Source organism: Podarcis pityusensis (genome assembly GCF_964106645.2).
Source record: "Podarcis pityusensis genome assembly, chromosome: 14".
Classification (NCBI taxonomy): Eukaryota; Metazoa; Chordata; class Lepidosauria; order Squamata; family Lacertidae; genus Podarcis; species Podarcis pityusensis.
This window is the reverse complement of record NC_138039.1, coordinates 7821075-7893163: the sequence shown is the minus strand read 5'-3', so window position 1 is coordinate 7893163 and position 72089 is coordinate 7821075.

Here is a 72089-nt window from a genome sequence, read left to right as displayed (position 1 = left end):
AGGAACGAGCAAAGGGAAGCACCCAGGAGAGAGATGCAGAGGGTTTTTGTTTTGCTTTGCTTTTATCTCAAAGGTCTTAGCTGAGCAATACGACACATTTTTATAGCAGGAAATGAAAGGTGGTTTGTTTTGCTTCTATAATCCTCTCTATTAAATAAAAGAGCACCGCCTTTCGAAAAGCACACTTAGAGTGAAGCATATCCATTGGAAAGTGTCTTTGCTCAGTGATATAGGGTGGTGTTTGCTGATATGCATGTCTTATTTACAGTTTTCCGCAGGCTAAATCGTGGTTTTAAAATAAGTGGGAATAACCAGCCATGCATTTCTTGGTGGGTTGGGGGGGTGGAGCTTGTTGATTTGGGATGGATCCAGGGCCCATTAGATTGCGCAACACACCCATTGTGTTCTCTCAGCTCTGAACTAGTGCCATGGCAACATTTTCTACCGTCTGGGGTTTTTTTAAAAACCATTCTAATATTAATAAGAAAATTAATTGCATCCAAAAACTACCAGAGTGGAAAGAAAATGTTGGTGGAATTTTCATGGGAAGAGTGCAGGGCTTTTATTTCACTTAGTTTTCTTGTGAGGTGGCTGATGAGTGTTTGTGAGGGTCTTTTCTTTCATCCTACAAATAGTCTCTCCGGTGGTCTTCATTCTGCTGTCTCCCCAGATGTCCCCACTTCCTGGCAACACCTGAGATGTCCTCAGTTGGTCCTTTATGAGGTGAGGCAACCAGAACTGCACCCTATACTCCAAATGCAGTCGCACCATAGATTTGTATAACAGCATTATTTCCTGTAAGTTTGGGAAACCAGGAGGGCTGACTGCTTGCCATGTGCCTGACAGCTGTTCGTTGTTATTTTGTTTTTAATTGAAGTCTGCTTACTTTTCAATTAATCATTGCAGGTTTTTTTTTTTTTTTTTTAAATATTTCCTTTAAGAGGAAGGACTTCCCTTAAAAACAAAATCAGTGGGTGCATCAATCACAAGGGCTTGGCAGCCAGCCTCCCCAGCTTCCCACACTTCCAGTTAAAACCGAAGATAAGACATCATGATGTATTTCCTCCCGTGGGGCTCTTGCAGATCACAAAGTGTGGGCAGCTGGGGAGGCTGCATAATGCTGGAAAGAGGTTTAACAGAAAGAAAAGCACCCAGCCCCCTGTGGTGCTGTGCAATGATAAGGTAAGGTCAAAATCTCAGCTCCACCAATATGCTTAAGAAATTTATAAGGTGCTCTGAATATGGGGCACCTTACCCAGAGGAAGATATCAGAAAAGATGGGAAGTCTCTGGTGCAGAAGGACATTTAGAACATTTGCCTCTGTTATGGAAATAACGGCGGGGGGGGGGGCACATCTTTAAAGTTGTTACAATGTTACAAATATTATGCCTGAATGTATCCTTTCGACTTGACAGCTCAGGGAAGATACCTAGCTTTATAAATTCATAGGCAATCCATACTTAGGGGCTCTTGTGTTCCCCATAAGGGAATAAGGGCAGATTTTTGTTTATTACATGGGGTATCCTAGAGCCCGTATAGAGTCCTTAAGTAGGTTCCCTATCCATAGGAGAAAATAACAGAGGCCAACCAGAGAATATTGAGAAGCAAAGAGGCTAGTAAGCCTGATCTTTGTTAACTGTTGCAGCAGGGTCCTCACTCACCACATGTAGGAGGGAGGAGAGAACCCAGAACAATGGTGTGCAAGCCCTTCTATAGACTTTTGAAACTGCCCACCCTGTAGCTCAAGACCACCCCCAAAAACATCATACATACATCACAGAAGGAGGCGGTCTACAGCAGAAATCCTGTTTGCCAGGACAGCCGATAATGGTCACTGATTGCTTTACCTGGGCAGCCCGGTCATTCTTTTGTGATGGTAAATACTTTTAGTTCCTGAATCCAGGTCACAGGCTCACCCTGTTCATACACAAATATGCCCTTAAGACCGGATTTGTAAGCAAAAAGACAAAGGAAAGGCTTTCCCCATTTCCTCCCCCCTTGCAGAGAAATATATTGAGGTCAATTTGGGAGAGTCAAAACGGCTCCAGGATTGCTCTCCTGTACCATTTCAGACATGTGGTTTATATACTTATGTATGTGTTTGCCTTGCATATTTATGAACGTTTATTTTATATTTGGGACCTTAGAATTCTTATAACATAGGTCTGTGAAATGTACTCGGAGTTGAGAGTGGATTTCATGCTCTTTATTCAGCTCATAGTGGTGAGGAGGAATGGAAGTTCCCCCACAATATCTGCTTTATATACATTATTTACACATTGGGCTGCACGTGATTGGCTAATTCTGGGATTCTCCTGTAGGCCAATCAGGTTGTGGATTCACTTCTACCTGGAGCTGGATTGGGTGGCTCCTGCGGACCAATCAGACTGCTGCATTATGAATCCTATTGCTCTAAGACCAATCAGACTGCTGCATTTTGGATCCTATTCAACTCAGTACATAACAGTCTGCTTGGTTTATTTTGCATTTTCTAAGCTGCTGAGCCTGTGCTGGAGAGCACTATACATTGTATGGCTATTTTGGTTGTATTTTTGATGCTTATGTTCTGTTTTTGAAAAGTTCTTCCAGCAAAACTTTGAGTAATATTTTTAAGGGCCTGGACAATGATTTCTTCCAGAATGAGTCAGTTCTTACACTTCCAGTCGCTTCGAACTACGCAATATTAACATCTCCAGTGAAGCCTTGTCCTAAAAGCGCCACTGGGAAGAGGACTAACATGCCCTTTGCCTGATTTCCTGTTAAGGAGACAGCAGTTGATGTGCATAGGGACAGAAGAGGATCAGTGTAGGGTACACTGGGGGCTAGAGGGCATGTCCCCAAGGACCAACATAGGCCCCAGGACATTTTGCTCCCTTCCCCATAATATGCAACCTCCAAGCAACCAGGTCATAGCCCAGCAGTCGACGGGACTCATCCATCTGTATTTGTTTTATGCAAAGCAAAACCCTCCGTTTCATTTCTTCCGCTGTCAGTCTGAGCAGCCAGAGTTGATGGCTGAGAGGAGAGCCCTTTGCTTAAGAAAGCGGCTGCCGAATACATTACCATTTAAATATTGCACAGGAGAACTGCCGAACACACATTACATGCCCAATAAAAGATGAAATTCCCCCGGCTGTGTTTGACTTCCCCGAATTGCTTATTTACTTATTTCTGGGTGCAGAATTCGCAAGCGCGCCTACCCTCTCATCGCCCTGAAGAATAATTCTCTGCATGTATTAAATTGATCAGGAGTCACCAGGGCAGGATCCAGATAGAGCCCACCTCCCGAAAGCACATATCCCTGGTTTGCCATCCTGCATGTAGTCTGAACTGCCCTGCCCACTTTTGTCTCATCCTGCAACCAAAAGCAGGATTATATTTTCTCCTTTCCAGGTGTATGTGTGCGTGCACACCTTCGGCAAATCATATGTTGTTTTTGTGCCAATTCATCACAGTTAGGTTTTTGATTGACTGATTTGTTGCATTTATCGCCTAGCTTTTTCTACAGCAACCAGTATTCAGAAACATGGCTGCTTCCAAAGTGTGGGTATTGTTTCAGAGCATAGGGGGGAATGCAGAAGAGAACAGAATGGAAGGGGAGGTGGCCCTGGCAGGTCTTATGAATGCTGAAGGAACTTCATGCTTGCTGACCTTTAATGCCCTAAACAGCCTAGGCCCAGTATGCCAGAATACGACAGCCAGACTGGTGACTGGGAGTGGCTGCCAAGACCATATTACACCGCTCCTTAAAGACCTACATTGGCTCCCAGTACGTATCCGAGCACAATTCGAAATGTTGATGCCGACCTTTAAATCCCTAAATGGCCTCAGCCCACTATACCTGAAGGAGCGTCTCCACTCTCATCATTCAGCCCAGACACTGAGGTCCAGCTCTGAGGGCCTTCTGGTGGTTCCTTCACTGTGAGAAGTGAGGTTACAGGGAACCAGGAAGAGGGCCTTCTCGGTGGTGGCACCCGCCCTGTGGAACGCCCTCCCAGCAGATGTCAAGGAAATAAACAACTATCTGACTTTTAGAAGACATCTGAAGGCAGCCCTGTTTAGGGCAGTTTTCAATGTTTGATATTTTATTCTGTTTTTAATCTGTTGGGAGCCGCCCAGAGTGGGAAACCCAGCCGGATGGATGGGGTATATATAACAAAAGTGTTGTTGTTGTTGTTGTTGTTGTTGTTGTTGTTGTTGTTGTTATTCCACCATCTCCCTTTTCCATGGTTTGCTTGAACCACAGTGAAGGATTGTGAGAGGGCCGCCTCTCTCCATATGAACCTGGACCCTGAGATCATCTTCAGAGGCCCTTCATCGTGTGCTTCCTCCACAAGAGGTCCAGAGGGTGGCAACATGAGATTGGGCCTTTTCTGCAGTGGCTCCCCATTGTGGAATACTCTCCTCAGGGAGATTCTGCTGGCACCTTCATTATACACCTTTAGGCACCAGGCAAAAATGTTCCTCATTAACCAGGCCTTTAGCTGAAAGTTATCCAATACCTTTTCCATATGTGTTGGGGATGGTGGGTTCTTGGGATGGTTTTTAATTTTATTTTGATTATGTATTTTGTGTTTTTATTGTGTTTATATCTTGTGAACCCCGCTGAGACCTGTGTGTATAGGGCGGGATACAAATTTAATTGATGAGGATGATGGTGTTGATAATAATAGCACCTGTGTTAGCACTAAACAGGGTTCTCTCTAACCAGAGGTGTTCTCATAACCAGAACCTGAAACCAAGGAATGGAACTCATCCTTCTTGTTGGTGGCTCCTTGCAACCTAAAAAGAGGTATTAAAGGTAAAGGGACCCCTGACCGTTAGGTCCAGTTGCAGACGACTCTGGGGTTGTGGCGCTCATCTTGCTTTACTAGCCAAGGGAGCCAGTGTACAGCTTCCGGGTCATGACTAAGCTGCTTCTGGCAAACCAGAGCAGCACACAGAAACGCCGTTTACCTTCCTGCCGGAGCGGTACCTGTTGATCTACTTGCACTTTGACGTGCTTTCGAACTGCTAGGTTGGCAGGAGCAGGGACCGAGCAATGGTATTACACATGAAGAAAGTGTGTGCTTTTCTCGTCCCTCCAGATGGAATTCCTAGGTCTTATCAAAGCAGGCCCTGTTAAAAGCTTTTTTTTTACACCAGAAGTTGTATGCAAAGAAAGCAGCATGTGGCTTGGACATCTCATAATGACATTTCAAATCTTGACTTGATGTAGGGACTCTGTGCATCTCATGGGTCAAATGAAAAGACACTGAAGGATAGCTCAGTCAGCAGAGCACAAAACTCTTAATCTCAGGGTTGTGGGTTTGAGTCCCGCATTGAACAAAAGATTCCTGCATTGCAGATGGTTGGAGGAGACGATCATTGTGGTCCCTTTTAACTCTACGATTCTCTGATTCTAACCCCACCCTGTTAAACCAAATTGCAGAAGTTGGAACTAAGGTGCTTTCTGACTCAACCATCTTTGATTCTATGATTCTACAGGCACAGGAATAGGATGGGTTCTGGAAGCACACATCTCTGGTGTCAAAGGTCAGGATAAAAGGTGCATCTTCAGCATCCATCGAAAACTGTCTAGTGAAGAAGCCAGGTGCACCACTGTGGGGACAGAATGCCCCAGCTAAGGGGCTGCCACAGAGAAGGCCCTGCTCAAGTCCAACAACCCCTCCTGAACTTCAGAGGGTGGTGGAACTACCAAGAGGGCCCCTTCTGCTGATCTTAGCAGGGTCTAGCAGGGAGAAGTTCAGCAAGTATCTAACCGTGATATCTAACATTCCACTAAAAATCCAGACAAGATACTAATGGGTAAAACAACTGATGAAACAATCAGCCAACTTGAGACATCTAAGAAAGAACTAGGAGAGAGAGAGAGAGAGAGAGAGAGAGAGAGAGAGAGAGAGAGGGCTGTAGCTCAGTGGTCAAGCAACTGCTTTGCAGGCAGTCCCAGGTGTGATCCCCCAGCATCTCCAGGTAGACTTGGAGAAAAGACTCCAGTCCAAAACCCTAGAGAACTCTGCCAATCAATGTAGACAATGTTGAACTAGCTGGACCACAGTCCGGCTCTACAGACAGCATCCCATGTTTCTATGGTCAGGGGATTCCAGAGGGTCTACGGTACTGTGGTCTGATAGAGCCCATTAGCAATGAATACCAGAGAACCAGTGTGGTGTAGTGGTTAAGAGTGGTGGACTCGTAATCTGGTGAACCGGGTTCGCTTCCCCGCTCCTCCACATGCAGCTGCTGGGCGACTTTGGGCTAGTCACACTTCGTATCACTCGTATCACTCCTTAGGGTAGTGATAAAGCGCAATATCAAATCCAATACCAAATGCATTGAATCAGCCCTGGATCTGACCCAACAATCCAGTTTGGATATTCTCTTTCTCTCTCTCTCTCTCTCTCTCTCTCTCTCTCTCTCTCTCTCTCTCCTGCCTTCTGCCCACTGGAACAGCCTGGCAAAGTTTCCCTAAAGAGAGGAGAGAAAGGCTGAATGAGACAGGGATGAAAATCCCCAATGAATCATCAACGTTTTGTCTGTGTGCCGCAAATATCCCATGTTTTCTCTTGGTAGTTCTTTCTGGGTAATGAGTACATATTTAGAAGCGAGAATGAGTGGTGAGGTCAATAGAGCCCCAGAGGACATCACAATAGGCTATTTTGTTTTCTCATTGCAAGATCCATCCCACACTCACCTATGTTCCAGAAAATAAGGTGTCAAATACGGGAAGGGATGCGGCTGAGTAGCACCTGCTCAGCATGCAGAAGGTCCCTGGTTCGATCCCTGGCACATCCAGGTAGTGCTGAGAATTACGCTCTGCCTAAAAACCTGGAGAGCTGCTGCCAGTCGGTGTGGGCACTATTGAGCTAAATAGACCAATAGTCTGGCTCAAGTGTCAAGCAGCTTCCTATATATATTTCAAGAAAGACAGTGGCTCAGTGTTAGAGCACCCAGTTTACACACAGATTCAATCCCTGGCATCCCCAGCTACATCTGGGAACGACTCTTATTTGAAACCCTGGAAAGATACTGCCAGTCACACAATACCTTCCCTAACCTGGTGCCTTCTATATATTGTTGGGTTCCTATTCTCATCCGTCCCAACCAGCGTGACAAATGCTTGGGTTGGGTGGGTGGATCAAGATGTCTGTAGAGCCCCAGGTTGGGGATCACTTAACTTGACGGACCAACGGTCTGTACTGGGACAAAGTAGCATCCTTTTATTTTATTTATTTATTCATTCATTCATTCATTCATTCACACACACCCTACCCATAATGTATTTTTAATCTTTTGTTGGAAGCCGCCCAGAGTGCCTGGGGAAACCCAGCCAGGTGGGCGGGGTATAAATATTATTATTATTATTATTATTATTATTATTATTATTATTAATTTTATTATTATTATTATCTGGCTGGATTTCCCCAGCTACTCTGGGCGGCTCCCAACAGAATATTAAAAACACAATCAAACATCAAAAACTTCCCTAAATACATACAGTCGTACCTTGGTTCTCAAACGCCTTGTGGCTCGAACATTTTGGCTCCCGAACTCTGCAAACCCAGAAGTAAGTTTTTCCAGTTTGCAGACCTTTTTTGGAAGCTGAATGTCTGACGCAGCTTATGCAGCAGCTTCCTATTGAGTGCAGGAAGTTCCTGCAGCCAACCGGAAGCCGTGCCTTGGTTTTCAAACATTTTCGGAAGTTGAACGGACTTCCAGAACGGATTCCTTACAAGAATCTTCACTCTTCCTGTGGTTTCCAGCAACTGGTATTCAATACCAGTACTTTTCCATGTATAAGACTAGGGTTTTTTCTTTAAAAATTATGCTAAAAAGTGGGGGTCGTCTTATACATGGATAGTGCATAGGGTGGATGTTTGATTGGTTGCTGCTGTGGCTGTCAGCAGCTATTCAGCATGTTATTGGTTCCTTTGTCAATGGCTGGTGTTGGTTGGCTGACGCTGCGGCAATTTGGTGGGTGATTGGCGGATTTTGCTATGCATGCAGGTGAGTGTTTTTTTCGGCATTCCCCCCTAAAACAACTTTGAACAACTCTGGACAATCCTCCACAAAAGAAGCTCAACAACTCTGTGCCATCTCCCCTCATTTTATTAAATTTGAGTCCCCCAAAATAGGGGGCATCTTATACATGGAAAAATACAATATTACTGCTTCCAACCGTGGAGGCAATGCTCAGCACCCTTAACAAACTACAGTTCCCAGAATTCTTTGGAGGACGGCTTAAAGTAGTATAATATTGCTTTAAATTTTTAGTGCTGATAGGGCCTTAGTGTGAATTTCTCCCAATATACGTACATGTTTTTGTATGCAATTTTGCCCAACACATCAGTTCTCCATAATTTCTCTATGTTCTTCGCACTAAAAAATGCATTTGTATGCATACAGTGGTACCTCGGGTTACATACGCTTCAGGTTACATACGCTTCAGGTTACAGACTCTGTTAACCCAGAAATATTGCTTCAGGTTAAGAACTTTGCTTCAGGATGAGAACAGAAATTGTGCTCCGGCGGCACGGCAGCAGCAGGAGGCCCCATTAGCTAAAGTGGTGCTTCAGATTAAGAACAGTTTCAGGTTAAGAACGGACCTCCGGAACGAATTAAGTGCTTAACCCGAGGTACCACTGTATTTGACCCCAGGATTTATGTACGTGTTACTTGACTGGAGAACCACACAGCAAAATTGGGTAAAGTGCAAATCCAAAGGATGGCTGTGTTTCAGCTTGCTTAATTTGGAATCTGCAGATTAGATAAGTTTGCCATTAAATACTAACTGAACTGAATTTCTCCCCTATAGCTAGGTGTGAAGTGGGTGGGTCTGGCCTGAAGGGAAAGGTCTTGCTTTAAATTAGGATCCTTGCTTGGCCTAATAGGCCCCAGTGGGTCAGAGGTTCCCCATGCCTGTTTTAGGGGGAAATGGGCACAACTTAAATGCAAATGCTTTGTGCATTATTTTTTTATTATTATTCACAAAAATAATGGGGTGGATCAGACTCATGATGGAGTGAATGCAAAACTGACATGGAAGGGAAATGGGCCGATATGCCTGCTCCCAATTTTACAATTCTAGGAAGCCATGTAAGACTAACAGCTCCGAACATCAGCTGAATTTCGCATTAAGTCACTTATCTGGAACATTATCCCCGCCATTCTTCATTTGGGGAGAGTCATCAGCTATAAAGGAAACCCTTAATCAAGAGGTCTATATAAACACGGAGGACCCAGTGAACGCCTTTCTCTGTACATTACAGAGCTATTTATCTTCCAAAGTTACCAAGTTGCATAGCAACCATTGTGTTAAAGGGTTGCCAACTCGGAGCACCCCGTTCTTTAACAAAAAGGTTTCTTGTGTGTTTATTTGACAACCCCAGGCTCCGACGGGGTAGGTTTCTCACCGGTACAGGGGAACTGACATTTATAATGACTCTGAAAACAATTTAATTTCAGTCTCCATAAAACAAAATGAGACGCCGTGTTTAAACAGTGGTTTTTCCTCTTCTTTAATAGATCTATCTGAAACTGTCAGCAGGGTGGACAGGATTCATTTTTCCTACTTTATATGTCTGCTTTAAATGCTGTAGTGGAATGTCTGGGAGAAACATAACCATATATGGCAAGCAGGGCGATTCAGGTTGACCAGCTGTCGAGTGTCTATAAAGCACATTATGGTGGTCTTATAATTTTAGGAGAGTGTAGGGATTAAAGTTTAGGATAATTTCAAATTAGGTGCCACAAGTTTGATCACGAAGCTCCTGCGAAACTTCCTTACCGCTTTACCCGGTCCATCAAGCTTTGCGATCATCCACTGGTCTTAACGGTGCAATCCAAACAAAGGAGTTATGGTTTAGCAGGAGCTTTCATAGATCCAGTGCTATTTTTCTAGGGGGAAAGGGGGTACCAGAACTCACCATGAATGCCTGACTTGTTCTCTTATAATGGCAATGGCATCCACCTGAGAAGTGCCAGAACTGAGTTCTGGCAAGTTCTGGCTGGAAAAAAAGCCCTGCATAAACCATAGACTTTTATTTGAAAGATACATGCAGACAGCTCCATGCTAACAAAAGAGGCACTTCATGTTAGGATCCCCTAGACACGAGTAGGACCCTGGAAGAGACACATGCCCGACTGGCCGATCGTTCGGGAGCTTCAAAAGCTTTCTTCAGCCCGAACATCACAGTGACTGATGCCAAGAAACATCAGCACACTTACGGATCCGCAGAGTATTTCGCACTTGCATAACAGACCTCAAAAACTCAGCATTTTGGCTAATCTACTTTATTTACATATAAACACACACACAGCACTGCAACATGGCTCCCCCTCTCTCTAGCATCAGACAGCAAAGAGAAAGGACAAAGGAAAATAGTCCCACTTCACGGAACACAGTAACACAAACATCCTATCTCCGTCACATCCCACTCTGCGGAGTGAAAACATACACTTTCATATGATAGACAACAATCCCATGACTGCAGACACGGAGCAGGAATCTTAACACTTCATACATTCCTAAGTAGCACAGATAGAGGTGATAGTGACCTGTCAGCATGGATGCACTTCAGCTGTAAGCCAGTGGTTCCCAATTACCATATTTTCCGTGTATAATATGAGGTTATTTTATTTTTTAAAAAATGCTAAAAATTGGGGGTCGTCTTATACACGGGTAGTGGAGAGATTGGACAGGCTGCTGCGAGCAGAAGATTGTCAGTGGTGTTTTTGTGGTTGATTGGTGGGTGCAGCAAGGTCCGCTGGCTATTGGCTGTTGTGGCAATTGGGCGGGCGACTGGTGCTTGCTTTTGGTGGTCCTGCAGACAATTGGTGGCTTTGTCGATTGTATGTGTCAGTCCTCTGGATCAGTGATTTTCGTCCATCTCTCCCCACAAAAAAGCTCAACAACTCTGGGCAATCTCTCCCCCCCCCCCCCATTTTCTCAATTTGGAGTGCCAAATTCTCACCAGCTCAATTTTCAGCTTCTAGGTAGCCACTGCAGGAAGCTCTGCTATCACCAGGGGCTTTCACAATCAAAGATCCTATTATTCCTGGGAGCCAGAGAAGTTGGTGTCCGTCCATTCCCCTGCCTTAGCATTTCATTCCACATGAGCTGGATGGCCACCTACTTATTTATAGCTGTTAATGGAATGAACATTTAATTGATATTCATTGTGGGAGCTCTGCTTCTCTAAATTTCCACTGTGAGATACACGCTGCAACTTTTGCTGTCTGCATGTTAATGGAGGAAGCAAGAGGCAACAGGACACAGCCACAAAACTCCCAGCGGCATGCCATTCTGTTTTGATGGTGCTCCTTTTCGCTGGACTCGCCAGGGTATTGACGGTGCTCTTCAAGAACAGTCCTGAATCCATCTAGCTGATGGCTAACCATGAGTGTTGTTGCACTCTTGTCCTGCTTTTCTCACAGGCACAGCCACTGGGCCATGACAGTGGGTGTTAGAGTTGTTCCAAATGAAATCCCTAATCTGGCCCTTGTGAAGAATCGCAATGAATTGCTCTCATTAACGGGGCTTCAAAGCTTTACTGGAAACAGTCTTACAATGGTTACAAATAAATGTTACAAGATACAAATTAACACATTGCTCTTAAACAAGTAAGCAATGCAGCACAGTCTTCCTTTTGGTCCTTAAAACAGTCCAAAAACTTTCCCTTCTCTCTGATCCCCCAGAGAGATCCTATGCAATCATCTTGCCGGTTCATCATTGCTGAGCTGAATTTCTACTGCTGCTGGCTCCAAAGAGGCGCTGGGTTCTCAGATTTCACCTTCAGGTGAGAGATATCTGTTCAGATTTCTGGGAATCAGTCATCAATCAACCTGAGCACCCTTTCCTTTTCTGCATTTAGCTAGAGACCAACCCCTCGTGCCCAATGCAAACATCTCTTTGCAAAATCTTATCAAACACAATGCATACAAGCGCAGCATTTTATGCATAATAAACTCCTATCTTTTACAGTGGGTCCATCTTCTTATCCAGCCATCTAACTGCCACAGAAGCCAAGCAGATGTTTCTGGGAAGCCTGAAGAGGAACCAGTGGTCTGACTTGATATAATGCAGCTTTTCATCTGCTTATGTTCCACCAAAAAAGCAGGACTAGTCCATGATAAATTTTAATTTGGCTATTGTTTTTATTTTATTCTTTAAAAGAAAACTAAACCACTGATCACACTGGCTCTTTTCTCTCTTAAAACTCTTCCAGAGATAACCCAGGAAACATCTCCCCCCCCCCCGCAAAGAAAGAAAGAAAAACCAGTCACAGAAAACTGTGTAAATTGGTGACTTAACGTGTTGCACCTAATTAATATTCTGTCTAAAGATTGCCAGAGAAGGCTGTGTGCGCATTGCTTAATTAAAAAGAGATTAATTTATCAACACAGGTATAGTTTAATTAGATATTGCTCCATATGTCTCCAACTGCCATCTCCTCTTGGCAAAGGAACCAGATTATCTGTGTGTTCCCTCTATAGATTTTGACACTTTGGAATCTTTGGCTCCAAAGAACAACTTGTGAAACTCTCACAGGACTTTTCACTGCTTTCCTTGAAACTGTGCAGCTGTCCCACTCCCTTTATTGCTGCTCTATCACAAATTGCCTTGGAAATGCTGTGGTTTTGCTGTACTGGAAGGGTGGGAACCTCTGGTCCGTGGACCAATCTTGGCCGACCGGAGGAGCAAGATTGGTCCATGAGACCATTTTCAGCTAAAAGGGGATGGTAGGGGCTGCCTTGAAGTGCTTCTCAAAAGCACTATTTAAAGCAGTGCTCCTTCATTTAAAAAGGGAGATGATCCTGTGGATAGCTTTGGAAGACGATAATCAGGCATCCGCACTACATGACCAATCCAACGAAGTTGATGTTGAAGAATCATTGCTTTGACACTGGTGATCTTTGCTTCTTCCAGTACACTAGCATTAGTTCACCTGTCTTCCCAGGTCATGCAGAGTGGTAGTCGTGAGGAGGTTTCTGAAGCTCACAGAGCACAAGATTCCCATGCCAAAAGTCTAGTGTTCGATTCCTGAATTGCAGGTGTCAGCTTCTCACTAAAGCACCTTCAAGCTGTGGATTGACTCAGTTCTCCCTGGCTGACCATTGGATCTTCCAGGACAGGAAGTGGGCATGAAAGGGCTTCCTGTTTCAGCAGAGTCTGGCTCCATCAGTATGACCTTCCTGAGCCCTGGTATCTACCCAGTATCCTTGGTTACTCTTGTCCCAACTGTGGAAATGTTCAGGGAGGCAGGAGAGGATATATTGTTTATTAATATCCTTCCTAACTTGTGATAGCAAGTTCTATAACTTAGCAGAGTTTTACATTCCCCTTTTAAACGCAGTGGGTAGCTGGTTGCAAGCTTGTTTAAGCTTCTCAATATAGATTCCTGGTAAGATCTCTTATTTCCCTCTTAAAAGAATAAACATGCCACAATCTTACTTAACATATATGAAAGTAGTTTACTCACATCATCAGTTCACAGTTGGATCCCTGAAGGCAAACTTAGTTACAGATATATACATGTGAATCTATCCCATATGGAGATAGTCCCTTTGTACCCTGCAAAAGGAAGTATGTCCCAGCCCAGGAGGTAACAGAAAGTTTTCGACTGGCCGGTCCAAACATCCTCTTGCATGTCCACTCTAGGAAAACAAGGAATGTTGTACTTGACTGCTACTTATGTATCACATCCCACACCAACTCCTTGATCCTGCCTCTGGGTTTACCACTCTTCGATCCTGACATGTTTTTCAACCCTGTCTGCTAGCTTGTTCTACAGTATCTTATTCCTGGATCTCCTCACACTGCTCTCACAGTCCAGCCCCAACATGGCCAGATCATCTGCCTGCCTTGCTTCATCTCCCCCAGACATTTCGAGCTCATCCCTTTCTTGCAACCCTAGCTGGCATGCCCAACAGTCAGAGATGATGAGAGTTGCAGCCCAACAACATGTCTGGAGGGATGATCATAGGGTCTCCCCCCTTGTCCTATGGAATGATGACCTCTGCAAACACATTCTCCTGGCACCTATTTTGATTTCTTTTAGACACCTGGTGAAAACTGTTTTGTACAAAAGCCTCCAGCACATTTCAATTATTTATGGTGGTTCCTTTATCTGTTTAGTGCTGTTGTTTTGAATTTCCATCCATAATGTGTATCTGCTTTGAGGGTTTTTAAAAAATATATCTTACATTGGTTTTTACATGTCTCCAAGTTACCTGGAATTTTGATGGGGAAATTGGATGAAGAAATTGGATGAAGAACAGATCCCCACCTGAATGAGTAAATTTGAAGGACTTCCCTGCAGTGGAAACACAGGAATTGGGCTTCATATAAGTAAAGATCATTGCTACAACTAGTTCCATATTGTCCACTCCTGCCTTTCCACACAAGTGTTTAGGGATGGACACAGTACCTTTTGTGTGTGGTGATACTGGAGTACTGCCCCTCTTTTATTTGCTGCCCATTGTCGCCATTTTGTGCTGGCAGCCACAGGCCCTTTATCAAGACATGAGTATCAGCTCCTCTCACACACAAGCACAGGGTGGATAAATCTATCAGTTAATGCTTTTTCTCAGTATCTCATTTTTCCAGTTTTAAATTTTGTTCACCTCATTCCTGGATAAGTTTGTGATTTATTTATTGCTTTTAAAAAAAAAAGTACCCACAAAAAATTATTGGTGCTTTAGTTTGCATTTTTTCTAATACAGTGGTACTTTGGGTTACAGACACTTCAGGTTAGAGATGCTTCATGTTATAGACTCTGCCAACCCAGAAATAGTACCTCGGGTTAAGAATGTTGCTTCAGGATGAGAACAGAAATTGCACAATGGCGGTGCAGCGGGAGGCCTCATTAGTTAAAGTGGTACCTCAGGTTAAGAACAGTTTCTGGAACAAATTAAGTTCTTAACCCAATGTACCACTGTATACATATTTTCAGACGCAATTCTGCCTGAAAAATAATGCATTTGTGTGTGTTATTTCCAACAATACATGCATTTTGATGCAAACTTTCTAAATGTGCTGACTGCAGCTGAATTCTAGATCCAAATCAAATTAGGCTGGGATTTGGCTGGAGCAGGTTAAGGCAGCCTCAGATCATTTTGGATCCACCCCAACTTGTAAGGATGGGGCAAAAACTCCCATCAACCCTATCCTAATGACCAGGACAAAGGAAACTGGGGGGCACCAGGTCCAAAACATCTGGGGGGCACCAGGTTGGGGAAGGCTGAGATAACAGATTCTGCATACTTGAGATGCTCGTTTGTTCCTGGCATCTTGAGTGGGCTCATTTGTTTATTTCACAGCCTCTGAAGTTGAGACACACATTTTTAAGTCTTTGTACTGAATGTTCTTGCTTCTCATTTTCTGCTGGTGAACCTTACGCAATACAGAGCAAGACGAAGTTCGCCAACAAACATACCGAAGATACATTTGCAAATAAACTTTTTTTTGCATGTAAAAAATATCTATCTGATTGGAGCAGTGTTGACACCAGCAGGTTCAAATCCTGCAACTGAGTTGTGAGGAGGATGAAAACTTCTCATATTTCCCAGCTGGTGCTTCCTAATTTATGTTTGCCACTATGCGCAGGAAAGCACTGGAGGAAGGGAGCTGGAGAAGAAAAATGGTGAGGAGGGAGAAAAGTGTAGGGTACAAGCAGTGCAATCTCCCATGACATTTCTGCAGAGAAGCTGGTAAAATGTGGTCTGGCCAAGGTAACTGTTAGGTGGAGTTGTAGCTGGTTGACCAACCAAGAGTGTTCATGAATGGTTCCTCATCTTGGAAAAAAGGCACAAGTAGGGTGCCCCAGGGTTCTGTCCTGGGCCTGTAGTCAGTGCCGGATTTACGTATAAGCTAAAGAAACTAGAGCTTAGGGCCCCACTCTCTTGGAGACCCCAAAAAAAATTAAAGGAAAAAAACGTACGGGATGTACATTTCCAAAATATAAGATAAAAAACAAATAAAATAAAACCTACATACAACAGCAGTGTTTTGTGTTGTATATGCGCCTATGGTGTAAGTACAGTGGTACCTCAGTTATGAATTTAATTGGTTCTGGAGGTCCATTCTTAACCCGAAACCATTCTTAACCTGAGGCACGCTTAACCCTAATGGAGGCCTCCTGCTGCCGCCACGACACCGGCGCGTGATTTCCGTTCTCATCCTGGGGCAAAGTTCGCAACCCGGAGCAACTACTTCTGGGTTAGTGGAGTTTGTAACCCGAAGCGTTTGTAACCCAAGCTACCACTGTAATGGTACTGCTAGCCTGCTCCCAAAAATATCACTGGTTTGCTCATTTCTATATATAGGGTGCCTACATTCTGCATGGACTGGTTGCATGGCAACATGTGCAAATGGCTTTAGAATGATACCTATTAGGTCCATCAATTACCACATAGCATATATTCAACACAAAAACCAATGGCAATTTGTTGTTGACAAAGGACAGCTGGACATACAAAGGGCCCCATTACCTTCAGTGGCTTAGGGCCTCATCAAACCTCAATCCGGCCCTGCCCGTAGTTGTTCAACTATGTAGTTGTCTTTATAAACAACTTGGATGAGGGAACTGAGAGGATGCTGAACAAACCTGCAGATGACACCAAACTGGAAGGGGTAGGTAAGGCATGTTGGAAAACTGGGCCAAAACTAACAAAATGAATTTCAATAGGGACAAAATCAAGGTTCTACACTTAGGCAGGAAGATCCAGCTGCATCAATAGAAGACAGAGGATACTTGGCTTGCCAACAGTGCATGTGAAGAGGGTCTAGGGTTCTTAGTAGAGCACAAGCTTAACATGAATCAGCAATGTAATGCAGCAGCAAAAAAAGGGTTAAAACTCTTCTAGGCTGCATTAACAGACGTCTAGTGTCCCGATCAAGGGAAATAATAGTCCTGCTCTATTCTGCCTTGGTCAGACCACACCTGGAGCGTCCAGATCTGGGCACCACAGTTTAAGAAGCATATTGGCAAGCTGGAACGTGTGCTGAGAAGGGCGACTAAGATTATAAAGGGTCCGGAAACCAAGCCTTTTGAGGAACACTTGAGGAAGTTAGGAACGTTTAGCCTGGAGAAGAGGAGATATGATACCCATCTTCAGATATCTCAAGGGCTGTCACATGGAAGAGGGAAGAAGCTTGTTTTCTCCTGCTCTGGAGGGTTCTTCTTCTTCTTTGGCGATCACTCGTAGCTGAGTAAGATTGTCTTCCATAAACACGGTTTTAACAATGAGTCCATAAGTGACTCTGGAGGCCAATTCTGGATCCACACATCCTTCCATAGTGGGGACATTGGTTTCCGGGCGGGAGCTGATTACGGTGTGGATTTGCCAAGCGTGCCTTCCTCCTAGCACATTTCTCCCATGCGTCCTGAGTTCGAGCATCTTCAAAGCCCATGATACCTTTGGTAAAGGCTGTTCTCCAACTGGAGTGCTCGCAGGCCAGTGTTTCCTAGTTGTCAGTGTTTATTCTACATTTTTTTAGATTTGCGTTGAGACAGTCTTTAAACCTCTTTTGCTGACTACCAGCATTATGCTTTCCATTTTTAAGTTCGGAATAGAGTAGTTGCTTTGGAAGACGATCGTCAGGCATCCGCACAACATGACCAGTCCAACGAAGTTGATGTTGAAGAATCATTGCTTCGACACTGGTGATCTTTGCTTCTTCCAGTACACTGGTATTAGCTCGCCTGTCTTCCCAAGTGACGGTAGGCTGCAAACCAATGGATTAAAGGAACAAGAAAGGAGATTCCATATAAACATCAGGAAGAACTTTATGATGGCGAGAGCTATTTAACAGTGGAACACTCGCTTGGAAGGTGCTGGACTTTCCTTCCATGGAGGTTTTTTAATCAGAGTTTGAATGGTCATCTTTCATAGATGCTTTAGTTGAGATTCCTGCATTGCAGGGGGTTGGACTAGATGACCCTCCAGGTCCCTTCCAGCTCTACAATTCTATGGTATTTTAAATTATTGTCTGCAGCGGCTAGTGTTGGGCTAGGGCAGGCTTCCTCAACCTCGGCCCTCCAGATGTTTTTGACTTACAACTCCCGCGATCCCTAGCTAGCAGGACCAGTGGTCAGGGATGATGGAAATTGTAGTCTCAAAACATCTGGAGGGCAGAGCTTGAGGAAGCCTGGGCTAGGATCTCCCTAACCTACCTAATTTGCAGTTCTGAAACTGACACATGGACCGAGATGTACCCTTCTCAAAATTTTGTGGTGCATTTCTCCAATCAAAACAGTATGCAAAAAAAAATCTGTTTGGGAGAAGTCTGCAACTATTAGTGAAAACAACATTTAAAATGCAGTATATTCAGGAGAAGTGCTGGCAAAGATATGTATACAAGAGACAACTGTCGTGAAATTTCACTAGGACTTAAAAAAAAAAAAATGCCAACTGGGTTGGTTGGTTGGTTAATTTATTTTTCATTACTATCCTAGTTTAAGCTGGGGTGTTTTTTTAAATGAAACCAGTTCCTCCTTGTGCCATTAGGTGCTGCTATGCGATATGTCAAGGCAGCATCTGCAAGGAGCTGCAGCGCTGATACCACAAACAGAAGGTCAGAAAGGAGAGAAAACGAGAGGGGGAGAGAGAGAGAGAGAGAGAGAGAGAGAGAGAGAGAGAGAGAATATATTTTAGGTCAATCTGCTACCATACCATTATCTCCTCATGTCATGATCAATCTCCAGTGCACCCTTTTTTAAAAAAAAAAAAAAAGATACATGAGCTCCAATTATCTGGCACCAGTTACTTTTGAGTCCTACCTGGTCTACACCTTGACAGCACTTTGGAGTTTCGCCCTCGGAAAGCTGCAGAGGAAACGGAAAGGTTGCCATGGGCAACACCCTTCTCCAATGACGGAAGACTAATTGAGACCCTCTGACAAAGGAGCTGGGATTTCCTATCCATCGGCAAAGGGCGAGGTGTGCACAGAAGTGTTCCCACGCTGTCAGTTCAGTGCTATAAGCACAAAAAACCCCTTCCCAAAGGAGCTACCAGGTTTCTATAGGTTTCCCCCATGCGTACCACCCACACAGAGAGTGCCTCCAGGCAGAAAAGCATTCGTGAATGTAACGCAGGAAGCTGTCTCATACTGAGTTAGAATCAGGCCATGTGGTCCATCTAGCTCATAGCTGTCTACACTGAGTAGAAGTGGCTTCACAAATGAGTCTTTCCCCACCCTAGGTCAAAATGCCAGGGACCAAACCTTGTGCAAAACAGATGTTTTACCACTGAGCTACAGCCATTCTATTAAGACATATAGACATAGAATCATAGAATCATAGAACTGTAGAGTTGGAAGGGACCCCCAGGGTCATCTAGTCCAACCCCCTGCAATGCACGAATCTCAATTAAAGCATCCATGATAGATGGCCATCCAACCTCTGATGAAAAACCTTCAAGGAAGGAGAGTCCACAATCTCCGGAGGGAGACTATTTCGCTACCCAAACCCTCTAAGTTCTTCCTGATGTTCAGCCAGTATCTTCTTTCTTGAACTTGAAGTCATTGGTTCAAGTCCTATCCTCCAGAGCAGGAGAAAACAAGCTTGTTCTGTCAGGAGTCCAGGTTCCCAGCTTGATAACACAGTAAGGGTAGGTAATTAAAAAGGAGGATTTATTGCAAAAACAAACAGATAGCTCCGGGCACTTCTAACAAAGCCTCCATCACCATTACTCAAGATGACCCTTCTGAAGACTCCTTGCAGCGTTGACAGAAGATATTGAACTTACGACCCTTACGTCTCTTGTTTTGCTTCCCATCTTGCAGCCCTCCCATTCACCAACTCTTTGGACTTAGTGGATCAGCTCCAACCTCTTCCTGTTCTGAGAGGCTGTCTCTGAGTCTATTCGCCCCCATTTGTGCTTCCTGCGAGCTTTGGCTGTGTTCTAGCCTGCTCTCAGCTGCTGCCTTATCAGTCTGCCTGTCAAGGTTAGGAAGAGCCGAAGTCTGCAGCTGCCGCCTCTCCCCTGCCTGACTAACATCTAAATCTCTCTGTTCCTGGCTGCTTTCTGCTGTTGACTGCAAACCTTTGCTGGGAGCTGGCTCATTCCTGACATGTTCCTTTTTCCATATGACAACCCTTGAGATATTTGGCTATCATACCTCCTCTCAGTCTCCTCTTTTCCAGGCTGAACATACCCAGCTCCTTCAACCGTTCCTCATCCGGCTTGGTTTCCAGACCCTTGATCATCTTGCTCACTCTCCTCTGCATACATTCCAGCTTGTCAACATCCTAAGATCTTTGGGTAACCTAGCTCACAGTTTTCTGCACTGACCAGCAGTGGCTCTCAAGGGTTGCTAGCCCTACCTGGAAATGAATTGGACCTAGAGATTGAGCCTGGGACATTCCACGTGAAAAGCAGGTGCTCTACCCACTCCCCATTTAAGTGGGTCCTTCCCCATTTAATTTGTTCCCAAATGGATTCTGTATCTATATACCTACCTAACTATTCTGCTGAACACTTTTAGGAGGGGCTAACCTCAGAATGCATGCAATGAGATAAGAAATTGACTGGGGCCGCCCACTTCAAATTCAGTATTCCACAATACCTTTAGAGAGATAGCATAGCCTTTTAGGTCTTTGAAGGGATGCAAACACCCATCAGCTACCGCTTTCTCTTTCATGGGTTACCTGCCAAGTCAGACTATGAATTCCCCATCAATTAATAATGACAACAAGCAAAGCTTTATAAACCACAGTGTGGAGATGTGATACCTTTAAATAATGCATTGCGCATGAAATTGGACTAATGAAAAATATTATAAACACCCGGAAAAGGCATATTTATGAGTGCTTGTGTTTGATTGAGGGTCATGAGTTACCTGCCTACCCAAGGTGCCTATGAATTGGTGTGAGTGCATCACTATCTCAGAGTTTGATGATAGGAACATAGGACGCTGTCTCACACCGAGTCAGACCATTGGTCCATCTAGCTTCTTAATGGCTACACTGATTGGCAGTAAGTCTCCTCAGACAGGAGTCTTTCCCAGCTCTCCTTGCAGATGCCAGGGATTGAAGATGGGACCTTCTGCGTAAATGGAAGATGGTAGATTTTATTTTATTTATTGCATTATTTATTTTTGCATTTATATCTCACCTTGTCTTCCGAGGAGCTCAAGGTGGCACACCTTAATTCTCCTCCTCATTTTATCCCCACAACAACCTTGCGAGGTAGGTTAGGCTGAGAGGCAGTGACTTGGCCCCCAAGGTCACCTTCATAACCAAATGGGGATTTGAACTCTCGCATCACAAGTCCTAGTCCAACACGCTAGCCACTACACCACACTGGCTCTTAGATGTTCTATCACTGAGCAAGGACCCTTCTCCATAAATGGTAGGTAGGTAAGCTCCAGCCTGGAGACCAAATGGGTCTCTCTGCCTGGTGCTTGAGACTCTCCTGAGACCACACCTCATCATTATCCTTGCTTCCTTCCCTCCTTGAGCATTTTTGCTTGGTTGGAATGTTACCTTAAACTGTGATAATGGCTCATGCTTGCCTAGATGGAGGATAGAGAAGGCCGTGTGATGAAACTAGCTTCTGGTATGAAGGTAAAATTCACATCCATTACTCCACTTTCTATTGCATCTGACCCCACCCACCACTGACATATGCACCTGAAATGTTGTCCAGAAATGAACGCAACTCTAAGTCTAAAATATTTCTCAGCCCTGCCATAATGCTCTTCAGGGAAGGAAGAAGTGACCAGGACCACAACTTCTGAGATAACAGAATTCTAATGTCTGTCACTGTGCTCCCAGGAGCTGAATCCATTATCATCTCTGAGCAACAGATACAGTTCCAACTGCATGAAAATGTTGCTTCACAGATTCAGCAGTGAAGCATCTGCAAGTCATAGAAACACGCATGTGCTTAGGATGAGCAACTAATTTGCCCAAAGTGGAACAAACCTTGGGTGCGGCAGGGCAGACACACAATAGAAATTATTTAAGGATATGCAGAATTGTTTGTGTGGACATATTTGTGAGGCTGTCATTGGTTTATGTGTCTCAGTTTTGCCTGCCTTCACTGGCTGTGACACTCCAGGATATCAAGCAGAGAAAGAACATCAACCACACCCGCTATCTGCTCCTTTTAACTGGAGGTGCCAGGAAAGTGAACTTTCAACCTTCTGGGACCTGATCTTTCTGCTTTCTAAAGAGTCAATCTTCTACCCATGGTGATGGAGACATATGACAAAGCATGGGTCAAGAGATCGCTAATGTGGTGACCTCCAGCTGTTGTTGGATTGCAGCTCCCATCATTCCTGGTGGGCACTGACTTGAGCCCAGCAACTTGGCGTGGGCATCTCTTGGCTCCTGCTTTGTCTCATGAATCACAAGCTAGCATGGGCAGAAGGTTCAGAAAGGGCGAGCAAAATGATCAAGGCGATGACACAACTTCCCTAGAAGGAAAGGTTGCAGCATTTGGGATTTTTAGTTTAGAGCAGAGGTTTTCAACCTTTTTGAGTCCACGGCTCCCTTGACCAACTACCTTCTTTCTGCAGCATCCCTGTGGGGCTCAGGAACCCAGTTATGTCACCCTGCGCCTGCAGAGCTGGCAGCCTCTTGCCCTTTTTGAACCCCCTCCCTTGAGGAGTGTTCCCTTCCTCAGCTCCCTCTTCTCGTCTCCCCTTTCCTTGAGAGTCCTCTGGGCAGCCGTAGCTGCCACCATTTGTCTCTCAGAGGTGACTCCTTACATTGCCCCACAGGGACCTGGGAAGAGGATGTCCCCAGCCTTAGAGGCCCAATGGAGACTAGCCAAAGGTGAACATGAAGCCAGGACCTTACCTTGGGAGGCAACAGTGGCAGCAGCAGAGCTGCTGCAACAAACAGCTGTGCATGTCTTCTGGAGACAGAGATGTGAGAGGAGGGAGGGAAGGAAAGAGGGACAGAGGCCAGAGGGACAGAGGCACCGCTGACCATCATTCTGTTAGAATTCCTGCTCTGTGATTGCAGTCATTGGATTTTTATCTATATATCTTTTGACTCCACAGAGTGGGAAGTGACGGAGACAGGATGTTTGTGCTACTGTGTTCCGTGAAGTGGGACTATTATTCTTTTGTTTTTTCTCTTTGCTGTCTGATGCTAGAGAGAGAGGGAGTCATGTTGCAGTGCTCCGTGCGTGTTTATATGTAAATAAAGTAGATTAGCCAAAATGCTGAGTTACTGAGGTCTGTTATGCAACTGCGCAAACTCTGCAGATCCCTAAGTGTGCTGATGTCTGTTGGCATCTGTCGCTGTGATGTTGGGGCAGAAGAAAGCTTTTGAAGCTCCCGAACGATCGACCAGGAGGGAGGGAACATGCCAGTCGGGCATGTGTCTCTGCCAGGGTCCTACTCAAGTGTAGGCTGAACTCCTGACACATTCAAGGCACACCAGGTTGCCACAGCACACTGGTTAAAAACCACTGGTTTAGAGAAAGGTAAGTAAGATAGACATTTATAAAATTATGCATGGCACAGAGAAAGTGGATACAGAAAAGCTTTCCTTCCTTCCTCATAACACTAGGACTCATTGACATCCAATGAAGGCAAATGTTGGAAGATTCAGGACAGGTGAAAGAACGTGCTTTGCCAAGCAGTGCATACTTAATCTATCGAACTCACTCCCACAGGAGACAGTGATGGCCACCAATTTGGATGGCTTCAGAAGATGACTGGACAAATTAATGGAGGATAAGTCTAGCAACAGCTACCAGCCATTATGGCTACAGGAGGGGAGAGTGCTCTTGTGCTTGAATCCTGCTTGTGCATTTCCCACATGCATCCAGTTGGCCAATGAGAGTACAGTAGTAGGCTCTTCTTATGTTCTTGCAAGCAGGAAGACCCATGGATGGGAGATAAGATTTCAGCACCCTGGACAGGTCCTTCTGTCAGGATGATCATTCCCTTGCCTGCCCTGCCAGATCTGACCCTGGGCCTTGTGGTCCCGATTGCAGAACTGTCTGATGGTCACTGTTGGGAACAGAATGCCATAACAGGTGGACTTTTGGCAGCAGTGGCTTGTTTGCTGGTGAACAAGCCACTTCTGCCACTGAGAACTTACCTATTTCAGGTAAGTGCTGTATCACAGTTGGACTGCTTTTGCTTCAGCTGTAAAGCAGCTTGTACTGAGATCATACATAGAAGCTGAAATCTCCTTCCCTTCCTTGTCTGGCCCTGATTCGGGCAGGTGCTTACATGGCCTTCCCCCTTCTCTAGAGTATCCTCCTGTGCAACTAGCCCCACACTTCCCTGGTGGCCCTGAAGTGCATACCTGATTGCCATCTCCTGTGCTTCTGACACCCTTGGGAGTGATGGAGAGCTCAAAGAAGCTGCCAGGAAGTTTTGTGTGGAGATCTTGGATCGTAGGGTAGGGATGCCTGGCTCTGACAGCTCCCCGGGGTCACTGGCAGTGTGGAGATCAGTTGGTGGGTCCTGCTCCCCTTGCTCCTCCTCTAAGAAGATGCAAATCTCCCAGTATGGATGAGGCTGGACTGTTACAGCACTGTTGAAGAGAGGGGAGACTCTATGCCCTAAATGGAGGGTATTACAGGCAGGGCAAAGGCATGTGTCTAGCTGTCTGTTGGTGTGCAGCTGCTGGGCAGGAAGCAACACAGATACAATATTTCTGCCCCACATGATGCCCTGCTACCCACTCTGCAACTGCCTAAGCATCCCTTCCTGTAAGAGCTTGTCCCCACCTCTCCTCCAACAAAACCTCAAGCTTGCAGTCAGGCACTTAATCACCGCATGATCCACGGCTGCCAAAGATCCCTCTAGAGCAGCATCTTGTTCCCTCCAACAGCTGGCCTGGTGATTCCAGGAAGCCCATGAGCAGATGATGAAGGCACAAGCCCTCTCCTGGTGTTGCTCCCCCATGAATAGCATATGCGGGGGCACACTGACTCTGAACACAGTAGTTCTGTTCAGCTATCAAAGTTAATATCATGGTTCATGGAACTCTCCTCCTCTATTAATCTGTCTAATCCCTGTTTAGGGAGTAGTTGTCACTGCATTTCATGACAGGAAAGTCCATGTCTGATCAGCATTCATGGCATGCCCTTCACCATAGGAAAGTCATAAACTACCTAAAAGTTTGTCTCACCTTTATGCACCCAACTGACCACTGCAGTCTACAGAAGAGGGCATCCTGAAGATACCATCTCATCAGGAGTCAACTTCTTCATGCTAAAGCCCTAAACGGCCTCGGTCCTGTATACCTGAAGGAGCATCTCCACCCCCATCGTTCAGCCCGGACACTGAGATCCAGCGCCGAGGGCCTTCTGGCGGTTCCCTCATTACAAGAAGTGAGGTTACAGGGAACCAGACAGAGGGCATTCTCGGTAGTGGCACCTGCCCTGTGGAACGCCCTCCCTTCAGATGTGAAGGAAATAAGCAGCTATCCTATCTTTAAAAGACATCTGAAGGCAGTCCTGTTCAGGGAAGTTTTTAATATTTAATGCTGTACTGTTTTTAACATTTGATTGGGAGCTGCCCAGAGTGGCTGGGGAAACTCAGCCAGATGGGCGGGGTATAAATAAATTATTATTATTATTATTATTATTATTATTATTATTATTGACAGTGGGTCTTTAGTGTGGTGGCCCCAGCCCTTTAGAGCTCCATGCCATTACATTTTAGCCAGACACTGTCCCTGTCACCTTCCCGCCACCTACTGAAAACCATCATCTTTCAACAAGTCTTGGGATAATTTGCGATAACTAGTTTTCACCACCAAATTCCACTCTTTTTCCTGATGAAAGTCACGTTGGTCCTCTGGGTAATCGGTTATTGGGCCAAGTTCAATTTTGTGGATAATATCGTCTCTGTTTCCCTTGTTCTCAGGTGCATTCCCTCCTGGAGTCAGAGCTGCAACCTCAACTGAGGCATCTGTTTTATTTTCCTCTGTTGGGTTTTCCTTCTCTAGCTTTTGCTGTGGTTTAGCGACATTTGCTGCTATCTTCTTCCTGTCCCCCTTTTTCCTTATGGACTTTTGTGAGGTAGGCTTATTTGTGTCCAGAGTAGAATCTGTTGCTATCAACCTGTAAAGCTTCTGCAATTGATTTTTACATCCACAATGAGTTTTCTTCTACTTCTTTAAGTTTTTAATATTTTTACTTTTCTTCAACACTTTAGATTTTTTTCTTAGATAGTCTTTTGGTAACTTCTTTAGCATTTGCCTTTGTCATTTCAGCGATTACCAGCTGGGTTTGTCTAGATGTCCTTTCAGTATCTTTTGACCTGAAAGCTCTCTCTTGAATTGTAAAATTTCCCACTAATGTTGTAAGCAGCCCATTGCTTACTATAAGGAAGTTTTTGATGAGGGTTAATTCTGAGCAAACCATACGAAGCTGATCCTGGAGTTCAGTGTCTCTCTCCTCTGTTTGTGTGCATTTGAAGCCTTACGGTCTTCAAACAAAAACATCTTGGAGGTCCCGGGCCACAGGGAGGTTAGGCTGACCTCAACCAGAGCCAGAGCTTTTTCGGGTGTGGCTCCAATCTGGTGGAACGCTCTGTCACAAGAGACTAGGGTCCTGCAGGACTTGACATCTTTCCGCAGGGCCTGCAACAGAGCTGTTCTACCAGGCCTTTGGCCAGGGCACAGTCTGACCCCCTCCTCTGGTAATCCTCATAGAACTCTAGCCCAATGTTTGCCATTAATCTGATTCTGAATTGATTTTAGAATGAATTGATTTTAGAATGCTGTGTTTACTTTTACTGTTGTTAGGTGCTCTGAGCCTGGCTTCGGCTGGGGAGGGCGGGATATAAATAAAATTGTAGTAGTAGTAGTAGTAGTAGTAGTAATGGCGTGTTGTCTAGCTGGGCTTTTACTGAGCTGAAAAGACTGCCACTGTATAAGCTCATCGGTTTGTGCCAATTTATTTCTCAAATTGGCCTTGTTTATATCCTCTGCTAAGGACAATTCTAGGGCCAAATTTACTGAAGGACTTGTATTCCTAGGTTCTTGCATGTCCCCTTTAAGATTCATTGACCATTCCAAAGCAGGAAGCATAGGGGATACTTCATCTTGTATCAGCTTGCTCGACACTTTTTCACTCTCCTGAAGGAAAAACTGTGAATTTACTTTGTCTTCTCCGAGGTTCAGGAGAGCTACTTGTAAAGTTTGGCATAATTCCCAGGGCTTTATATGCCTTCCTTGTGTACACCATATTGGGTGTTATGTACTGAGTTTAATAGGATCCAAAAGGCAGCAGTCTGATTGGTCCACAGGAGTCACCCAATCCAGCTCCAGGTGAAAGTGAAGCCGCAACCTGATTGGCCTACAGGTGAATCTTGGAATTAGCCAATCACGTGGGGCCCATTGTGTAAATAATGTATATAACGCAGACATTCTGGGGAAATGTCCATTCCTCCTCACCACTATAAGCTGAATAAAGAGCATGAAATCTACTCTCAACTCCGAGTATATTTCATCGGTCAACCACTCAGGGAGAGAATGGAGCAAAACCTCAAGCCTTAAGCTTGTGCAGAGTCCCAGAAAGAGTGCTTCCTTGAATGTCAGTTTATTGGCCCTTCTCAGCCAGGATTGTCTATCCTCTGACAGGCAGCATAGGAGCACATGAAGATGCCTTTCCCCAAGTCAGGATATTGCTCCATCTAGTCCAGTAAATTTGACCCTGACTGGCAGCAGCTCCCAGTCTCTCCCAGGCCTACTTAGAGACACCAGGGATTGAACCTGGGAGCCAGGATATTGCTCCATCTAGCCCAGTAAAGTGGAGCAGGGTTAATCCTTTCGTTTCATTTCCTCCTCACCTTAAAAGTAAAACACTGACTCACCCAATGTTTATCCCAGCGCTTCTCCTATTCCAGCAGTTTTCTCGACAGTTTCTCAGCTGGGTTTTCTCATCTGGTAAGTTGCAGATAGTGCAAATGCATGACACCGGCGAGATAACAAGGAAGTAAAAGAATAAAACAACAAAATAGTGAAACGGTGAGAGCAGCTGCCTCATCTTGCCTCAGAGGTTGGCAGCCATCTTGATGCTGCCTCAACCGTTCCTCATAAGGCTTGGTTTACAGACCCCTGATCATCTAGCTCACCGTACTCTGCACACCTTCCAGCTTGCCAATACCCTTCTCAAACTGTGGTGTCCAGAGCTGAACACAGGGCTCCAGGTGTGGTCTGTGTTAGAATTCCTGCTCCATTATTGCAGTCATGGGATTTTTGTCTTTCACATGTTTTGACTCCACAGAGTGGGAAGTGACAGAGACAGGATGTTTGTGTTACTGTGTTCCGTGAAGTGGGACTATTGTCCTTTGTTCTTTTTCACTTTGCTGACTGATGCTAGAGACAGAGGGAGCCATGTTGCAGTGCTCCATGTGTGTTTATATGTAAATAGAGTAGATTAGCCAAAATGCTGTGTTGCTGAGGTCTGTTACGCAACTGTGCAAACTCTGCAGATCCCTAAGTGTGCCCGTGTCGGTTGGCATCGGTCGCTGTGATGTTTGGGCTGAAGAAAGCTTTTGAAGTTCCCGAACGATCGACCAGGAGGGAGAGAACATGCCAGTCGGGCATGTGTCTCTGCCAGGGTCCTACTCAAGTGTAGGCTGAACTCCTGACAGTCTGACCAAGGCAGAATAGAGCCATACTATGACTTCCCTCTTATGATTTTGAACATTTCAGAGTTGTGTGCCTGTTTTATAATTGCACATCTCATTTTTGTAACCCATCCTGGCACCTTCTGATGATCAGTTAATCTGGGCAAATATCCTGCCGTCAAACATGACGGGACTACCATGTATCACCACTGCTGATTCCCCGCCAATAAGCCTGTGAGCAGAAATCATCACGCTATGTCTCTTGTCCCTGCTTTATTAAGTGTTACTTTCTCAGCTCATGCAGCAAAAGAATTTGATGCCTCCCTGTCGAGGAAGCAGGAGCCCTCGCCTGGCTTAATAATCACATCAAACAAAAGAGGGCATCCTCTCTGCGCACACACACCTAACAATGACACTCCCACCTCCTCCACTTTATCATCAGGCTGATTATCCAGACTACACTGCCGCTTCCATATGACTGAAGATTTATGAGGAGATTAAGCAGAACAAATCAGCCAGCCATGCGGCTGTTCACCCAGGGCGTGTGCCCTCGCCAGTACTCAGGAAGCCCGTTGGCAGGTGACATCTTACTTGTTCCCCCCCCCCATCTCCCCGCACATCAGTTCTGCTCTCCTGGGGGAATCGATGTGGGAGTCTGAGGAGGCGGCTAGCATGAGGCTCACTTCCCACGAGGGATGGGGGAGCAAGTCGATTCCGTCTGCATTTTAAAGGCGAACCTGCTTAGCTTGCACCTTCCAGGACAACACAGGAAGCGAAATGCAGGCATCCTTAGAAATCTGCCCTTCTCAGGAAGCAACAAGGCCAATAAAGAATGGGGGGGGGGGGATTTATAATTTGCCTGGGAGACCACTGTAAGCAGATGAAAACGTTAGCAGGATTGCAATAACACTTGTCACGTAGCAAATATCATGGACAAAATGGAGAGACATAAAATACAGATTGTTGAATAATATGCAGTTGGAAAGGTTGGCAATAGGACCCATGGAGGGGAAAGTGGGAAGTCCAGAAAGTGTCTAAATATGGGTATGTACGGTATTTTGTACTGTTATAATTCTATATTTCAAAAAAGAAAGAGAGACAATCGATGAAAGAAAGAAAGAAAGAAAGAAAGAAAGAAAGAAAGAAAGAAAGAAAGAAAGAAAGAAAGAAATCTGCCCTTCTCTAGATTTTGAAATGCAGTTCTCCAGCTAAAGACTCTGTTCTAAAATGAAACTAGTGTTTATTTATATATATATATACAGTGGTGCCTCACAAGACGAAATTAATTCGTTCCGCAGTTTTTTTCATCTTGCGAAGCACGGTGTCGGGAAAGTTTTGGAAAAGCTTCAAAAATCACCAAAGTCTTTAAAAACCTCAAAAAAGGCTACCACACCACGTTCTATGAGTTGCTCCTCGAAGTCAAGTCGCAACTGTATTAACGGTGTTAAGAAAAAGGAAACAAACTTGCAAGACGTTTCCGTCTTGCAAAGCAAGCCCATAGGGAAAATCGTCTTGCGAAGCAACTCAAAAAACCAAAAACCCTTTCGTCTAGCGAGTTTTTTGTCTTGCGAGGCATTTGTGTGTGTGTGTGTGTGTGTGTGTGTGTGTGTGTGTGTATACTGCATTGGTGAAAATAACAAACATGCTTTATGGTAGGGGAAATTGCTTTGCAAAATTCTGTATATTAGAAAAAATTGCATACAAAAATGTGAATTTACATTTTGAACTAAAGTGCTCATGGATTTTCATGAAGACCTGTGTGTGTGTGTGTGTGAGAGAGAGAGAGAGAGAGAGAGAGAGAGAGAGAGAGAGAAGAGAGAGATTTAAAAAGTGTTCTACTTCTCAACTAGGGTCTTAGCCCAAAATGAAGGTGCTTCCTTGAATGTCAGTTTATTTGCCCTTCTCAGCCAGGATTTTGTATGCAAAGCAGATGCTCTTACAGTGAGCTATGGGTCCCTTCCATACCTTGGGCACGAGGCAGGTTCCATCTCTCCAGAGCTTTCTCAGATAGTCTTTCTTTCTGCTGGAGGTGCCAGCGATTAGATGTTGGCTCTGGTTTGTACAGAGAACTTGCTCTGCTACTGAGCTGTGGATTCCTTCCATATCTCTTGCCTATGAATGAGGTATTTACACACACACACACACACACACACACACACACACACCACACTTTCATAAAAATTACAATCATCTAATATTATGTGCACAGAAATGGAAAGAGGAGAAGGTTCCAACCAAGGAAAAGTTGCTTCTGACTATGCAGAAATGGCAAAGCTGACGACGAAATTAAGAGATCAAAATGATGAACTTTTTTGTAGAAGAAAAATGATAAAATAATTGTAGTAGAGAAACTTTTTGTAATGCATAAAGATATAAAGATACAAGGCAGTAGAAAGGGTTCGTGTAAAAACACTTTGGAGGTGAGAGTGGGAAGTCAACTTATGAAACCATGCAATTATTTGCTATGAAGATAATTGTGAAAACGTTTGAAAATTTTAATTAACAAAATTATACAGCAAAAAGAAATACAATCATCGCATGCAGCATTCCCCTCCCCCCACCTACAGTGCGGAATGGTAGAGTCTACTACAGGCATAGGCAAACTCGGCCCCCCAGATGTTTTGGGACTACAACTCCTATCATCCCTGACCACAGGTCCTGTTAGCTGCCACTTCAAGACCCTACCACCTTCTTCCCCTGGATAAATCAGTCCTGCCTATGATATCATCCATAGTTCTAGTTACACATAGGTAGCCGTGTTGGTCTGACGTAGTTGAAACAAAATTTAAAAAAATCCTTCCAGTAGCACCTTAGAGACCAACTAAGTTAGTTACTGGTATGAGCTTTCGTGTGCATGCACACTTCTTCAGATAAGTATTTCTTCAGATAAGATACGTATCTGAAGAAGTGTGCATGGACATGAAAGCTCATACCAATAACAAACTTAGTTGGCCTCTAAGGTGCTACTGGAAGGATTTTTTTTATTTTGTATGATCTCATCCTTCAGTCTTGCTCCTCGTGAGGAGGACACAACCTTGCTTTTGCAATGAGAGCCAACCGAGGACAAGGCATGCAATATTCATGAGGCCAGCTGCTATCCTGTGCTGTAGGATACTGCAAGAAACCTACCCCCTTAAAAAACAAAAAAACCACCATCATCCTCATTGCTGACATGCAGAACAATTAGAGTAAATGAGTCGGTTACCTTTAATTGAACTAAGTTTCCTGCTAAAAATAACGCAAGCCGAATTCTGTGTGTGTTTAAATGCCAATGTCCAGATACTTTCGTGGGTGATTCCAAGCACCTGTGACTCTCAGAACTCCACAGGCATCTAGTAGGCTACTGTAAGAAAAGGATGCAGAATCAGATGGACCACTGACCACCAGGCTCTTCCTGTGTTCTTAATATTAGAGGCAGTGTGTCTCTGGCTGGTCATCACTGTAGATCACAGGGAAGTTGGCACTCATGTCCTACTTGTGGGTTTCCCAGAGGCATTGAAACAGGAGATATAGCTCAGTCAGCAGAACACAAGGCTCGTAATCTCAGGGTTGTGGGTTCAAGACCCATGTGGGGCAAAAGATTCCTGGATTACATGGGGTTGGAGTAGATGACCCACGAGATCCCTTCCAACTCTGCGATTCTATGGTTCTTTGATCTGGTTGGCTACTGTGAGAACAAGATGCTGAATTAGGTGGGCTTTTGGTCTGGTCCAGCAGGGCTCATCTTATTACTCTGATATCTCACACTCGTCAACTGTCCTGGAAAACCTGGAACATCCAATTTTCCCCCACAAGAACATGACAGTCATTTGGGGCACCTTGCTGCCTTGCGATTTTGGGCTGAGATCTAACCCCGAAAAAGCTTTTTTTTTTTTCCTCAGGTGTGTGATCTTGTGAGGCACCACAAAATGTGTATTTTGGGGCACCGTGCCCAAAAGAAGCTTTTTCTGACCCACGTGAATCATGCAGGATTTGAGACAAGGTAGATGATGTCTCTGATTTGGGCAGCATCGTGTTGGATGGTATGATATCTCCCTGGCAAAGGATAGCATGCCACTTCATAAGATCAACCCAAACATTTCTGTATGGCCAGTTAGTCATCCTGATATTGCCTAGTTCTCCATGTAAATAGCATATTAGAGGGTCAATGGGCCTCTTTTAAGCTGCTAGGTGCTCTGTTCATGTGTGTAGAAGAAAGGAAAACAAGGTGGGAAAGGGAATCCTTTTTATCTCTTTCATCCTATTCTGAAAGGCGTCACCCTAAAGCAAACCAGATCAGCTGGAGGTTGGTTCCCAGCGGGTGACGGGGGGGGGGGGTTAGGGTGCCAGACCGTTCTGATCTCAGTTGGCTGCAATTTCATATCCATTTGCTCTTGTCAGAAGCAAAGAAGGGGATGGGAAGAACGATGCTGATTCCCTGGGCTCATGAGGGAGGAAGTGCAGGAGGGGAAGGAAGGAAGGAAGGAAGGAAGGAAGGAAGGAAGGAAGGAAGGAAGGAAGGAAGGAAGGAAGGAAGGAAGGAAGGCTTCTCTAGTGTAAATCAGGTTTGGGAAGAGGGGGTGAGAAAAATTGAAAGATAGAATGGGGAATGGATAGAGGAGGACAAAGGCATGAAAGTAAGGTTGTGGGCCATGACTACTTTGAAGCAACAAATATGAATGGTGGAGAGAAAAAGCAGTGTGGTATCTCAGCTAAAGCATCCATAACAAATGGCCATCCAACCTCTTCAAGGAAGGAGAGTCTACCACCTTCCAAGAGAGAATATCCCGCTGTCAAATAGCAAACTTGCAAAGTTTACTTGACATGGAAAGACAGGCTGTCAAGGCTGCAGAACATTTTTACATAGATGAAGATGCACCGACCTAACATATTCAGGGCTACTACACTCTGCACGCATCTTTTTTCTATAATGGAATCAGTCCTGTGCAACCCTGCGCTGCGTTTCCCATGACATTATGGCAATGTTCCAGTTTCCATTCTTTGACATTCCAGCAAAGAGCGCCCCATTCCTTGAAACAAGGTAGGATAAGTCTGCCTTAAGAGACCAGGCGCTGGGGGGCTCTTTAAAGGCACAAGAGCCCAACTCCGGAGCTGGACATCTGAGGCCCCTTGCTGCGCTCCTGTCACACTCGTGTGGGGTCTATTTTGGGGTTGGCTGTTTTGGAAACGGGACCAGGAGAGAAGCTGCGAGACCAGGCAAGGAGGTTGCTTAGCAACCCACGCTGAGAAGCGATGTTACCAAAGGCAATAATGTGCTGTGTGCTTTTGCTATAGGGAGAGGGGGGAAATAATTTGAAATAACCCTCTCTCAAAGAGTCATTAATTCCTCTGTGTCTCTGGGCGTCTCCTTCTGTTTGATTTCCTCACTCTGTTGCAGTTCAGCGCTGTGCACATTTACTCAAAACTAAGCCCCGCTGTGTTCAGCTGGTCCTGTGCCTAAGCTGAAATGACTCACTGTTTCTCGCAAACTTTTTTGGCATCGCCGGAAAAACTACCTCCAGGTTCTCTCACCACCACCGCTTGGAAAAAAATGTTGAATTGATATGTTTTAATTGCCCTCAGTTCTGATTGCCCTCGCTTGCCAGCCATGGCCTCATCATCACACAGCCACATCCAATTGGCTGTGGGGCATCTTTCTGTTTGCTGTGTGATTCCTGATTGGATGGGATTGCCCATGTGACCAAAACAAGAAAAGAGGAAGAGCCAACTGCCTCTTGAGCAAACCATGCTACCAAACAGAGGAGATTTGGTTCAGGGGTCTCAGAGCTTAACGGATGGCAGGCACCTTTGGAATCTTGAAGTGCCATGGGTATCCGTGATGAAATGGCTGCAGTGGCATAAAACAAGAGTGACTGCCATTTCTGAAAGAGCATAATAACATAAATAGAGTCCTGCTGGATGAGGCCAATGGCCCATCTAGTCCAACATAGTAAGGGGGCAGAGAATCCTTTCACATCACCCTGTTGTCAAATTCCATATAATAGGTATGTAGTTCAAAAGAATATTATCCCCCCCCCAAATTACCATTTTTTATATAATCCACTGCTTTCTCCCAAATCTTAGTAAGTTTACGCCATTGTTTACCTTCCCACCAGAGTGGTACCTATTTATCTACTTGCACTTTGACGTGCTTTTGAACTGCTAGGTTGGCAGGAGCAGGGACTGAACAACGGGAGCTCACCCCGTTGCGGGGATTCGAACCGCTGACATTCTGACTGGCAAGCCCCAGGCTCAGTGGTTCAAACCACAACGCCACCCGCATTTCCGTGCAGTGCTCTGGTTCACCAGAAGCGGCTTAGTCATGCTGGCCACATCACCCAGAAGCTGTCTGCGGACAAACGCCGGCTCCCTTGGCCAGTAAAGCGAGATGAGCGCCACAGCCCCAGAGTCGTCTGCGACTGGACTTAATGGTCAGGGGTCCCTTTACCTTTATACACCATTGTAAAAAACAACAACAAAACCACACATGAAAAGCATTATCCTTATTACACCTCCAACAAAATGCTGTCTTAGACGACCCTCACTTTCTGCTTTCACATATCTCTTGAGCCCTTTTTTCTATGCCAACAAGCCTTTGCAGCTCACCACTTTCTAAAAAATATATGTGTATATATTATTCATTTTAGACACCATCCACCAACAAGTGAATTCGGGTCTCCAGTGTTTACTTCTGTTGAGAAAAATACTTGGGGAGGGCCAGAGTGACCCAGCAGCCAGTGCACTTAAATGCAACAAGTCTCTCTGAAAGCTGGTATGAAATCTGGCATCCTTTGAGTCTGCATCTGATTCTGTTCAGCTCTTTGCCAGTTCCAGGTTGACAGCCGGTCATAAGAACCTAAGAAGAGCCTGTTGGATCAAACCGTTGACCCATCTGTTACAGCATCCTGTTCTCACAGTGGCCAACCAGTTGCCTATGGGAAGCCAGAGAGTAGGATTTGAGCACAAGATCCTTCTCCCCTCCTGTGTTTTCCAGAAACTGGTTGTCACGGTCCTGTCTACGGGTGATCTAAGTCCTGGCTGAGGACGTTGGGACCAGGGGCAAGACGGTGGGGTGGGAGCAGGAATGAGAGTCCAGAAGCTAGGGGTCCGAGGGTCAGGAAGCAGGGAGTCGTGAAGTCAAGGGTCCGAGAGTCAAGAAGCAAGGTGTCAAGGAGCCAAGGTCTGAGGGTCAGGAAGCAAGAAGCCCAAAGCAGGAAGCGTGTTGCTGTGGCAAGGAGCCAAAGGGAAATGCTGACCTTATATCCCTTCCCAGCTCTTGTCACCAGGTGCAGCGAGTTACCAAGCAGCCTCACCTGTGCGGCTGTGCCTTGCCTCTTCAGAACAAACTTAGGAAGGCCCCAGTCCTGCAAAGTCCTACTGGACACAGGGCCTGGCTCCTGCATGCACTCCTGACACTGGTGTTCGGAAGCAGTGCTGCCTCCAACGGTGAAGGTAGAACTGAACCATTTTATTTGTTTGCTTGTTTGCTTTATTTTGCCTGGGCAACTCAAAGCAACTTACAACTAAACCCAAAGTGACTTACCACCAATGCCTAGCAGATAATGATAGCCCTCTCCTGAATTAATTTATCCAGTCCTCTTTGAAAGCCTTCCAAGTTGCTGGTCCTGGGGAAGCGAGTTCCATCATTTAACTATGCACTGTGTGAAAAATTCCCTTTCTTTTATCTGCCCTGAATCTTCCAACATTCAGCAGAAAAAGAGGGCCGCAAAATAATCCAGCCTTGCCCCCTCCTCATCAACGGCTGGGGAGCCAACAGCATCAGCTACTGACCCACAATGTCATAAACTGACAGGACTGGGACTGGGACCCACTGGGGCAAGTTGGGAATGGGAAAGGAGAGGTTGGGGCTGCAGAAAGTCTACACAGGATGACAGAAGAGGGCAAGGGGATGGGGGGTCAGTTTACAGGGACCAGAAGAGAAGGACACCTTATCAGAGTCTGAGAGGCCCCCGTCTCTACAAACAAGGTGGGCTTTTAGGTGTAGGGAACAGAGGGAGATGGTCTGCAAGGCTGAGGCAGGCAAGGGCCCACAGCCCAGTTCACTGACTGGCCAGGTGAGGCTTTTTAGCTCTGGGAGGAGGTGTGTGATTCTGCAGCTGAAGTAGGCTCAGGACAGGTGAGGCTCACATGCCTCATCAAGCCCAGTTGCTGCATTCAGCATGCAGTGAAAGAAGAGCTGAACTTCTGTGTCTGCTCAACTTTCCATGTTCCACTTTCCATAGCTTGGAAATTCCAGGGAGCTCTTTGGGGCTGTGCTTGTGCAGGACTGACCTCCAAGTGCCCTGGTCCCTGGAGCGGCTGCAGAGGCAGAAAGCTGGCCTGACTGGCCTGTGGACCTGTACTTGCTGCCAGGTTCAGGACAGACTTACAAAGAGAAGCTCTTTGCACCTCTCCTCTCTTCAGAGCAGAAGGAACGGCTGGCATCTAATGAAAGGTAATCATGTTTAAGGATATGTGTTTAATGTAGGAGAGGCTGGGGCAATGTAAAGAAGAACTGAGAGGGCCGAACAAAGAGCCTATCATGCATGGTAGTTTTTCGAGAGGTGATTTACTGAGACCTTTTGCAGGCACCATGATCAGGGATGATGGGAGCTGTGGTCTAGCAAAATCTCAAAGGCACCTCAAACATAGGCATTTCATTGATGGTATTGCCAGCTCAACCAGTTGGCCAAAATATTATTATTATTATTATTATTATTAATAATAATAATAATAATAATAATACATTTATTTATTTATACCCCGTCCATCTGGCTAGGCTCCCCAGCCACTCTGGGTGGCTTCCAGCAAAATATTAAAATACAATAATGCATCAAACATTAAAAGCTTCCCTAAACAGGGCTGCCTTCAGATGTCTTCTAAAAGTCTGGTAGTTGTTGTTCTCTTTGGGAGGGCGTTCCACAGGGTGGGCGCCACTACCGAGAAGGCCCTCTGCCTGGTTCCCTGTAACTTGGCTTCTCACAGTGAGGGAACCACCAGAAGGCCCTTGGAGCTGGACCTCAGTGTCTGGGCAGAATGATGGGGGTGGAGACGCTCCTTCAGATACACTGGACCAAGGCCATTTAGGGCTTTAAAGGTCAGCACCAACACTTTGAATCCTTCCCCCTTCCAATTTCTACTCAAGGTGACTTCTTTAACTTCAGGAACCCATTCCCTATTGGGCTCTTTTCCCTTCCATGTCTTTGTAGTACAAGCTCAAAATCTACAATGAAGGTTGTTCCACAAGCACCACCAGAGAGACTACAGAAATGTAATTAATGTGCTTGAAAAGTACCGTTTGCTTCCTCCTTATTCAATTATTGGAATAATTTTGTTTTTGATGGGGAAGGGACCTACCCTCAAGGGCTCTTGAGAATGAGCACTTCCCCTGTGGCAAACAAACACAGCTTCCAATTCCAGCAGGGATGCAATGTAAATTGGCAGCGCTTCTACTTATGAAAAACAAAATACATACATGGAAATAAACACAAATGGATTAATTAAAGCAACCGTTTCTCCCCTCCCAGATCTCCTTTTCTGGTCTAATTCTTCTTGGAAGCATTTACCTTTCTGAACGTTCCAGAAAGACAAGCTCGCAAAATGGGTGTGAATTCCGGCAGAGGTGGAGGTAAGGTTTTCTACCTGACAAATTGTAGGTGGCGATGGCAACGACTGGGGGGTTGCCAGACCTTCACGTCTAACCTGAATTTTTCAGGCTTGCCTGGGCCCTTTCAGGTGGCAGGTTTCGGGCTTGAATCTCCAGGTTACAAGAATGTGTTGAATAATAAAGTTATTAAGAAGACTATACGCAACATGTCTGTCCCGGGGTGTGGCCTAGCACAAAATGGCTGCCATGGAGCATGGCCTGACACAAAATTATAAAGAGGGTATAATCACTGCTGCTTCCTCACCCCTCAATAATCTTGCATTGAACTTCACCTCTGACCTAAACACCAGTGATTCTTTTATTTTATTAGTATGCCTGCATCTTCTTAGGACCCATCTTACTTTTAAGATTGCAAGTTGTTTTTAGTACGGTGGAAGCTCGGGTTGGGAACGTGATCCGTACAGGAGGCACGTTCGCAACCCCCCAGCATTCACAACCTGCAGCGCTGTGTCTGCGCATGCGCGAGTCTTGATTCGGTGCTTCTGTGCATGCGCAAAGCACAATTTAGCCGCCTGAGCATGCACGAGCACCGAAACCTGGAAGTAACCCATTCCGGTACTTCCGGGTTCGGCGTGGTGCGCAACCCAAAAATGCACAACCTGAAGCGTCTGTAACCTGAGGTATGACTGTATTGTGTTTCAATACTGCAACCCGTCCTGGAAACTTGGGATGAATGGAAAGTTATTAATAACAGCAATCTTTCTAAAACATTTTCCACTGCCTTGGAACAGCGTATCTTAATTTAGCTTTACTGCACGAATTAGCGTGGCACATCCACCTAAGTGGTAAGTGGTTGGGAAACTGAACCGGCAGCGAGATCTTTAGATGGGAGGCTCGCTGATAGTTGCTGTTTGGCGTCAGTGTTTCTCGCTTAACGAGGAAATGGCACATGCAACGCAATCACTGATAGGGAGTGGAAAATGACTGGAGGACTCGGAGCGAGCAAATGACAGTATTGACTGATGACAGATGGAGAGCAGGAAAGAAGAGAAATGGGAAGTAGAGATGGAATTGTCTCAAAATCTCAATTTCCAGCTTATCTGAACTGATAGCTTTCCCCCCCTAATACCTGTCTCAGTCTTGATGAGAAGTGAGCCCCCACCTCAAGTTCCATAAAAATTATGAATAATTATTGCACATTGTTGTTTTGGTTGTTGAAAACAGACACAATAGGTCAATGGGCCTGACTGATAACCATAAGGTTGGTGGTTCAAGTCCACCCAGGGAGAGCTGTGTGCAGGATTTCTGCATTGCGGGGGGTTGCGATAGATCAGGGGTCAGCAGACTTTTTCAGCAGGGGGCTGGTCCACTGTCCCTCAGACCTTGTGGGGGGGGGGCAGACTATATTTTGGGGAACAAAATAAATGAATTTCTATGCCCCACAAATAACCCAGAGATGCATTTTAAATAAAAGGACACATTCTACTCATGTAAAAACACACTAATTCCCGGACCATCCACAGGCCAGATTTAGAAGCCGATTGGGCCGGATCCGGCCCCCAGGCCTTAGTTTGCCTACCCATGCGATAGATGGTTGTTTGAGTCCCTTCCAACTTATAATTCTGTGATTCTGTACACATCAGACGAATGCCAACAACAATATTCCTCAGAACCAGGACTCAAGGTGGCTCAAAATAATTAAAACAAGCAAGGATAAAACAGAGATAGCTAAAAACAAACAAAATATAATAGTTTAAAAGTAATTAAACAACAATGGAATGAAAACAATAAAAAATAAATATGCAAAATAGGGTCTTTTGATATTAATATTTTGTTTGGTTTCAAGATTCAAAGTTACATTCTCTTTTTAAAAAAGTTTTATTTATACTTTTCAAATTTATACATCTCATTAGTTTTTCATTCCAAAATTTGACTTCCTTCCCCCTCTTTCTGCAGTTCCTTATATTTGTTTTTTTAATATCTTCTGCATATCCAAATTCATTTGACTTCCTCATTTAATTATCTACTGTAAATATATGCTCTTATGAAACTGCAGGTTATTACAATAATCCTGCTAATGTTTTTATCTGTTTACAATTTATCTGTAAATAGTCAATAAACCATTTCCATTCTTTTATAAAAAGTTAGTTATCTTGATTTCTTTTTCTTCTGGTAAGTTTTGCCATTTCTGCATATTCCATAAGTTTTTGTATCCATTCTTCCTTTGCTGGGACTTATGCTTCTTTCCACTTTTCGGTGAATAGCATTCTTGCTGCTGTAGTCGCATATGTGAATAAATTTCTATACAGTTTAGGTAGTTCTGTCCCTATAATTCCCCAAAGGCTTACATTCTCCACAATTATAATCCTATTCTACAATACTAATGGTTTCCCACTCACCCATCCTTTATGTTTATAATTGTAATGACATATAATTGCAAACAAGGGTTTCGTTCAGTAGAAAGCAGTTTCCTGTGTGCGCAGCCTGGGAGTCATTTTGGACTCACAGCTGTCCATGGAGGCGCAGGTCAATTCTGTGTCCAGGGCAGCTGTCTACCAGCTCCATCTGGTATGCAAGATGAGACCCTACCTGCCTGCGGACTGTCTCGCCAAAGTGGTGCCTGCTCTGGTTATCTCCCGCTTGGACTACTGCAATGCGCTCTACGTGGGGCTACCTTTGAAGGTGACCCGGAAACTACAACTAATCCAGAATGTGGCAGCTAGACTGGTGACTGGGAGCGGCCGCCGAGACCATATGACACCGGTCCTGAAAGACCTACATTGGCTCCCAGTATGTTTCTGAACACAATTCAAAGTGTTGGTGCTGACCTTTAAAGCCCTAAAGGGCCTCGGCCCAGTAGACCTGAAGGAGCGTCTCCACCCCCATCATTCAGCCCAAACACTGAGGTCCAGCGCCGAGGGCCTTCTGGCGGTTCTGTCACTGTGAGAAGTGAGGTTACAGGGAACCAGGAAGAGGGCCTTCTCAGTAGTGGCACCCTCCCTGTGGAACGCCTTCCCATCAGATGTCAAGGAAATAAAAAACTATCTGACTTTTAGAAGACATCTGAAGGCAGGCCTGTTTAGGAAAGTTTTTAATGTTTGATGTTTTATTCTGTTTTTAGTGTTCTGTTGGGAGCCGCCCAGAGTGGCTGGGGAAACCCAGCCAGATGGGCGGGGTATAAATAATATAATTATTATTGTTATTATTACTATGTTCCTATGGATTCATCTTGCTGGGCCATCAGACGTGAATGGAACGGCTGCAGTTCAGAGGCACTGTGTCTGCTTTTCACGAAAAGTTCCCAGGTTCTGTCCCTGGAATTTTCAAATACTGCTGGGAAGGTTCCCTGTCTGAAATCCTGGAGAGCCAGTACCAGTCAATGCAGATCTAGGTGGGCTGGGGATTTCCCCCAGAAAACAGCACCTTCCACATTCGTAGGTCCCCAGTCAATATGGGCAATGGTCAGTAACGTTGGGAGTTGTAGCCGTAAACATCTGGAAGCTTGTGGAAGGCTGATCTTGAGTTCCTTAAATAATTATACTTCAACTACGTATTCCTGAACATCTTGCTATTCATTAAAGGGATGTTCCCTGGCTTTCCTCCCCACATCCCTTTTAAACATCTTTAGAATTAAATTACTGCATCGGAAGACTAATACCCCATTAAACGAGGTTTAGATGGAGGGGGAAGTGCTAAAAGAAGCCTAATCCCTCTCTGGCATGTAGCAATATTTTTAACTAGTACAAGACTTTCGGCAAATTGCCTCCCAGGAGAGAGTCTCTTTCTACTTTCTCCCCAGCCAGAAATACACTTCAAAGGATTTCTAATATCAATATAATATAGGGAGTGGAATATCAAGCAGGGAGAAGACCGCACTCCCTTCCAGGCGCAAGCATAACCGGCTCTTCGCTTTAAGTTTGTTTCATTTCCTTCTTCTTTTTTTTAATGCTTTTTAGTAAATTTTCAAAAACAAAGTCAAATAAAACATAAACTCTTACATCCAGCATCTTAGTATTTTCTTATTTACCCTGCGCTTTTTCGCGCTCGGACTTCCTTCCTTTCTTCCCTGCTTCGGCTTTCACAAACCAACGGCCACTCTTGCAGATTCTTATTTACACTCCATCCACATCACAAGATTTATGTTCACCCTGCCACAGTTTTTAAGCTTCTACAATTATTCCGTATATACACAACAAATTTACTCCACTCCTCTTCAAACTTTGTTACTTTTTGGTATCTAATCTTATAAGTCATTTTCGCCAACTCAACATATTCAAACATTTTCGTCTGCCACTCCATTAAAGTTGGGATCTCCTGGGTTTTCCATTTCTGGGCCACGAGAATCCTAGCGGCAGTTGTGGCATACATAAATAATTTACAATCCTCTTTTCTTACTTCATCTCCTATTATCCCTAGCAAGAAAGCCTCTGGTTTCTTTGGGAATGTGTATTCAAACAGTTTTTTCATTTTGTTATGTATCATATCCCAAATTTTTTTCATTTTTTCGCATGTCCACCACGTGTGGAGAAGTTCACCATCCTTTAATTTACACTTCCAGCAGGCTTTGTTGCTCACTCTATACATTTTTGCTAATTTAACCGGGGTAATATACCACCAGTACATCATTTTCTTTAAGTTTTCTTTTAAGGTAGAGCACGCCTTGAATCTCATACCTTCATTTCATAGTTTTACCCAGTTATCATAGTCGATGTTGTAACCAAAGTCAACTGCCCATTTTATCATAAGTTCTTTTGTCAGTTCATCTTTTGTGTTCCACTCCAAGAGATAATCATACATTTTAGATAGAAGTTTTGTTCTACCCTCTAAAATTTCAATTTAGAATTTTGACTTTTTTTCGCTGAATCCTGTTTGTTTCATTTCCTTAGCTGTATATATCACCCTGAGAGAACAGGATGCTGGATGAGGCGGGGTTGCTGGGTCCAATCTAGCAGGGCTCTTCTTATGTCAAGCATCGAGTGACGGAGCAGTCTACCTTTATATGTAAAGGTAAAGGTACCCCTGCCTGTACGGGCCAGTCGTGTCCGACTCTAGGGTTGCGCGTTCATCTCGCTCAAGAGGCCGGGAGCCAGCGCTGTCCGGAGACACTTCCAGGTCACGTGGCCAGCGTGATGAAGCTGCATCTGGTGAGCCAGCACCAGCGCAGCACACGGAAATGCCGTTTACCTTCCCGCTGGTAAGCGGTCCCTATTTATCTACTTGCACCCAGGGTGCTTTCGAACTGCTAGGTGGGCAGGAGCTGGGACCGAACGACGGGAGCTCACCCCGCCACGGGGATTCGAACCACCGACCTTGCGATCAGCAAGTCCTAGGCACTGAGGTTTTACCCACAGCGCCACCCGCGTCGCCACCTTTATTTGTAAAGTCTCCCATAAACATAGCTGGTACTTGTTTGGACAGTGCGTAGTTAAAATTATGGAATTTGCTCCCACCAGAGGTAGAGGGTCACTGGCGTGGATGGCTTTAAAAGAGGATTAGACAAATTCATGGGTGGTACAGCTTTCAATGGCTTCTAGTTATTATGTATATGTGCCACCTTCAGAATCAGAGGCAGTGTGTCTCTGAATACCGGTTGGTGGGTATCAAGGCTCTGGGAAAGCTATTCCTCCCATGTTTGCAGCAAGAGCAGAGAAAACAAGGTAGAGTCCTTTTTAATGAGTTTTATTCAACCCCAATAAAGGTAAAGGTACCCCTGCCCGTACGGGCCAGTCGTGTCCAACTCTAGGGTTGTGCGCCCATCTCACTTAAGAGGCCGGGGGCCAGCGCTGTCCGAAGACACTTCCGGGTCACATGGCCAGCGTGACAAGCTGCATCTGGCAAGCCAGCGCAGCACACGGAAACACCGTTTACCTTCCCGCTAGTAAGCGGTCCCTATTTATCTACTTGCACCCGGGGGTGCTTTCGAACTGCTAGGTTGGCAGGCGCTGGGACCGAGCAACAGGAGCGCACCCCACCGCAGGGATTCGAACCGCCGACCTGACGATCGGCAAGTCCTAGGCGCTGAGGTTTTACCCACAGCGCCACCCGCGTCCCTCAACCCCAATAGCAAGAAACAAAAGAAGCCTTAACAATGGTGTTGCTCCAAACTGGGCTCCTCCTCCCTCTTCCCTAGCAACAGCATCTTCCCTTTGGGTGGCCACTCGTGGTCAAATGTCTTTGAGTTCTTCGTTCCTGCACTCTTAACGAATGCCGCGTTCTGGGAAAAGGGGGGTCAGAAATACTCTCCAGTGACAACGTGTCATCTGGCTGTCCTGCCACAGTCCCCCCTCCCCTTTCCTCTAACACTTCCCAGCTTTTCTGTTCATCTCTCTCTGAGCTGTGACTTTCCTCAAAGCCCTGCTGTAAATCAAGGCTGTCTCCTTCTTCTCCTCCATCTTGCCCTCTTGAGTCCGATCCCTTACGTGGGGAATCACAAGGCAGGAGAGGGGTCTTGCATTCCCTTAGGCATCTGGAATACCCTCCAAGTGTCCCGATATTCCAGGGACAGTCCCGGAATCATGAAAGCCATCCTGGCTTCTTATTTGATCCTGGAATGTCTCTGTTTCCCCTGTCAGTGCTGCCGTAATAATAATAATAATAATAATAATAATAATAATAATAATAAATGACTGATGTTTTATTGTATTTTAATCTTTTGTTGGAAGCTGCCCAGAGTGGCTGGAGAAACCCAGCCAGATGGGTGGGGTATAAATAATAATTAATTAATTATTAAATAGTTCCAACACAAGATTAAAATACATTAAAACATCATAAAAAAAATCCTTCCAGTAGCACCTTTAAGACCAACTAAGTTAGTTCTTGGTATGAGCTTTCGTGTGCAAGCACACTTCTTCAGATACACGAAAGCTCATACCAAGAACTAACTTAGTTGGTCTTAAAGGTGCTACTGGAAGGATTTTTTTTATTTTGACTATGGCAGACAAACACGGCTACCTATCTGTAATTAAAACATCAGTCATTAAAAACTTCCCTAAACAGGGTTGCCTTCAGATGTCTTCTAAACGTCATATAGTTGTTTATTTCTTTGACATCTGGTGGGAGGGTGTTCCACAGGGTGGGCACCACCACCGAGAAGGCCCTCTGCCTGGTTCCCTGTAACTTCGCTTCTCGCAGTGAGGGAACCGCCAGAAGGCCCTCGGTGCTGTGTTGGGTTGAAAATCACGACAGACGAGTGGCAGGTGTCATATGAGAGGCGTCTGCCGGGGCGAGCCCTGGGAACTCTCTTTTATTGAATATTACAAACATTGCCACAGGTGTGCTTGTGGCTGATTGGTTGATACAAACACAAAGCATCTTGTTGCTGATTGGTTAACATAGGTACAAGGCAGGAATTACATATATCCATTTATCACTGATAGATCAAAGGCTGAGAAACGGAGCTGGAACTAGACAGGCATGAATCCTAATTAAATTATAACTAAAGATTAATATTGAGAGAACATAACATGAAAGAATACAACAATCACGTTCTGTAGATGTAGTCAGCAAAGCATTAAGAACAGGTCAGGGTACACTGTTTCATGAACTCAATGGGAACTGTTCAGAACATTCTCAGACTCATGTGCAGAGGCAAAAACTTCCCAGCAGTGCTGGACCTCAGTGTACAGGCTGAACAATAGGGGTGGAGACGCTCCTTCAGGTATACTGGACCGAGGCCATTTAGGGCTTTAAAGATCAGCACCAACACTTTGAATTGTGCTCGGAAATGTACTGGGAGCCAATGTAGGTCTTTCAAGACCGGTGTTATGTGGTCATGGTGGCCGCTCCCAGTCACCAGTCTAGCTGCTGCATTCTGGATTTGTTGTAGTTTCTGGGTCACCTTCAAAGGTAGCCCCACATAGAGCACATTGCAGTGGTCCAAGCGGGAGATAACTAGAGCATGCACCACTCTGGCAAGACAGTCCGCGGGCAGGTAGGGTCTCAGCCTGTGTACCAGGTGGAGCTGGTAGACAGCTGCCACTGAGGTAAGGGAGAAGGATGACCCAATGCTTGTCCTGACCAGCAACGGAAGCAAGGGCACATCCCATTGCCTCTCCATGGCCACTCCATTGCTGCTCCTGACCGTCCTCCCTTGGGCAGCTCATATCAGCTGCTGGAGAGCAGGTGAGGAGAAGAAGAGTCTGATGCATTCACCCACCCCCAGCCCCATGTGATACACTGGCTCTGAGGGGCAGACAGAGGGCAGGGCTGCCCTGGATTAGGAAGGAAGGGAGAGCAGAGCGCAAGGAGTCTTGATTTTTATTTTTATTTTACCAGAAAAATACTTTATTAAAAAATCCTCAGAATCTCTTGCTACTCTGAGATTGAGGTTGCAAGAAGCAGGCCAGAAACTAACATCAAATAGTATCTTGCAAATTCTAGACATTGAGACCTTTCCAAAATCTTGCGGTCTAATCTTGCTGCAGAAATGCGCTTTAAATCTTTAATGGGTTTCATCGGAGTCAAACGCGAGCACTTCTTCAGCCACCGCTGGCTTCTCTGTTAGCAGGCTGCTTGCTCTTTTCTGCTGATGGGTGCAAGAGTTGCCAGGGTACATTTCCAGCAGGACAGTTTGGTTTGGCTCAGTCCGGGAGGGAAGTGCCTTTCCAAATTGGAGAAAAAGAAATTGTATTTTAAAAAGAAGTGGTGTCTGTCTGCTGACCCGAGTTTGAACCGCAAGGAGACAGACGATCTAGATACGACTCTTAATGCAAAGCGTTGCTGGCTTTCCAGTAGGAGGGAGAGTTGTTCAGTGAGCTGTACAATTAACCCATTTGGTTCTGTTTCCTCCTTTGGTTTTGATCCGGGAGCCCATTTCATGATGAAGTCTATGGCGAATAATAACAAGCGTGTAGTGTGCAGCTTTGATTTGTATCCCCATTGCTGAAAAACCCTCCATCTGATCTTGCTGACAAGTATCACAGACGCATTCTCCCTCAATGGTCAGAGGCAATATGCTTGTGACTGACAGCTGCTGAGAATTACAAAAGGGCATCTGGTTGGCTGTTGCATAAACAAGATGCTGGACTAGACGCAGGGCCGTCTTTAGCATATGCAGCACTGGGGTGCAAAGATCCGCCCAGCGCCCCCAAATGTTCATCTTGCTGCTGCCGCCGCCGCCTCCTCCCAAGTAGTAATAAATGCTACTTTCACAGAGGGAAGACTGGGGGTGTGAGGTGAGGGAGGGAGGGAGGGAGGCTTGGGAAGGAAGCTGCACGCCAGCCAGTCATATACAGTGGTATCTCAGGTTAAAAACTTAATTTGTTCCGGAGGTCCGTTCTTAATATGAAACTGTTCTTAACCTGAGGTACCACTTTAGCTAGGGGACGCGGGTGGTGCTGTGGGTTAAACCACAGAGCCTAGGGCTTGCCGATCAGGTCAGCGGTTTGAATCCCCACGTGGGGGTGAGCTCCCGTTGCTCGGCCCCTGCTCCTGCCAACCTAGCAGTTCGAAAGCACATCAAAGTGCGAGTAGATAAATAGGTACCGCTCCGGCGGGAAGATAAACGGCGTTTCCCATGCGCTGCTCTGGTTCGCAGGAGCGGCTTAGTCATGCTGGCCACATGACCCGGAAGCTGTACGCCCACTCCCTTGGCCAATAAAGCGAGATGAGCACCGCAACCCCAGAGTCAGCCATGACTGGACCTAATGGTCAGGGGTCCCTTTACCTTTAATGGAAAGTAGGCCATTCTGGGATCAGAAACGGGGACGGCTTCTGTAAATCCGGGACTGTCCCTGGAAAATAGGGATACTTGGAAGGTCTGAAGGCCTGTCTGAAGAGGAAGGTCCTAGCCTCCCGGCAGAAAGATAACAAGGGAATCAGTCTGACCTCTCTTGGGAGGCAATCTCACAAAGGACGTTATTTGTCTCATTGTCTGCTGTAGCAAAATGACTTAACTCACATGATTAATTATGTAAATTATGCTGGCATCCTGTTATTCCACCTCCTTCATTTCAGTGCAAATGAAGTACAATGCAAAGTGGGTGGGACATTAACAATTTTCTATCATTTGCAAACCGAAAACAGCATCAGTGGCAAATACTGATCGATTTCCCTTCCGGTCATGGCACAGATAAGTGAATGCCAGCAGATTCGTGTTTCCGTTTTTATCAGGGTGCTCCGACATGCCTACCTGGGACCCAACCCAACCCAAGATGCCATTGGAATCCAGCTCCCATCATCAGACAACGTGGCCAATGGTCAGGCATGATGACAACTGGAATCCATCCATGTTCGGAGGACTACATCTTCCCCGCCCCTGCTGATGGGCTCAGAAGAGAGCAGTCTTCCTCGCTCAAGAGGATGCTTTTGTTTCTACTCAACAGCCGGAATGAAAAGATAAGTGGCTCTTTCTTCCAGCAGCTGAGCTGCGTCTTTTAGCCAGGCCTTTAAAGGCTTGAGAAAGTTATCCTACTGCCATCAGCCAAGTCTCCTTTTTTGCTCAAAGACCATCTAAGCTGCTCAGAAAAGGGAGAGCTGAACTTAAGCTGAACAGGAAATCTCACAGGAAAATTAAACAGCCGAAAGCTTTATTGATTGAGTGTATAAGGCTCTTTCTTTGCATATCCGTAACTAGCTATGGTCCTTCTTAAACCAACAGCATCCTGGTCCAATACAAATCTTTCTTTCTTTCTTTCTTCCTTCCTTCCTTCCTTCCTTCCTTCCTTCCTTCCTTCCTTCCTTCCTTCCTCTATCACCAATAGAGAGATGCAAGAAAGAGATCCATTAAAGAGGGTATGAGAAACCTCGCACCCAGGGCCCAAACACAGCCCTCCATGCCTCTGTATCTGGCCCTCGGGACTCTCCTCGGCCAATGTTCTTCAACCTTGGATCCCTAGATATTTTGGATAACAACTCCCGCTTGGACTACTGCAATGTGCTCTATGAGGGGCTACCTTTGAAGGTGACTCAGAAACTGCAATTAATCCAGAATGCGGCAGCTAGACTGGTGACTGGGAGTGGCCGCCAAGACCACATAACACCGGTCCTGAAAGACCTTCATTGGCTCCCAGTACGTTTCCGAGCACAATTCAAAGTGTTGGTGCTGACCTTTAAAGCCCTAAACAGCCTTGGTCCTGTATACCCGAAGGAGCTTCTCCACCCGCAACATCCAGTCTGGACACTGAGGTCCAGCTCCGAGGGCCTTCTGGCAGTTCCCTCGCTGCAAGAAGTGAGGTTACAGGGAACCAGGCAGAGGGCCTTCTTGGTATGGCGCCTGCCCTGTGGAACGGCCTCCCAGCAGATGTCAAGGCAATAAGCAACTATTTTACTTTTAAAAGACAACTGAAGGCGGCCCTGTTTAGGGAAGTTTTTAATGTCTGGTGCTGTATTGTTTTTAATATTTGGTTGGAAGCTGCCCAGAGTTGGAGTCCAATTGGTTTATTCACCATATTATTACTCATATTATTGCACAAGGAACTTATCCTTATTCTTCTTGTAGCGGCATGATTGCTCATAGCAACAAAATTGGAAAGGGCTTGATCATCCGCATATCACACAATGGAAACAGGAAGTATGGACAATTGCTTTATCTGAGAAACTTACTAAAAGAGTACATGCCCTGAAGGATGCAACTGATACAGACCATTTCACTAAAATATGGCATCCCTTTATAAAGTATTGAAATAAACACCCTGATGACTAGCACCCATCAACTATGCATATAGACACCTTAAGTTTTATTTGTTCTTTCAACCAGCAATCTTATCAGGTGGTTCTTTTCTGCAATATATTTACCGAACTCCCAACAATATAAGGACTGGTGATCAGGAATATCAGCGCAAAGGTTCCAAAACCCTCTGATCTTTCCCTGGCTCGGAGTTGTGCGTTGCCTAATGAAATCTGAGGTCCACCCAAAATCAAAACGAAAAGGGGAAAATTACATGTGACAGCTTGGTTTTTGAGCATGAGAACCCAGCGTTACTTTCTGCTTTTTCAGCTCAGAAATTGGGGAAATGGAAGCAGAGCCAGGAACAAACATCCTCTCGCCTGTTCCTTTCTCAAAGTGTAATCATTCCATAATGCAAACTCAAGGTTTTTTGGTGCTGAAGCAATTACTGCTTGATGGAAGATTTGCTGTACCCTGGGCCTAGGCACAGCTTGTTTTCAGAAGCATTAATGCTCACAAAATGCTGGAAATGAGTGTTTTGTTACCAAATCAAGGGCTGTGTCAAAATCGGAGTCTGTCTGGAGTCAGAGCCATTGTTCTCGTTTGCAAGCTCTCTGTATCGCAAATGCAGCATAAGGGATTTTCCAGCGGCAGGGATGATGAAGCCTCGGCTGCGATAGGTTGATCAACTCTACAATTCTATTATTCTACCTGATTAGCCCAGTGGGGATGTGCTTTAGGTCTGCTCCAACAGAGGACTTCTTATATTCCTACATGGCCTAAGGAAAGAGAGAGAGAGAGATCTAGGAAAACAGCAAACTGTGGTCTGAGGAGGAAGGAAGGAGCTGTATAATCATCTTAGCACAAGTGTATTTTGATCATGGTTGCCCTGAAGCATGGGCTTTGTAGTCTTCAACTATACAGAACATTCGTAATGTTGGAAACAATCTACAGAAACCCGCATTGAAATCTGGTTAAATAATATTTGGAATGTGGCTCCATCGGAATGCCTTCACTTGCCGCAGAAGGGTAATTAGAAGAACTTCAAGTATGGATATTTTTTGGGAGATGTGGCTTCTTTCTTTTCCTTTATAAATGAGGCGGGAGATTCTTATATCCCACCCTCAACACCAAAATCTCTGTGGAGAGGCTACTTGGATTGATAATACATAAATAGACATATTGCTTATGGGAAAAGGTAAAGGTAAAGGACCCCTGACCGTTAAGTCCAGTCGCAAACAACTCTGGGGTTGCGGCACTCATCTCAATTTACTGGCCAAGGGAGCCGGCGTTTGTCCACAGACATTTTTTCCAGGTCATGTGGCCAACATGACTAAGCCGCTTCTGGCAAACCAGAGCAGCGCACGGAAACAACGTTTACCTTCCTGCCGGAGCAGTACCTATTTATCTACTTGCACTTTGTGCTTTTGAACTGCTAGGTGGGCAGGAGCTGGGACCAAGCAACGGGAGCTCACCCCATCGCAGGGATTCGAACCTCTGACCATCCAATCGGCAAGCCCTAGGCTCAGTGGTTTAGACCACAGCACCAATGCATATTAAACTTAATAAGAATGTACCACTGAACAAGTTACCGTAGTTTTATGTTCTTGTATTTAAATGAAAAACAATAAAAAATACTGGTTAAAAAAAACCACCCAACAGCATCAACAACTTTGCAAAACTAAGCATCCAGTTCTTCATTTGCTTTGGTTACCTCTTTGCAATGGATGCAGTGGTGAGGCATAGTCCCACCAACCTCTAGCTGCCTTCAGCCAGCCCCCCAGCCACCTGCTTGCCTCCTTACCACCAGTGTACAGGGTGACACTGCCTGTTGTTACTTTCCTCCTCCTTCTTCTCAGTGATGCACGTTATAAAATTCAGCATGGAGGAGGGTGATGCCAAAATTGGAACTGGCTGTCCCTGAGCACCATTGACTCTAGCGCCACCTGCTGTTGGGCTCCTTGCCTTCTGCCCTACCAGTCCCAAAGGGCATCAGCTACCATTGCCTATTTATTTCTGGGCCCAGTTCTAATTGCTTTTTACTAAGCTCTAAAGCTCTAAAGGGTTTGGGTCCATGTAGGCTGAAGGACAGCCTCGTAGTGATGGACTCAGTGGCCGAATTCTGTCCTGTTTGGTCTCATTTCAATCATGGGTCTGTTTCGAAAGAATGCATGAAATGTCTGCGTTCAGATTGCACTCATCCACAAAAATCAGACTTTCCCAATGCTCTTCAGAGCATTCATCCAGAATATTTCATAAGTGAATTTTGTGTGTGTGTGTGTGTGTGTGCGCATTTCATGAGCACCAAAATGACACTGCAAGGACTGGAGGGGTTGGGCTTTGATCTGAAAACAAGTTTGGGAGCATCGGATCAGGCAAGCCCATTGTGAAATGTGGTTTAAACCACTTCTTCCCACATCAATGTGCTATTGGACCACGAGATGCTATTGGACTCTGACTCCCATCATCCCTGCCCTTTGGCTGTGGTGGCTAGAACTGATGGGAGTCTGAGAACATCTGGCAGCCAATGAATCAGCTAGCCATGCTTTGAGAACTCCACATTCAGCCAGCAAATATATGCAAGGTTAAATTTTCTTCCTCTTCTTCTTGAAAAAAAAAACTAGGAGAAAGGAATAAAACTAGGGGCTATTTCTTCTACAATGCAGGAAACTTTCTGCTTATTTTTTTTCTTTTCTTTTCCTCCACTCTGAAGCCTTCTTCTTATTCTTCTTGCAAAAAGCCTTTCCTGCTATCATAATCTTTTGTTTTGTTGTTCTGGAAAAGGCTTGGCTGGCTTTTGTTTCCCCCCTGTGGGAAAGATTAGCAGGTTGGTAAAAGCCCAAGGGGGAAATTAACCCAGAAAAAAATGCAAATGTGAAGGCTGGCCAAGTTTTCATTCAATCCCGTAAAAATGGGAAACGTTGCTCCAGGAATGAAGGGCAGATAGTGGTGGCCTTATTCCATGCAGAACATCCTTCAAATATTGAATGAATTAGACCGAGATTAAAGGAGGGGTCTAGGCAAACCAAGATTCCTATTTGGGGTTCCAGTTTATGTTTCCTTCTCTTTGGTTTCATTATTTCCCAGTGTAGAATTCAGCAGGGGACGGGGACAAAACTACCATTTGTTTCCTCTGTCTAGCGCCACCTACTGCTGGCCTCCCTACCTTCTGCCCTACCAAACTCAAACGGCATCAGCCACTACTGTTTCTGAAGCCTCTCTGGGATGTTCCCCAGCCTTTGGGAATGAAAGGAGGAGACAGTGGCTGTGCTTGCTCTCCCTCTTCCTCTGTCAGCTTCTGTATAGCATCCATCTTGCAGAATCTGAAGACAGGCAAGCATTGAAAGCCTTGGAGTGGTCCTTGGGTGAACCATCCGTAATATGGATTGATTGATTAAAGCACTTGCTCAAGGCCCTCCATTTGCCTTGCTGAATTTCTCGGTAAGTTGAGCTGAAAGGCACCCAAGTCGAAGGAGAAGACAATTTTCAAGCTATCGATTTGAGAAGGTGACCTTGTTAAGAAGGCTAATTAAGAGCTGAAGTCTGACCAAGATGTGCCATCGTTTTGCCTCCCATATAAATGAGCGTTTGGTAAATGTGGGCTTCTAAGCTAACGTTTATGCATTGGGTGTTTAATAGCTGAGGGGGAGCTGTTCTTCACCATTCAGGAACCTGTCAAGAGCTTGGTCCTTTGGAGCTATTACTTCCACGCTTCTGCAGCTCAGACTGAGTGTTTATATTTGTCTTGGTGGCTCAGAGGAGGCCTCTCTTTGGGACAAAGTGAGGCAGTGCCTCTGAACCTGAGCTCCTTGCCTTCTGTGAAATGGGCTGTGGGGGACCATATCCCTTTTTGTAATGTAAGCTAGGGCAATATGTTGCCATGGGAACTAATAGCTAGAGACAAGTGTGGTGAAAGGGAGCATGTTTTTCTTTCCGGTAAGTCGGGTTGAAAGTGATGTCATCATTGAGTGAGTGGAATAGTGTGCTAGACAGGATGTTTTTTTGAGATTCAGGGTCCTGGTTCTGAAAGAGCCACAGAGACCTGGCATGTTCCTTGTGAAAACCCAATGCTAAAGCATTGAGTGTTCCCTTATAAATCTGAGGGGGTGCAATTAATTAATTAATTAATTAATTAATTTGCTTGCTTGCTTACTTACATACTTATTTATTTACTTACAGTACTTAAAGGTAAAGGCACCCCTGACCATTAGGTCCAGTCACAAACAACTCCGGGGTTGCACGCTTATCTTCCTCTATAGGCCGAGGGAGCCGGCGTTTGTCCGCAGACAGTTTTTCCGGGTCATGTGGCCAGCAGGACTAAGACACTTCTGGCGAACCAGAGCAGCGCACGGAAATGCCGTTTACCTTCCCGCCGGAGCGGTACCTATTTATCTACTTGCACTTTGACGTGCTTTCAAACTGCTAAGTTGGCAGGAGCAGGAACCGGGCAACGGGAGCTCCCCCCTTCGCAGGGATTCAAACCGCCAACCTTCTGATTGGCAAGCCCTAGACTCTGTGGTTTAGACCACAGTGCCACCCGCATCCCTATTTAATTATTTATTTATAAATAATTCACCCATCTGGATGTCTTCTGAAAATCAGAGAGTTGTTTATTTCCTTGACATCTGATGGGAGGGCATTCCACAGGGCAGGCCCACTACCAAGAAGGCCCTCTGCCTGGTTCACCGTAACCTTACTTCTCACAGTGAGGGAACCGCCAGAAGGCCCTTGGAGGAGGACCTCAGTGTCCAGGCTGAATGATGGGGGTGGAGATGCTCCTTCAGGTCTGCTGAGATCAATGCTTTGAACTCCCCCATTATGCTTAGCTTACACACACATACACACATGCACCTTTTTAAATAGAAACACCATAAATCTCCAGTGGCCTCCTTCAAAGGTTACTAAACCAGGGTACACACACTACAACCCCTGGAACCCCTCACTGCTCAGAGATTGAGGTGCATTCAACAAGAAAACCCATGAATCCCTTAGTGGTTCCAGAACAACACACAGAGTCTTCTGCAGTAACTGAGGGAAGAACTCCTGCTCAAATAATAATGGTGAGTAACTGGTCTGGGATAATAATTTGAACTTACAAGCACATTGCTAGAAATAAATCCAGAGAGTACATTTCGGACTTCAGCTAGATACACTTAAAACCTATTTTTTCCCCAGTCCATCATTTCTTCACTCTGTTTTTCCCCCACTTTATTACAGTTCTAAATATACCTGTCTGACCCCATAAGACCTGCCACTCCTTTCCTCTCTGCTTGCTCAGTTCCTGAGAAGCTAACTAGCAGTACACGGAGCACAGGTTGATCACGACGGTGATGCCTCGGTGTCCCTTGTGGGACTTCAGAAATATTAACTCCTGCACTGCCTCTGGATGAAGCCAGAAATATGTCCTTGGAGGGTCTGTCATTTTTTAAAAAAACGACAACAACCAAAACCTTGGTGTAATAAAATTATTAGAAAATATGAACACACTCCTGATGCCTAAACACATGTACAATCAATAAATCATAATGCATTACATTGAGATATGTCATAATAAATTAAATGCATGAGTCATGCTGGAAGTGTTTTCCAGTAATTTATAAATGCTTTGCCAGTTCTCAACAATTGATTGAGTTTCAGTCTGCCTGCCTGTTCACGCTGCCATAATTATGTCAGTTTAGCCGTAACGTCATAATGTTCATTTTCCCATTCTTCAGGTAGTGGCACTTCCAACAGTTGGTTAGTATGGGGGTAAGGGGAAGTTCTGCCCCCATCTTTCGGTATTCTCTTGGGTAGAAGGTTCTGCACTTAGGCAGGAATAATCTGGTGCTCAGGTATTGAAAGGGGGACAAATGTGAAAAGGATCTAGGTGTCTGTAGGACCACAAGCTCAACATGAGTCAACAGTGTAATACTAAAATAGTATAGTGGTACCTCAGGTTACAAACGCTTCAGGTTACAGACTCTGCTCACCCAGAAATAGTACCTCAGGTTAAGAACTTTACTTCAGGATGAGAACATAAATTGCGCAGCGGTGGCATGGCAGCAGCGGGAGGCCCCATTAGCTAAAGTGGTGCCTCAGGTTAAGAACGGACCTCCGGAACGAATTAAGTTCTTAACCCAAGGTACCACTGCAATAAAAGGTAAAGGGACCCCTGACCGTTAGGTTCAGTCGAGACCGACTCTGGGGTTGCGGCGCTCATCTTGCTTTACTGGCTGAGGGAGCCGCCGTACAGCTTCCGGGTCATGTGGCCAGCATGACTAAGCCGCTTCTGGCAAACCAGAGCAGCGCACGGAAACGCCGTTTACCTTCCTGCCGGAGCGGTACCTATTTATCTACTTGTGCTTTGACATGCTTTCAAACTGCTAGGTTGGCAGGAGCAGGGACCGAGCAATGGGAGCTCACCCCATCGCGGGGATTCGAACCGCTGACCTTCTGATCGGCAAGTCCTAGGCTCTGTGGTTTAACCCACAGTCACATCTCACCTGGAGTACTGTGTTCATTTTGAGCACCACAGTTTAAGAAGAATATTGACCAGCTGGAATGTGTGCAGAGGAGGAGCAACCAAGATGATCATGGGTCTGGAGACCAAGCCTTACGAGGAACAATTTTATGATTAACTCAGAACCAAACAGAACCTACTGGTAGGATCTCACCTTGGCACACAATTCAGTTTTAGGGATGGGATTTTCTGAAAATCTCCATGTGCACTTATTAGGACTTATTAGCAACAAGAAGTGAGCAGGACAAGTCTCACATATTACATTATTTATTTTACACTTTATTTTACATATAATATTATAAACATATAATATGTATCATTATATGCATCTTATACACTTAAGACTCCAGGATTTCTAAAGTAACTGGCACATAAACAGATGCACACACAGCAAAGCATATAAAAATACATATATATTTATATTTATAATTTTTTGCTCTGAAAATATAGTATGGCAGAAAGCCATTGTCATTGAAATCAACTCTTTATTCAAGGAAATGGCAATGTAACTCAGAAGTGTTTCTTAGAAAATCTTGCCCCTAGTTGCCAGGACTAAAGGTCCTTCTACCCTTTCTCCCGGAAGTTTCCCAAAGAATCTCAAACTGTCTCTGTGCACCTCTTGTCATACGTAAGTAGCAGTCAAGTACAACATTCCTTGTTTTCCTAGAGTGGACATGTGGAGGAATGTTTGGTTCAGCCAGTTGAAAACTTCCTGTTTCCTCCTGGCCGGGACATACTTCCTTTGCATGTGAATAGAGGTGGGAGTGACCTTACCTGTCCAGGTAATAAAAGGGACAAGGCACGCAGCTCTCTCTCTCTCTCTCTCTCTCTCTCTCTGACTTCCTCTGATGTTGCAGCAGCTTTTAGCTAGAGATGCTCTGTTGGCTTCCAGCCAACAGAGGACACAGGGATTATACCCTTATGACATAGCTCCACATGTGTATACTTTGTAACTAAGTCTGCCTTCAGGGATCCATCTGTGAACTGATGTGAGTAAACTACTTTTATATACTTTACACAAGATTGTGGCGTGTTTATTCTTTTAAGAGAGATATAAGGGAACTTACCAGGAACCAAATAGTAAGAGGCTTGCACAAGCCTGCAACCAGCTACCTGCTGTGTGTTTAAAAGAGGAATGTGAAACTCTGCTAAGTAGATAGATAGATAATTTATTACGGTCAAAGACCAGTTCACATAGCATAACACAATAAAAACAGCGTTCATAAAGATAAAAATATACAATCAGAGCAGATTGCAACAGTAGCTCATGAGTTAAAATCGAGATATATACATACACCCGTACAACTGGGATTTGGGCTACCATAAAAAATTTGACCCTGAAGCACCCCAAAGGGCAACTTCAGCATTTATCTAGTAAGCTATTTTATTCTAGAGGATGATCTGTGCCTACAAATCTGGGCACAGAATCTGGCTACCAGCCAGGTCATCTTATGACCTTTGCCTAAGAGGAGAGATATAAGTTTAGACTTGTCTGATAGATCAGTGAGCCTCTTCAACAAAGGAACTCTGCTAAGTAAAGAAACTTGCTAGTGCAAGTTAGGCAGAATATTAGTAACAATATATCCTCTCTTGCCTCCCTGAACATTCCCACACCTCTGGCCTCTGTTCTGCTCTCTTCATTATTCTGCACGTTCTTGGAGACCAGGAGGAAAAGGAGATTGTCACAGCAGGAGAGGAAGACGCCCTGAATTCTTTAGCAGCCTCTTGACTCCCCTCCTCTGCCTCAGCCTGGGTGTCTGTCCTGTCACAGGCTCTTCCTGCTCAGCATCCAGCCCCTCCTCCCAGTCTTCTCCCTCTGACCTCTTGTCAGTGTCCCACCACCAATCCCTTGGCTCTGAGCCTTTCTCCTCTGGGGTCTCCCTTGGGGGTTTCCCAGCTGGTACCTCCCACCACCCCTTTGCGTCCAGCCCACTCCCTGACACCTCCTTGGAAGGTGTGGCCACTGCGAATCTCACAAATAGCTCCTGCACTTTGGAATTTGCCACTCTGCCCCTGGCAGGAAGATCTCCTGCAGCGTCTTCAAAGCTGCTCGAATTCCTGATCGGGAGCTGGAGATGGCAGGTGTTTGGGAGGCCTTGATTAAAAACTGTAAAACAGCCGCTCTCGACACGTCTAGCGTTATGGCAACACATTAAGTTGAGCGAGAATCAGCCGAGCATTAAATAAACCACAAAAGAGTTACAATAAATTATGTAAATCTATTTGGGATTTTTACACGAAAGGACATTATTACGCTATAAATGTCAGGGGGAAGAGGCAGTTGGAGAGGATGGAGCAGGCCTCCTGCTCTTATCTCTCTTCCAGTGGGAGTTTCTTCCCCCACGATGATGCACTTCAGAGGAGCACTTGATCTCTGAACATGGCCAACTGATGGGGTGATAAATTGTACTCGGCAAGGGAATAGATTGGGGAAGTGTGGGGGTTCACCATGAACTAACAGGTGCTATCAACATCAGGCTGCTCCTTGTTCCCATCTCATCTTTCAAAAGATCATAAGGACTGCCCTTGCTTGAGGAGAACAAGGGTCCAGGTGCAGGGAATCTATGGTCCTCCAGATGTCCTTGGACTCTTCTTCTCATCATCCCTGACCATGGGCCATGCTGTCTGGGGCTGATGGGAGTTGGAGGCCAACAACATCTGGAGGACCACGTGCTCCCCACCCGTCATCTAGTCAAGCTGTTCTGTCTCCAGTAGTTGCTGGAATAGAAGCTCAATAGCAGGACCTGGTTTTCTGATTCTCCATCCTGGTGATTGGCACAGTAAGACTATCAGTGTCTCAGTGTGGTGCAACCTGCAGCCCTCTAGCAGTTGCTGGACTAATAATAATAATCATTATAATTTAGTAATAATTTTATTATTTATATGCCGCCCATCTGACTGGGTTGCCCCAGCCACTCTGGGCAACTACCAGCAAAATATTAAAAACACAATAAAACATCAACAATTAAAAACTTCCCTGAACAGGGGACAGTTGACTCCTGTGCCTCTGGGCCCCCCATGTAAGCATTTTGGGAAAAGGAAGAGAGCAAAGTGGGTGGATATTTCCATTTCACTTTGCAGCTAGCTCAGCCAGACCTTCAGAGTGGGAAGAGTGCTTGATGGGTGCCAAGACTGATGGCTGAGATCACTGTGGAGTCCCTGGGCACCAGATTTGGGACCTCAGCTTAAAGCAGGCCATTTTCTCCTATAAAAATAAAAATCCCCCAACCTGATAACGTTGAAAAGCAAATGCCATCGATGTTCTGAAGAGCTCTGCATGGGTCCAATTATAATTTCATTTTAAAACTGCATTTGCAATCGCCAGCCTATTTTAATTAAAAATGCATCTGAAGCCCAAGAACATCCAACATTATCAAGCTGCCAATCTTGGTTGGAAGAACTTTTGCACTGAACGAATTTGGAATGTATTAGAAAAATTCATTGTTTCTAATACAATTTCTCTTCTCCCCCCCCCCCCGCCCCACTCTCCTCACTGATTTATTAGTGGCTCCTTCCCTCTCCTCCCCCCAACCCGCCTTGCCAATTTCCCCTCCTCTTCTGTTAATCTTTCTAAATAACTTGAAAGTGGCCCACTGTCTATTTAGCTAAATGAATTCAGTCCACAGATACTCATTATTTTCTAGCATGATTTATGCAAGGGCTGTTAGCTAGATTGTACCATGCTTGAAGGTTTCTTGGCAATCAGAGAAAATCCAGATTGGAGTCCTCAAGTATTAACTAAATAGGAAATCGCCCCTCCCCTTACAGAAAAAAAGAAAAATGGAGACAACAGCGACTTCTCTTATAAGGCACACACTTAAATCTGAGAGGCAGTGTGCTCCAGATAAGTTTTAGGCACAGAGTTACAATCCAACATATCTGTCTCATTGTTCAGATGAGCCATGGATTAGGACCCATGGGAGGAAAGCAACTGCAGATCCAAGGAAAACTTGGACCCATGCTGAGGTGCATCCCATAGGATTCTGGGGCATTGGCATCTGCCTCCCTACCCCTGACCCCCAAAGAGACACCTCTGCCAGCAGACTTTGATGGACTTCTAAGGGGTTTGAGAGCATCCTGAGGAGAGACTCTCCTCCGATGGAAATTGCCATGGCCCCCTTAGTACCATCAGGCTTGTCAGATTTGAGAGGAAGGTGGGGAGGGAGGGGAATTGGAGGGGAGAGGCTGGAACAGATGGAAAGCCCTTGCCCCCTCCTCCCCTTGGCTTCCAGTGACATCATGACTCTAGTGAGGAGATTGGACTTCCAGCAACCTCTTCACCTCAGGAGGAAGAGAGTGTTGTCAAAATTGAAATGTCCGATCTGGCCATCTTAGTTACATCCCAGTTTGACTACTGCAATGTGCTTTGAAAAGTGCTTGGAAACTTCAGCTGGTCCAGAATGCTGCAGCCGGACTGCTAACTGGGGCCAGTTACAGGGAGCACGTTACTCCCCTGTTAAAACAACTTCACTGGCTATTGGTCCGTTTGGGTGAGCACCTTCTCTTGGTCCCATCAACATCAGAGGCATCAGAGCCTTTTCTGTGTCTGCTCCCAGATTGTGAAATTTGCTTCCAAGAGAGGTTAAACCATGGGTAGGCAAACTAAGGCCCGGGGGCTGGATCCAACCCAATCGCCTTCTAGATCCGGCCCACGGGTGGTCCGGGAATCACCATGTTTTTACATGAGTAGAATGTGTCCTTTTATTTAAAATGCATCTCTGGGTTATTTGTGGGGCATAGGAATACATTCATTATTTTTTTCAAAATATAGTCCAGCCCCCGCAAGGTCTGAGGGACAGTGGACCGGCCCCCTGCTGAAAAAGTTTGCTGATCCCTGGGTTAAACTGACTTCCTCTTCATGACACTCCCTTTTCTCTTTGAACAGGGTTTTGAAAACCAAGGTGCAGAAATTGCTGGTTGCTAGACAGCTGCCAGGGCAAACTAGATTTCAATTACTGGCTTTAGATTGAGTTTTGATGTGTTTTAATTATTGTTTCTAACTAGTTTGTTTTTATTACTTTGTAATTTGTAGTTGAAGTTGTAAGGTGCCTTGAATCCCAACTTTACAGTAAAACAGGATAGAAATGCATTAAAGAATATTTTTTAGACACATGGGGAGGTCTTGGAGCTGCTGCCTGGAGTGTCTGAGCAAGCGTCAAGAATAGGAAATGTGTCTTGGTCTTTCCCAAAGGCAAGAAAGACCCCTAGATGCAGTGCCCTCTTGGGGGCTAGCCACTGACATAGGAGTAGAGACTACTTCAAGTAAGGGCTGTGCCTGCCTTATCTTTCAAGATGGACAGGTGAACACAGAAAACTTGTTGGAGTGACTTCTCTGCTTTTGTGGAGTCTTGAACTTCTTATAACTGACCCTGAACTCATGCCCCTTGGGCCTTGTTCTTAGACTGGGTCCATCCCAGACAATCATTTGCCTTGTGATAGCTCTGGGACTGGAATAGCTCTTTCCTTGCTACTGGATCTGTACCATTACTCTGCCTTAATAAAGATCCTTTCTTTGCTTACGTATAAGAACTTCTACCATCATGTTTTGGAATGGGAGCCAGGACAGAAACCTCACTACCTTGAGGGAGCCAATGGCTGAAGAAGAAGATCTTGGCCCTTTAAGTGGTTCACAGGCAGCTCAGGGGGTGGGGCCTCCAGTCCATGTCTACTGAACCCTGCTATGAAACTCACCCAACTGTTTCGGGACTTTGCTTGTGTTGTTTGGGTGGTTGGTTGGTCTCAGCTGCAGAAATCTCAGCTGGTCTCCTAAACCAGTGTTTCCCAAACTTGGGTCTCGAGTTGTTTTTGGACTACAACACCCATCATCCCTAGCTAGAAAGACCAGTGATCAAGGATGATGGGAACTGTAGTCCAAAAACATTTGGAGACCCAAGTTTGGGAAACACTATTTTAGTGGGGTGCCACAGGGTTCTGTCTTGGGCCCGGTCTTATTCAACATTTTTATCAACGACTTGGATGATGGACTCAAGGGCATCCTGATCAAATTTGCAGATGACACCAAATTGGGAGGGGTGGCTAACACCCCAGAGGACAGGATGACACTTCAAAACGACCTTGACAGATTAGAGAACTGGGCCAAAACAAACAAGATGAATTTTAACAGGGAGAAATGTAAAGTATTGCACTTGGGCAAAAAAAATGAGAGGCACAAATACAAGATGGGGGACACCTGGCTTGAGAGCAGTACATGTGAAAAGGATCTAGGAGTCTTGGTTGACCACAAACTTGACATGAGCCAACAGTGTGACGCGGCAGCTAAAAAAGCCAATGCAATTCTGGGCTGCATCAATAGGAGTATAGCATCTAGATCAAGGGAAGTAATAGTGCCACTGTATTCTGCTCTGGTCAGACCTCACCTGGAGTACTGTGTCCAGTTCTGGACACCACAGTTCAAGAAGGACACTGACAAACTGGAACGTGTCCAGAGGAGGGCAACCAAAATGGTCAAAGGCCTGGAAACGATGCCTTATGAGGAACGGCTAAGGGAGCTGGGCATGTTTAGCCTGGAGAAGAGGAGTTTAAGGGGTGATATGATAGCCATGTTCAAATATATAAAAGGATGTCACATAGAGGAGGGAGAAAGGTTGTTTTCTGCTGCTCCAGAGAAGCGGACACGGAGCAATGGATCCAAACTACAAGAAAGAAGATTCCACCTAAACATTAGGAAGAACTTCCTGACAGTAAGAGCTGTTCGACAGTGGAATTTGCTGCCAAGGAGTGTGGTGGAGTCTCCTTCTTTGGAGGTCTTTAAGCAGAGGCTTGACAACCATATGTCAGGAGTGCTCTGATGGTGTTTCCTGCTTGGCAGGGGGTTGGACTCGATGGCCCTTGTGGTCTCTTCCAACTCTATGATTCTATGATTCTATCCTAAACCCTTTTCTTGATCTCTCTCCAAGGTGCTGAACCTTGCCTTCCATTTGCAACTAAGAACTTCTGACCTCCTGTTGCTTGAGCCATCGTCCCTTCTCAGTGGTGGGCATCCCTGCACATCATAACAACACAGTGATCAATACAGCCCTCATGAGATTACACCTTCTCTCTTTTAAAAAGGAGACATTTTCATAAGAAAGCTCATACAAAATTGCCATACGTTTCTCTCCTAACATATATGACCTTAAAATGTAACGACATAAACATTTATTTAACTAGATTCCTTACAGTTTCATGACTGTGAAACCTCTAAACCAATACTGTTTCCATAACAGCATATAATTCATCTCTGCCTTTGCAAACCCTAATTTTGACCTTACAAATTGGATCAGCAGGTCCCAGCTCTTCAAAGTTATTGGGATCACACATAATCTCAGAGCATAGATTGCTCGTGCAAAGGCACCTGTCGTGATGAATCAAAACATTTTATCAATGCAGAATTATTTTCAGAGGTTGTGGACAATGCACAAAATCAGATCCTCTGCTTCTTCATTTGACCCTATCTAGAGAAGTCTTGCCACAGGTATCCATGCAGTCATCACATCCTGACTAGGCTACTGCAATACCTTTTTACATGAGACTGTGGAAGCTTCAATTTGTATGAAATTTGGCTGCCCAGCTAGTCAGAAGATATTATGCCTCTATTGGCCCAGTTTCACTGGCTGCCATTATGCTTCTGGGCCCAATTCATTGTGATGGCTATCAGCATTAAAGCCCTGAATGGTTTAGGACTGTCTTAAAGGACAGCCTGCATCCATATCAACGTGCTCATCCCTTGAAGTCTGCTTTGAAGGCTTTGGTGAGGAGCCCACCTCAGAAGAAGATCAGATGGGTTGCCATCCAGAACAGAGCTTTTCTAGTGATGGCCCCACAGTTGTGGAGTACCTGTGGAGGTTTAGCATGCCTTATCCCTTGTGGGATTAAAAAGGATTCTGAAGACCCATCTCTTGTCAATGGAATTTGGATGGGCAATGTTCATTGGTGGCTGGTGGGGCCCTTTTTGAATTCATAGAATCATAGAATCATAGAGTTGGAAGAGACCACAAGGGCCATCGAGTCCAACCCCCTGCCAAGCAGGAATTCTAAATGTTGTTCTGGTTTTATCAATGGATTGTTGAATTCCATGATTTTTTCTTTAAATTTGTAATCTTGTAATTTTTTATATCTGTATTTTAAACTGCTTTGTGGAGAAGGAGTCTCAAAAAATAGGGTAGAAGTCGATTTCTACTGCTGTCTGGTGTAGATTTTTAGTCACAAAGCAAACCATCATTCTATATTTAGTGTGCTGCAATGGTTAGAGTGTTGGACTAGGACCTGAGGGTCCAGGGTTCAAATTCCCACTCTCTCGGGGAGTTCAGAGTGACTTTGAGCCAGTCACAGTCTCTCAGCCTAATCTACTTCACAGGGTTGTTGTGAGGATAAAATGCCGAGGGGAAGAACCTTGTATGCCACCATGAACTCATTGAAGAAAGGTGAAATATAAATATAAGAAAGCATTATTATATCTGCTAGATTTTTTTATGCAGTTCTAAGGCTGGAGAATACATGATGCAGTGCAACTCTGATTAAAATGTTCAGGAGCTTCTGTCGAGGCAGCCCTCTCATCTCATCATCCATAATGTAGCACTGTTACAGTGGTACCTCGGGTTACAGACGCTTCAGGTTATAGACTCCACTAACACAGACATAGTACCTTGGGTTTACAGACTCCACTAACACAGAAATAGTACCTTGGGTTAAGAACTTTGCTTCAGGATGAGAACAGAAATTGCGTGGTGGCAGCGGGAGGCCCCTTTAGCTAGAGTGGTACCTCAGGTAAAGAACAGTTTCAGGTTAAGAACGGACCTCCAGAATGAATTAAGTTCTTAACCCAAGGTACCACTGTAATAAAGGGACGTCTGACCATTAGGTCTAGTCACGACCGACTCTGGGGTTGCGGCGCTCATCTCGCTTTATTGGCCAAGGGAGCTGGCATACAGCTTCCGGGTCATGTGGCCAGCATGACTAAGCCGCTTCTGGCGAACCAGAGCAGCGCATGGAAACGCCATTTACCTTCCTGCCAGAGTGGTACCTATTTATCTACTTGCACTTTGACGTGCTTTCGAACTGCTAGGTTGGCAGGAGCAGAGACCGAGCAACGGGAGCTCACCCCGTCGCGGGGATTTCAACCGCCGACCTTCTGATCGGCAAGTCCTAGGCTCTGTGGTTTAACCCACAGCGCCACCCGCATCCCACCACTGTAATAGTACTACGCTATTCTGACTTGGTCACATCTCACCTGTGCATGAAAAGAACTGAAATGAATAAATGAATAAATGTAAGACTATAAATCCCATGATGCGGTGCATCAGTGAGATCAGTGAGATACGAAGGTGAGAAAGCCACCCTCCAACCAGTGAACTTGAGCTCTAGATACCTGCCACTGAAAACAAGCCCTATTTTTGCCTCCTCCTCCCTGCTATATTTCACACTCGCTGTAATTGACCTGGGCTAGCGCCAACATGTGACAAACTCCTATTTCTGGTGAGGAGAGCTCTGCATCTCATTAGCCTGCCCTTGATCTTGCGAGCCAATTCCCCATTCACTTACACTTCAGTTATCCCAGAGACAGCATCTGTCTTCGAAACCTTGTGGGTTTATTGATGGGGAGGAATGGATGCTGGCCAAGCAGTACTCTCTTCTCCTATAATGACAGGACGCTGTGGGGACAACCCTGAAGAAGTCAATGAAGCTGAAATAGGGTAGCTTGTACAACAAAACTAGTACGGTGGATACAGCTTTGGCCCAGGGCCTGCCTTCTAATCACAGGTCGCATTGATGTTATTGAGAATGATTGCTTCTGTCTGCTTTGGTGAATAACAGACCTCAGAAGGGAATCCTGTAAATGGCATAAGGTGGCCTACTGACCCCAGGATGCATTGCAATAGCTCTAGAGTTGTCACAGTTATCCAATGCTTTGCCTAAGGCAGAAAGGTATCTCCCATGACTAGGTGACATTGCCCAATTTGGCTCCTATTGCCCTAGACCTCAGAAGTGGGGAAGCTTGGGTGGGCCCAGGAGCCAGGCTTATCTGACCCTCCAGACTCTCCCTAGGCCTCACCCTTCCTAAGCCACACCTCTAACCCTAGGCCACACCCCTCACCAGTCCTGCTTACCATTCTCTCATGTCCTTGCCTGCCTTGAATTCTTTCCTGGAGTGAGGATAGCAAGCAATATGTGAGTGTGTAGGGAAACCAGCCTACTATTCAAAGGCAAAATTTGCATTCATTGCCCCACCCACTTTTGCCTCTGGCCCCGCCCACCACTGGCATGTGGCCCTCAAAAGGATGACCAGAAGGGGATTCAGACATCTGCCTGAAAAACATTCACCACCCTAAGCACAGAGGCTCCTTCAGGAGTCATTTCTAACAGGGGTTATCCTCCATGAATCTGCCCAGTCTTTTTTCTAAAGCTCTCTAAGCTAGCTGCCATCACCCCCATCTTGTGGCAGTGAGTTCCAAAAGTGAATTGTGCATGGTATAAATAAGTACCCATCTTCTCAGTAAGCTTCATGGGGCCGTACAAAGCTCTGGTATTCCAGGAAAAAGCATTTTCTAATTTCAAGGCCTTTTAAGGAGGTGTTAAGTTCAGCGTCTTGGTGGTTGTTGTTTTTCAAAAATCCATATTAGGCCAACCAAAGTGTCACAAAATGTAGGCAAGCTCCAGAATTCTTCATTAGGCTAATTGCCATGGAGTTTTTGGGAGGGAAGAAGTTGGCTGATGTTGAAGCCAAGAGTCCTGGTGAATCTGAAAGCCTGCACACTTTTAAGTGACAATTTGGTTGGCATGATGAAAGCATTTCTTATTTTTATTATTAAAATTCTAGGCCACCCTTCATCTAATGATCACAGGGTGGTTTAAAATATAAAAGCACAAAAATACATACCATAATAACAAACAAAAACAATAATACAGTAGTACCTCAGGTTACATACGCTTCAGGTTACATACGCTTCAGGTTACAGACTCCACTAACCCAGAAATAGTGCTTCAGGTTAAGAACTTTGCTTCAGGATGAGAACAGAAATCGTGCTCCGGCGGCATGGCAGCAGCAGGAAGCACCCTTAGCTGAAGTGGTGCTTCAGGTTAAGAACAGTTTCAGGTTAAGTACGGACCTCCAGAACGAATTAAGTACTTAACCTGAGGTTCCACTGTATGCACACACATACCATTTTGAACGGCCATAGGTGGTTTAATTAACGAAAGGCCTTAGAGAAGAGTGATGTCTCCCTCAAGACCTCTGAACCTTTCCCAAGATCCTCCTTGGGCTCTCCTGACCTGGGTAGAGACCTGCCCAGCCCCCTGGATTGCTCCATGTGGTCCTCTGTTGGCCACTCCTCTGTCCTGACCCAGCCAGCCACCTCTGCCCAACAAACATATTCAGGGCCAATGACAGTAATGTCCTAATATGGAGGTTTTATTTCTTATGAGCCAACATTGCTAACCTTTGCTTGTTGGTGTCAGTTGGGTATATGTACTTTTGGCTCAATTTAAATGTTGTTTAGTCATTTAGTCGTGTCCGACTCTTCGTGACCCCATGGACCAGAACACGCCAGGCACTTCTGTCTTCCACTGCCTCCCGCTCTTTGGTCAAACTCATGCTGGTAGCTTCGAGAACACTGTCCAACCATCTCGTCCTCCGTCGTCCCCTTCTCCTTGTGCCCTCAATCGTTCCCAGCATCAGGGTCTTTTCCAGGGAGTCTTCTCTTCTCATGAGGTGGCCAAAGTACTGGAGCCTCAGCTTCAGGATCTGTACTTCCAGTGAGCACTCAGGGCTGATTTCCTTCAGAATGGATAGGTTTGATCTTCTTGCAGTTCATAGGACTCTCAAGAGTCTCCTCCAGCACCAGAATTCAAAAGCATCAATTCTTCGGTGATCAGCCTTCTTTATGGTCCAGCTCTCACTTCCAAACATCACTACTGGGAAAACCATGGCTTTTACTATACGGACCTTTGTTGGCAAGGTGATGTCAATTTAAATAGAGGCACACAAATGGCCACTCCAAAAAAAGCACATCAAAATGCACGTAGCCCTGAAGAAAGGGCTTCTACAAAATGCTTTCTATAAAAGTGCATGATCTTATCAGGAGATAGACAGACCTACCTCCCAAATTCAGCTATGAATTCCATTATTTTCTTATGATCTATTAAAAAAAAAGTTCACTTACTAGCAGAGATAAGTGCACACAGCATTTTACAAGAACTCGAGAGACAAGAGGCCTGTTCTTTAATTACCACTATATAAATATATGCATGGTCAGGGAGAAGGAAGCATGTATTGCGCCCCTTCTGAGGTGCATGGTCACAGAATGACATTCTAAAGCCCCCCCCCCCCTTAGAGCATTGGCCTGCATTAGTGGGGATGTGAGCCATGCAATCTTGGATGGCATTGTGCCACAGAAAATCAGCCTTCCACAAACCTCAGCAGAATCGTGGCAGGCTGATGGCTCCACATTGCGCCACCGTTTCTTTCTTGAGGGTGAATTGACATACCCAATGTGGTGTTTAGCTCTGGAACGCATGAACAGGAAATCGGGGGGGGGGGGCTGAAATGCAGGGGTCTGCTCTCCAGTCAGGATTGGAGACAGAAGACCAGGGTTGCCATCAATGGAGCCAACTCCCTGGGGCCCTGGGTGCCCAAGCACCCACAAAATTCCCAGTGAAGTGGCCAGGCACCCACTCTTTGTTGCCATGTCCAAATCCTGACCTGTGTCTGTTCTTTAGTTCATGGTCCCTGCAGTCAATTGCCTGGGCTGGCGAGTGAAGCTGAAGCAAACTTGAATATCTATGGAATTACTTTATACTAGCTCAGGTCATGGGATGCAGGTGGCACTGAGGGTTAAACCACAGAGCTTAGGACTTGCTGATCAGAAGGTCGGCGGTTCGAATCCCCATGACGGGGTGAGCTCCCGTTGCACAGTTCCTGCTCCTGCCCACCTAGCAGTTCGAAAGCACTTCAAAGTGCAAGTAGATAAATAGGTACCGCTCCGGCGGGAAGGTAAATGGCATTTCTCTGTGCTGCTCTGGTTTCGCCAGAAGCGGCTTAGTCATGCTGGCCACATGACCTGGAAGCTGACCCAGAAGCTTCCTCGGCCAGTAAAGCAAGATGAGCGCCGCAACCCCAGAGTCGGCCACAACTGGACCTAATGGTCAGGGGTCCCTTTACCTTTACCTAGCTCAGGTCATTGGCCTGTCTAGCCCTGTATTACCTAGGCTTACTGGAAGTGACTGTTATGCCAACTCTTGACCAGGTTCCAGACATGGAGTCCTCAAAGGATGAACCAGACACCCAACTGGTCAAAGAAGAAACTGCTGGATCAGGCCAATGGTTCATCTAGTCCAGCATCCTGTTCTCAGAGTGGCCAACCAGATGCCTCAATCAATCAATCAAATACCTTTATTGGCATCACTGTATAAAACATTTCAAGTAACTGGAATAATTAAAAAGACAAGGGTGAAGCTATCAAGGGATATAAGGTCACACTATGGTCGTGTGCATTTGGATATTTTGCTACGCCCTATTTCCCCAAAGGATAGTTTGTTAGGAACCCTTTCAGGTAAAATTGTGGTTAAAAAGGAAGCTACTAAAGCAGTAATAGGATGTGGGTGGCACTGTGGTCTAAACCACTGAGCCTAGGGCTTGCCGATTGGAAGGTCGGCAGTTCAAATCCCTGCGATGGGGTGAGCTCCCGTTGCTCGGTCCCTGCTCCTGCCAACCTAGCAGTTCGAAAGCACATCAGAGTGCAAGTAGATAAATACGTACCACTCCGGCGGAAAGGTAAACGGCATTTCTCTGTGCTGCTCTGGTTTCGCCAGAAGCGGCTTAGTCATGCTGGCCACATGACCCGGAAAAACTGTCTGCAGACAAACCTCAGCTCCCTCGGCCAATAAGTGAGATGAGCGCCGCAAACCCAGAGTCATTCTTGACTGGACTTAACTGTCGGGGTCCTTTACCTTTACCTTTTTACATAAGCAATATGTCTATTTATGTATTATCAATCCAAGTTGCCTCTCCATGGAGATTCTGGTGTTGAGGGTGGCATATAAGAATCTCTGTGACTGGACTTAACTGTCAGGGGTCCTTTATCTTTAAAGCAGTAATATATTTGTCCTGATCTGCCAGGAGAAACCTTATTTGGCTTCTTCTCAGACTAGTGGGCCGGATGTCCAACATTCTGCTCAGCATCAGTTGGCTAAGAAGCCAAGTTACAGGGAACCAGGCAGAGGGCCTTCTTAGTGGTGGTGCCCTCCCTGTGGAACGCCCTCCCACCAGATGTCAAAGACAACAACTACTACCAAACTTTTAGAAGACATCTGAAGGCAGCCCTGTTTAGGGAAGCTTTTAATGTTTGATATTTTAATGTATTTTAATATTTGGTTGAAAGCCGCCCAAAGTGGCTGGGGAAGCCCAGCCAGATGGGCGGGGTATAAATATATTATTATTATTATTATTATTATTATTATTATTATTATTATTTGATGGGAAGGGAGTAGTAGATCCTTTAGATGTTTGGAACAGGTTCTGTAGGATGTTGTGATACCTAAGGCCTCCGGAGACCAAGATCTCGGTCGTAGAGCCGCTGCTTGATTAACTGGAATGTGTGATTTTCGTCTCTCGAGGGCAATGCCCAAACTAAGGATTTTGTCTTGAATTGCTCTGTACCATAGCATAGAGGTTAAGAAGGAGTTAGATGTTGTTCTAAAATGGACTTTCAGCCAGGCCTTGATTGTGGAGAGCCATGCTTTGGTTTTCGTCAGATGTCGACTGGATTCAGCACATAAGGTTAAATAACGTAGGCACTTGGGGCACAGAGGATCTTATGAAGAAAGACACTTGAATTTGTTCAACTTCTCTATTAAATGCTTGTATCCAAATTGGAATATCATACAATAACTGAGAAAGGACCTTGGCATTAAATATATATATATATTGCAGCCGGGACCATACCAGATGCCTCTATAGGAGCATATGGAAGTCCATAACAATTAAATACGTAAGGATATTCAATCCATATGAAAGATATCATATATAAGAAATACTAGTATAGGATTGAATCGTACTGAATAGCATCTAACAAAAGATACATATTGAATGTTGTGTGCGTGTGTGTGTGTTTGTCATTGTTTTTGATTTGTCTTTTTCTTGTTTCTTTTTTTCTTTTCTTTGTATATATGTAGAGATGTAAGGTTTTTGGGGGTTTGATATTATTTGATTTGGTTATTATTATTTGATTTCTATAGAAACTACCAGTGTATGTAGTTGTTATCTATGTATTATCTGTATATTTGAAATAAAATATTCTTTTTAAAAGGAGCACAGGTCTAAAGGAAAATAAAAAATGCTGCAACCTTTCCTCCCAGGGAAGCCATACAAACAAACCCCTTGCTCATTTTCAGAATCTTTTCCAACTCTTCATTTAGCACATGCATTTTTTTAAAAAAAAGCTCTGCACCTGAGACTCTTTGCAGACAATGTCCTGGCTTGACGGGGCTTCCTGAAGAAAATACGCATCATGTGACATCATTTTAGTCACATAATGCTTTCAGAATGCCCTATCATGCTGGAAACTTGTTGACAAAAGAGTCCTGCATGTCTGCGAGCAATTGTGGGGCTTTTTTCAGGGGGGGAGGGATGTACTAAATTAGGAGTTGGGGAGTCTTTGGCCCTCCCATGTTGTTGGACTGCAACTCCTATAATACTTGATTATTTGCCAGAGCTGATGGGACATGGAATCCAATGCCATCTAGAAGCCCCCCAGTCTCCCATCCCCTACACTAGAGAAATTGTCATCTCATAAGCACAGCCTCCTGCCTCTCAAAATTTCACTTTAAAACAAAAACTTTTCCATCC